General features: G+C 43.3%; 3 protein-coding genes and 1 pseudogene across 6 annotated transcripts; 3 read left to right on the top strand and 1 right to left on the bottom strand.

Annotated features, from left to right (window-relative positions):
• The first annotated feature begins 7,747 nt into the window (after positions 1–7,747).
• On the top strand, positions 7,748–33,647 carry LOC135550040 (dyslexia-associated protein KIAA0319-like protein). The gene is made up of 22 exons (XM_064980481.1): positions 7,748–7,845; positions 12,542–12,713; positions 13,449–13,580; positions 17,530–17,879; positions 22,483–22,708; positions 22,977–23,075; positions 23,332–23,429; positions 23,600–23,687; positions 24,009–24,101; positions 24,544–24,676; positions 26,972–27,200; positions 27,399–27,522; positions 27,808–27,940; positions 28,281–28,429; positions 28,858–29,009; positions 29,497–29,635; positions 29,974–30,133; positions 30,493–30,635; positions 31,021–31,143; positions 31,355–31,445; positions 31,586–31,680; positions 31,776–33,647. The coding sequence occupies exons 3-22, from the start codon at positions 13,469–13,471 to the stop codon at positions 31,970–31,972; spliced, it is 2,934 nt and encodes a 977-aa protein (XP_064836553.1). The 5' UTR covers positions 7,748–7,845; positions 12,542–12,713; positions 13,449–13,468; the 3' UTR covers positions 31,973–33,647.
• A 1,331-nt stretch (positions 33,648–34,978) lies between these two features.
• Positions 34,979–45,526, top strand: LOC135550042 (adenylyl cyclase-associated protein 1-like). The gene is made up of 13 exons (XM_064980486.1): positions 34,979–35,088; positions 37,691–37,792; positions 38,034–38,134; positions 38,271–38,348; positions 38,701–38,844; positions 39,208–39,293; positions 39,861–39,966; positions 40,416–40,581; positions 42,125–42,300; positions 43,207–43,330; positions 43,419–43,501; positions 44,037–44,180; positions 44,290–45,526. Exons 2-13 carry the CDS (start codon positions 37,693–37,695, stop codon positions 44,371–44,373), a joined length of 1,392 nt encoding a protein of 463 aa, XP_064836558.1. The 5' UTR covers positions 34,979–35,088; positions 37,691–37,692; the 3' UTR covers positions 44,374–45,526.
• Positions 45,527–45,728: 202 nt separating this feature from the next.
• LOC135550043 (palmitoyl-protein thioesterase 1-like) lies at positions 45,729–51,209 on the bottom strand (annotated as a pseudogene).
• On the top strand, positions 50,318–65,819 carry LOC135550041 (sialin-like). 4 transcript variants are annotated; one of them, XM_064980484.1, is made up of 13 exons: positions 50,318–50,407; positions 50,597–50,699; positions 52,309–52,489; positions 52,949–53,139; positions 53,540–53,754; positions 54,265–54,498; positions 54,710–54,884; positions 56,920–57,038; positions 62,733–62,894; positions 63,332–63,464; positions 63,992–64,139; positions 64,381–64,471; positions 64,864–65,819. In XM_064980484.1, the coding sequence occupies exons 4-13, from the start codon at positions 53,037–53,039 to the stop codon at positions 65,029–65,031; spliced, it is 1,548 nt and encodes a 515-aa protein (XP_064836556.1). In that variant the 5' UTR covers positions 50,318–50,407; positions 50,597–50,699; positions 52,309–52,489; positions 52,949–53,036; the 3' UTR covers positions 65,032–65,819. The 4 variants fall into 4 exon arrangements, with proteins under 4 accessions (XP_064836556.1, XP_064836555.1, XP_064836554.1 ...); XM_064980483.1 differs by lacking the exon at positions 50,597–50,699 and having other exon boundaries at positions 50,320–50,409; positions 52,952–53,139; XM_064980482.1 differs by lacking the exon at positions 50,597–50,699 and having other exon boundaries at positions 50,320–50,409.
• The last annotated feature ends 5,791 nt before the right edge of the window (positions 65,820–71,610 follow it).

The raw sequence follows: 71,610 nt of genomic DNA, 5'->3' as shown, positions 1-71,610 counted from the left end.
GAACCACACGGGGGGACCTAGTGAATGACCTGCATGTAGTAACACACTACGCCGCCAGGGACTCAAATCCTGCAGTGCCAGACGTGTCCCCCTGCTTAAGCCAGTACATGTCCAGGCCCGTCTGAAGTTTGCTAGAGAGCATTTGGATGATCCAGAAGAAGATTGGGAGAATGTCATATGGTCAGATGAAACCAAAATATAACTTTTTGGTTAAAAACTGAACTCGTCGTGTTTGGAGGACAAAGAATGCTGAGTTGCATCCAAAGAACACCATACCTATTGTGAAGCATGGGGATGGAAACATCATGCTTTGGGGCTGTTTTTCTGCAAAGGGACCAGGATGACTGATCTGTGTTAAGGAAAAAAAGAGATGGGGCCATGTATCGTGAGATTTTGTGTGAAAACCTCCTTCCATCAGCAAGGGCATTGAAGATGAAATGTGGCTGGGTCTTTCAGCATGACAATGATCCCAAACACACTGAAGGAGTGGCTTCGTAAGAAGCATTTCAAGGTCCTGGAGTGGCCTAGCCAGTCTCCAGATCTCAACCTCATAGAAAATCTTTGGAGGGAGTTGAAAGTCCGTGTTGCCCAGCAACAGCCCCAAAATATCACTGCTCTAGAGGAGATCTGCATGGAGGAATGGGCCAAAATACCAGCAACAGTGTGTGAAAACCTTGTGAAGACTTAGAGAAAACGTTTGTCCTCTGTTATATACCCTTTGTTGGCAATGACAAAGTATTGAGATAAACTTTTGTTATTGACCAAATACTTATTTTCCACCATAATTTGCAAATAAATTCATTAAAAATCCTACAATATGATTTTCTGGATTTTCTTCTCATTTTGTCTGTCATAGTTGAAGTGTAGGATTTGATGAAAATGACAGGCCTCTCTCATCTTTTTAAGTGGGAGAACTCGCACAGTTGGTGGCTGACGAAATACTTTTTTTGCTCCTCTGTATGTTGATGGATGAGGAACAAAATCCATTTAATCCATTTTGAAATCAGGCTGTAACACAACAAAATGTGAATACTTTCTGAATGCACTGTATATTTATATTTCAGACTCTGACATTGCTGGTATTACTGCACTATTATAGCTAGGAACATAAACATTTCTCAACACCCACGATAACATCTGCAGAATTAGTATGCTTGTCACACCCTGATCAGTTTCACCTGTCCTCGTTATTGTCTCCACCCCCCCCCAGGTGTCGCTTGTTTTCCCCAGTGTATTTATCCCTGTGTTTCCTGTCTCTCTGTGCCAGTTCGTTTTGGATGTTTCCAAGTCAACCAGGGTTTTTCCCGTTCTCCTGCTTTTTGCATTCTCCTTTTTCTAGTCCTCCCTGTTTTGGGCCTTGTCTGTTTCTGGACTTTGTACCCGCCTGCCTGAACATTCTGCCTGCCTTGACCACGAGCCTGTCTGTCACTCTGTAACTCCTGGACTCTGATCTGGTTTTGACCTTTTTGCCTGTCCACGACCATTCTCTTGCCTACCCCTTTGGATTAATAAACATTGTAAGATTCCAACCATCTCCCTCCTGTGTCTGCATTTTGGTCTCGCCTTGTGCATTGATAATGTGACCAATACAATTTGATTTGATATAGCACTGTACAGGAAAAACTATTGATTGTGTGCCCATAAAACCAGGGTCCAGTATACAGTGCCTTGCATAAGTACTCATCCCCCTTGGTGTTTTTTTCCTATTTTGTTGCATTACAACCTGTAATTTAATTAGAGTCTTATTTGGATTTCATGTAATGGACATACACAAAATAGTCCAAATTGGTGAAGTGAAATTTAAAAATGAACTTGTTAAAAAACATTTGACAAAATAAAAAACGGAAAAGTGGTGTGTGCATATGTATTCACCCCTTTGCTATGAAGCCCCTAAATAAGATCTGGTGCAACCAATTACCTTCAGAAGTCACATAATTAGTTAAAATAAAGTCCACCTGTGTACCATCTAAGTGTCACATGGTCTGTCACATGATCACAGTATATATGCACCTGTTCTGAAAGGCCTCAGAGTCTGTAACACCACCAAGCAAGGGGCTCCACTAGCAAGCGGGACCATGAAGACCAAGGAGCTCGCCAAACAGTTCAGGGACAAAGTTGTGGAGAAGTACAGATCAGGATTGAGTTATAAAAAAATATCCAAAACTTTGAACATCCCACTGAGCACCATTAAATCCATTATTAAAAAATGGAAAGAATATGGCACCACAACAAACCTGCCAAGAGAGGGCCGCCCACCAAAACACACAGACCAGGAAAGGAGGGCATTAATCAGAGAGGCAACAAAGAGATCAAAGATAACCCTGAAGGAGCTGCAAAGCTCCACAGCGGAGATTGGAGTATCTGTCCATAGGACCACTTTAAGACGTACACTCCACAGAGCTGGGCTTTACGGAAGAGTGGCCAGAAAAATGCCATTGCTAAAAGAAAAAAATAAGCAAACACATTTGGTGTTTGCCAAAAGGCATGTGGGAGACTCCCCAAACATATGGAAGAAGGTACTCTGGTCAGATGAGACTAAAATGTAGCTTTTTGGCCATCAAGGAAAACCCTATGTCTGGCTCAAACCCAACACCTCTCATCACCCCGAGAACAACATCCCCACAGTGAAGCATGGTGTTGGCAGCATCATGCTGTGGGGATGTTTTTCATCGGCAGGATCTGAGAAACTGGTAAGAATTGAAAGAATGATGAATAGCGCTAAATGACAGTACAAAAGTGTAGACTGGACCCTGGTTTAATGGACAGAATCTATAGTTTTTCCTATACAGTGCTATATATGTACCATATTTGTTGCATATCCAGTGGAAAAACAGTTTAACCATTTTTGGGGGACAATTTATAAACAATAAAAGACTGAAATATCACATTAACATAATTATTCAGACTCTTTACTGCAATACAAGTGTGCCAAGCTTGTAGCGTCATACCCAAGAAGACTCGAGGCTGTAATCGCTGCCAAAGGTGAAGCACCTTTGGGTATGACACTACAAGCTTGGCACACTTGTATTTGGAGAGTTTCTCCCATTCTTCTCTGCAGATCCTCTCAAGCTCTGTCAAGTTGGATGGGGACCGTCACAGCACAGCTCTTTTCTTTTCTTTCTTTTTTTTGGGGGGGAGGGGTGTTTTTCCCCCCAATTTCATGGTATCCAATTGTTAGTAGTTACTATCTTATCTCATCGCTACAACTCCCATATGGGCTCGGAAGAGATGAAGGTCGAAAGCCATGCGTCCTCCGATACACAACCCAACCAAGCTGCACTGCTTCTTAATACAGCACGCATCCAACCCGGAAGCCAGCCGCACCAATGTGTTGGAGGAAACACCGTGCACCTGGCGACCTGGTTAGTGCGCACTGTGCCCGGCCCACCACAGGAGTCGCTAGTGCGCAATGAGACAAGGATATCCCGACCGGCCAAACCCTCCCTAAACCGGACGACGCTAGGCCAATTGTGCACCGCCCCATGGACCTCCCGGTCGCGGCCAGCTGCGACAGAGCCTGGGTGTGAACCCAGAGTCTCTGGTGGCACAGCTAGCACTGTGATGCAGTGCCCTAGACCACTGCGCCACCTGGGAGGCCCCTGCACAGCTATTGTCAGGTCTCTCCAGAGATGGTAGATCAGGTTCAAGTCCAGGCTCTGGCTGGGTCACTCAAGGACATTCAGAGACTTGTCGCAAAGCCACTCCTGTGTTGTCTTGGCTGTGAGCTTAGGTGAACCTTCGCCCCAGTCTAAGGTACTGAACGTTCTGGAGCAGGTTTTCATTAAGGCTCTCTCTGTACTTTGCTCCATTCATATTTCCCCCCATCCTGACAGGTCTCCCAGTCTCTGTCGCTGAAAAACATCTCCACAGCATGTTACTGCCACCACCATGCTTCAATGTAGGGATGGTGCCAGGTTTCCTGCCGACGTGACGCTTGGTATTCAGGCCTTTTGGAAAACCCGAAGCGGGCTGTCATGTGGCCACTCTACCATAAAGGCCTGATTGGTGGAGTGCTGCAGAATGACCAGAAGAAGAACTCTGGAGCTCTGTCAGAGTGACCATCGGATTGCCCAGTTTGGCCGGGTGCCAGCTCTAGGAAGAATCTTGGGGGTTCCAAATTTATTCTATTTAAACTTATTCCACTGTGTTCTTGGTGTAACGTCTGCTTCCAACTTACACTCTCAAACACGTAGATCCCCTGAACGTAGCTCACTTTCCAGCCCACTTTTCAGCTCCCACTCTCAAACACATAGATCCCCTGAATGCAGCTCACTCTCCAGATCCCAATCACCTGATTTCTGATCACATGTTCACACACCTGTATGTCATTTACACACACTATTTAGTTCAGTTCTTTGCACCCCATCATTGTGAGTGTAACGTTCTGGGTATCGGGAGTGTGAAGTCAGGGGCAGGAAAATTAGAGAGTTCAATATAGTGCTCTTTTAATGAACACATGGTGAACAACGGCCACCCCACAAAACACTGGGTGCTCAAGACAAATTCCCCAGACACGGGGGACGAAAACAGTCCAGCAAACTCCACGAACATAAACCAACACGTTCGTTTACACCAAACACAAAGGTTACAATAATTAAGCCCGCACAAAGAAACGGGCGGGCCGGCTGACTGTTAAAGCCCAACTATTTACAACCAACTCAAAACAGGTGTAATCAATAAACACATAAGGAGGGGAGAAAAGAATCAGTGGCAGCTAGTAGGCCGGGCGAGAGCGCCACCCGAACGGGAAGGGGAGCCACCTTCGGTCGGAGTGGTGACAGTGAGGTATTGTTTGTTTTGTTACACGGTCTATTCGCAGCTCTGTCTATTTCTGTATTAGTCCTCCCGTGTATCGTAGTTTCTGGCCATCCTCACTAGCGACGCCTTTTTGCCTATTCCCGGCCTGCACTTTTGCCCATCAGATTTCCTGTCGTCAACCTCTTGCCTGATCTCTCGGACTACGTTATTAGCCTTTTCCCTGCCTGTACTGTTAGCTTTTTGGAGCCCCTGTGTATGACCTTCTGCCTGTCCCTGGACCCAGCTACCTGCTTCCTCCTGTGGTCCTTTGCCAATAAACCCTGCTGCGCCCTGCGCTTGAAACCAGCACTCTGTCTCCCATCGTATTCATTACACTTGGGGAATTTTAATGCTGCAGACATTGGTTAGTACACTTCTACAGATCTGTGCCTCAACACATTCCTGTCTCGGCGCTCTACGGACAATTCATTCAACCTCATGGCTTGGTTTTTGCTCTGACATGCACTGTCAATTGAGGGGCCTTATATAGACGGGTGCGTGGCTTTCCAAATCATGTTCAGTCAATTGGATTTACCACAGGTGGACTCCAATCAAGTTGTAGAAACATCTCAAGGATGATCAATGGAAACAGGATGCACCTGAGCTCAATTTCGAGTCACATAGCAAATGGTCTGAATACTTATGTAAAACAGGTACTTCTGTCTTTAATGTTGAATAAATTTGCAAACATTTCTAAACCTGGTTTCGCTTCGTCATTATAGGGTATTGTTTGTAGATTGATGAGTGAAAATGTATTTAATCCATTTTAGAAAATGTCTGTAATGTAACAAAATGTGGAAAAAGAGGTCTGAATACTTTCTGAATGCACTCTACTTTTTACAAGAACCGGAGCACATGACTTGACAAGTCGTTTACAGTTTTTTGACAAATCACAAAGCAAATAAAATGTTATCACCTCACATATCATCACCCCAAATACAATCCTACTGCCTCGCCTAACCACGCGAAAGCTAAACAATGTTGCCAGGATTGGATGAAGCCATTTTAGGGGAGTTTGTGAGGGGGTTAATTTAATTTTGGTGGGTTTTCAAGTCCATGGTTGAGTAAAAATGGGGGAAGGTATCATGGGGGGATATGATGCAGGAAATATTACTATGATGGGGGATTTATTAATAAATGGGGGGGAAAACACAGGAGAAGTTTACAAGTTAATTAAAAATAAAAACCCCTGAAAGGAGGGGTCTGAGCTAGCAACCCTGAGGTACCATAGTTACAATCTGATGCTGCGTTCAAAACAACTGGGAACTCTGAAAAAACGAGGTCTGACTGGGAAAAATCGTTTTGAACGGTCATCCAACTCGGAATTCCAACAAGATAGCTGACTTCTTGATTTTACCTATTTTTCTGAGTTCCTAGTTGTCTTAACCTGACCTGTGACATATGGTACTTTTCTCCCTTGAGTGTACTACCCGAGGTTGCCACTGGAGAGCACCCTTGGGTTACTTCCAGTATCCAGGTGACCCTGATTGGGCTTATTGGGATCCAAATTAGAGATTTTTGGTTGCAACCGCTGGGTCTTTATGAGACGCAGAGTAGGTGAATGGATGATCTCCGCATGTGTGGTTCCCACCGTGAAGCATGAAGGAGGAGGTGTGATGGTGTGGGGGTGCTTTGTTGGTTTCATAGTTTTTACAATGTAGAAAATAGAAAAACTAAAGAAAAACCGTTGAATGAGTAGGTGTGTCCAAACTTTTGACTTGTACTGTACATACATACAAACATATATACAGTATGCTACAGTAGAAACGACAACACGATATACAGAAAATAAGGCACTTATTATTTGTAAGTGTAACCGATGTGAAATGGCTAGCTAGTTCGAGGGGTGCGCGCTAATAGCGTTTCTATCGGTGATGTCACTCACTCAGACCTTGAAGTAGTTGTTTCTCTTGCTCTGCAAGGGCCGTGGCATTTGGGCCGAAGGGTAGCGATGTTTCATGGGAGGCATTTGTAGATGTGTGCAGAGGGTCCCTGGTTTGAGCCCAGGTAGGGGTGAGGAGAGGGAAGGAAGCTATACTGTTACATAAGGAAAACAACAATGAAGGCAATGCAGTCACCAGCCAGAAAATGTGCCATGAGGAAAAAGTTAGTACAAGGCCTGTTCTGCCAAGAGATGCGCAAATGTCTGCATATTAGATCCGGGAAACACTGGGGAAGTGCTTGGGCTCTTGTCAAATAGGGAAGTTGGTCTGGTTCAGTTAAGCCTCAAAAATAAATTGACCACAACAGTGAAATTGGCTACTTATGTGACTTAATGAGGCCAGACACAGTTCAATTCAAACTGTTATTAGAAAATAAAACTTGACACGTTTGGTTTGAGGGCAGCACAGGTTAACTGTCCTGTTGCATAACAATCACATTTTGGAACAGTAATTGCATTCTCACATCACATGCATTAAAAAAACGAATGCTGGGGCAACCGTTCGATATATTTGGAATTCATGTGTGAAAAGATTACGGTAAAGGTTAAAGTTTGTAATAGGCTTAAAATACAAAAGTATCAAAACAACGTTATATGGCTAGCGCTCACTGTTGCCCCTATTGGCCAGATTTCACGTCATCTCTGATATCCTCAGACATGGATGATGGATGTCTAATACTGACTTGTATCACGGGTGACCTGGCTGCAAAATGAGCAGAGATGTTCCTCTGGGTGTAACTGTAGATTTGGAAACTAGAAGTGCTCTTGAGTAGAATGGACCCCCCTTTTATTGCGACACAACATTGGCTACACAATAATTGTGTAGCCTAAAGTGCGATATGTATGTCCAATATGAAAAAATATTGGATTTAAGAGGATTTTCTACAATAACCAATGTTCTATTATTTTCGCCCTAACTATTAATTTACTAAGGAATGATACCTTATTCTGAAAGATTAAAAAAAATCCGTGACCCGGAAGTACTTAGTTATTCTTGCCTGTTGTGACAGTGGTGTAAGGAAGCGCTGACCCAAACAGTGAACAGCGAGCAACGACGACGTATCCTAGCTCAAACACAGAAAGCGAAACATTTAATACGACGACTGGTGAGTGTATAATTTTCGGCTGTCATACATAAACTGCATGCTTTCGATCAGTGAGTGGGCAAATGATACCAGGTTCCAAAGCCACACCAGTATAAACAGCTGGTGCCTGGACGGGGTGGTTATTCCAGGATTATACCGAGATATATGACATTTTACACCTGTCATGTTGAAGATCAATAACATATGTATTTAAGCATGATTATAATGGAATAATGGCATAAATCATTATCGGTGTTTCCACTGCGCAATCTTGCCTACTGATGTCGACTGTGAGGACGGTTTTTAGAGATGATTTGCTTGCTTAGCCAATGGCTATGTTCAGCTTGTTAAAAAAAACAAACTTGGCTACCTTTTCTTATGGGTCATACTTCTAGGCTACTCATGCATTTTCATGATTTCGTTTGCAGGGTTTCAAATGGAAATGTCGATTAAATATCTGAATGTGTCTTCATTTGAAACGAGGCAGTGGCAAAGACATGGGGGACATTTAGTAATCCGAGAAAGTGTTCCTTTGAACTGTCTGTCGACAGCAGCCAACCGAGGATTTACTGGTGTGTTTTTGATTAGCCTTGCTGAGAGAATGGGAGGTGGAAGGTTTCCCCGGATTTTTCTTTCTCGGATCTGAAGTTTACCATCGCAGAGATCCTTGTCTGCGTTTTTTCTCATTGGAACTTACTTCTAAAAAACGGTGACGGTGGTGGCATCCCAGTGACCGAGTCACATGGCAGAGCGAGCACAGTTGTGCGGGCACCACGTCACGACTGGTCTCAAGCCACTGCGCTGCCAAAATGCAAATTGCGGTTATAATTTAGAATAACTGACAGCCAAGTGTTGTTGTTTTTTTAAACTTTCACCTGTTTGTCTTATATGAAAGGAACTTAAATTAACTGGAAGCAAAGCCAATTGGGCTTCTAAACTCCGTAAACAACTTCTAAAAGCCAGGCTTTTGTGACATCCGTCATTGCAGTCGGCTTCTTTATTAGGATAACGTTACAGCAGTTGATAAGACTGAGGCGGATGGAAGTGTGGCATGATCTGCGTGCTGGAATGCGGATCCGACTAGGAATTGACCTCTATCATGCAGGTTTGTTAGTCATGCTTAGTAAAGTGGACGCTTAATATTAAATGACTTAATAGCTCAGCAGTTGCCGCATACTCTCACTTAGATAATTAGTCAAACTGCTGTGAATGTGAGAGAGCCTATGTCTAATGCCATGGCAATGCACTCTACTCCAACCCGAACTAAATGTTCTCATGCTGATCTGTTTAGTTTTTTTCCCCTGGACCTCCTGCAAGAACTTTCTGAGGAATTGTGAAGTAAAAAATAGTAGTCTGCTGCTATTCTCCTTGGGGTAGATTTTCAGCATGTGGCAAGCATTCCGCCTTGTGTAATTCGATAGCAGTATTATAGATAGAATTCGACACAGCTTTGAGTTGCTGGAATGAATCCATTCTCATAAGGCAAACGTTTTCAGTCCCACCAGGCAAACCTGTGGGACCAACTGTTGCTGCCATGTTATTCTGACACACTTGTTATTGTGTCTCAAGCTAAGCTTTGCACTTACTAGGAGAAGGCCACAATAAGTGCTGGAAATCACTTCCAAAGCAGAAGATGGGTATGAAAATGCGGTGTTATTTTGGTCCGAAAAGTCAGCGCCGTCTTAAAGCTGCCGCTGAACGTTTTGAGGATGCTCATACTTTTGTGTCCAATACCGGTAAGTCGCTGTCTATCTTAACTTAACTGGAATGCAATTTCCTGTCGGCTCAATTGAAATTCTGTGGACTCCAGAAAGACTTCCTACTGTAGTTGGGCAATTCCACGTTAATGGAGTTTCGCTGAGACAAAGATTTTTCCCTTAAAATGTATGCCAAATCAAAACCATTGATTTTCAAGTTTAACAAACCATACAACTCTATGCACAATGTAACTTATCAATTTACACTGAACATTCTGGAAGAACTGTGCAGATGCAAAGTTTGATAACTGAATTTCAATAAAATCTTCCTCTGTTTTTTATGTAACTACTACAACGGAATTTCATCATGGGTCCCAGATCTGGGCTACACAGAAATGCATAATTATGGGTGTGAATATCATTCTCTTCATGGTGATGTATCCTGACTAGGTACACAAAGGTAGAAATATGAAATATCCTCCTTTGCATATTTGAGTGTTATTCTATCACTGGCTATTATTTGAATGATCATAGACGACTATGTTTTTCAAGTTTGGACATCAAAGTACAGCTCAGTAGAGTATAGAGCAGGGGTCTTAAACCATTTTTCCCAGGCAACCCAGGGACCCCCATCATACGTTAGAAAAATATTTTTTAGCAGGTGAATGATAATGGCAATGAGAAGTATTCAACAATTAAAAATAATAGTTTTGGTAGATAATTTTTCATTATTTTGACCTCCCCACATTAGGATTGGAAGAGACCCTATTAGCTAGAAAGTTACTCCAAACACATTTTCACATTCAAGAACCGCTGTTTAGGTTAGCAATGTTTTGTCAAAAATGAATGTTTAAGTCAAGAAAACATTTCGGCAGCCAGTAGAACTTGCCACACTGGGTGCTTTTTCAAAACCTGTACCAGATACTCCAGTGAGTGTAATTTCCTCAACATTTGGAGTTGAGAAATAAAGTTGACATTTAAAATAAGATTTTCCACTTCTACTGTAGGTATGTTGTGATATCAAACAAATCAGGCATGTCATTTTTCTATTAATAGTAAACGATTATTTACTTAACCAACAGTAGCATATTTCTGTCCTGCTAATGCTGTTTTTTTTTATGGTCTCTGCTCAAATTAACTGCAGCTAATCTGAGCGTATGGTCACTAGAGATGGCTTGAGCTGACAAATGAGTTAGACTGCATTACATAGGCAAGATGTGGTGGGTGTAACCGAGATAGAGATAGCCAGGAGGAGTTTAGAACAATTCCTCATTGTCTCTAAATAATCCTTGCACCTGGGAAACTAAGCCAGGGAGGGGTTAAGACGATACCCACATGCAGGTAACGACAGGATGAACCCAGAGTGGCTTATCATGCTCCTTGGTCTGCACGAGAGGGGTTGAACCAACCATGACTGAGCATTGTTAGTGTCGGCTATATATAGTACTCTGCATTTGTGTAAAGGTTAGGTTACTCGGTCCAACACTCAAGGGTGGGGTGGGGTGGGGTGGGGGGGGTCGACCAGCCTCATTATTGCAATAATGAATAGAAATTAAATAAAGATGCTTGTTTGAGGAAATGAAAATCTCTCTCAGTACTGCATTAACATCAACAATGTAATTAAATATCTGTTTATTCTGTTGCTGGCGATATTCATAAAAACATTACAAAAATATATTTTTTGCGGACCCACTGCAGTACCTCTGCGAAACCTCTAGGGTGCCATGGACCCCCGGTTGAATACCCCTGCAGTAGAGTACAGTTTTTGGTAACAGAATTTCAAGGCACAGAGAAATGTTTTTAAAATATATGTTTTGATAGTGGTCTTTACTTCAACATGAATGTGTTTCGATGTATTTCTAATACCTTTTTTTAAAGCCGAAATCAGCAGTTGAAACCATAACAAAGCATTTTCCACGCCCCTGCTTCTGTAAAAAGTTGAGAGGTGGGGCTGGAGAAATGTAACCACTCTCAAATGCATAGACAGAGGTATGGGTGCCCAGGTAAGGACTGACCATCCATGTTATCAAAATGATAGATTTAACCTTGTTTTGAGTCAGTATTTGCTTACATTTACTTTGTTTACAAACAGCTCGTAGCCCTGTACATTGATCTGGTACTCCCTGTATATAGCTTCATTCTTATTTTAGATAATAATGTTAAGTCTGCATCGTTGGGAAGGGCTCGTAAGCTCATAAGCTAGCATTTCACACTAAAGTCTACACCTGTTCTATTCACTGCATGTGACAAACATATTTAATTTGTAAAAAACTTGTTGTTACACGTTGTCTGCCACTGCGAGGACGATCAGCTGTCCGTCCTGTCTCCCTGTAGTGCTGTCTTAGGCGCCTCACAGTACGGACATTGCAATTTATTGCCCTGGCCACATCTGCAGTCCTCGTGCCTCCTTGCAGAATGCCCAAGGCACATTCACGCAGATGAACAGGGACTCTGGGCATCTTTCTTTTGGAGTTTTTCAGAGTCGGCAGAAAGGCCTCTTTAGTGTCCTAAGTTTTCATAACTGTGACCTTAATTGCCTACCGTCTGTAAGCTGTTAGTGTCTTAATGACCGTTCCACAGGTGCATGTTCATTTTATTTTTTGGTTCATTTAACGAGCATGGGAGACTGTGTTAAAACCCTTTACAATGAAGCTCTGTGAAGTTATTTGGATTTTTACAAATTATCTTTGAAAGACAGGGTCCTGAAAAGGGATGTTAATTTTTTGTTTTCAGCTTGAGTACTAATTACCATTATAAAATGCAGTCCACCTCACCATTTACAATAAACAGTGTTTGGAAGAAGAGTGCATGAAAGTGAAAGCTTATGCCAGTGGGTGAATAGTTGACATATAGAAATAACACAGACAACACCTGTCACTCAAATATTTAACAATGCTCATTCTTCTCTTAAACAGAATTTCTGTTAAATCAAAGCCTGTTACAAGTGCTTAATAGAACAGCCGGTCGTTACTACATTCTAGAACATCTCAGGTGAAACCCCCCCCCCCTTCCTCCACCAGGTTGCTCTCTAGTCTGCCAGGGGCCAGGGGGAGTGTCATGTTGAATCTGCTCTTTCACAAAGTGCTGGTGTTGACCTGTCTTCACCATTCACCTCACTGTACCTCCCTTCCAACGTAAGCTAACTCCAGCTGCTCTGTCTCCACCCTCTTCCACCACTTGGCCCGGAGAAAGGTAAATCTACTGTACTATAAACATTTCTGTGAGCTTAACGCACCCAATTGTATTTGATCACCTGCCGTACTGTCTGACTCATTAATGTCTGGAAATGATACAATGTGTACAATCGTCTTAGCTAGGATTGACATTAAGGTTTGTCGTATTGCTTGGGATAAGTGAACTGAGCAGTCACAAGTTGAGCCTGCTCTAAGGTTGCCCCTTTGAGCAGGTGGGGAAAAAATACATGTGAAAACCACCTACCAAGAATTCCAGTAGCTTAAACTCCATCTTTCTGGTTCCTCCCCATTGTTTAAGTAAAAGACAGACAATTTATGCCAGCGGAGCCTCCTCTGAGATTCTGTTACCTGAAAACAACCAAAAATCAAGAATTTCAGTACTGATCTGTCTGATTGCTCCGCCATGTTTAGGTGAAAGGCAGGCAATGTATGGCACTTCTGTGTGGAAATAGCCAATTTACATTTTCGTGCATATTATCGTAATCTTCAGGGCAGCCCAAAAATACTTCTGACTTGCAAAGTGCCGTTCAGACTTTAAACATCAATCCCTTCAAAGCGCCGCCTTTGTGCTGGTGTTGAATTACATCAAGGTCGTGTGATGTTATAGCCTGGAAATCAAGACTGAAGCATATGCTACGCGTTTACTATTGTTTCACTGTTGAGTGGGATTTCAGTCTGGATTTCCAGGCTAGTAATGTGACACAATCCCGACAACTGTTTCTGTTCTGTCCAGGTCTTTGGTCCTCGTGGAAAATGTCCTATGCATATCAGAACCTGTTCAGCTGGAGTCGACCTCGATTGACACGGCCGCGGCATCTCCTCTTCCTTTTACTGGGCTTCATGTGCTACTTAGTTCCTCCCACAGGTAAAATGCACCGATACATTTCTCTGGAAATATTCACGGTTTCATGGTTGTCCAAGATGTAAGAATGAATGAGATGTATTCCTTGATTTGATTGTTTTGTTGTACTCACCATACACTTGATTGAATCTAAGACATTAAAACATGAATACCGTTGTCTTAACAATAGATGCTTGCCTTTATTACTTTGGGTGTGCCTTACACCTTGGCATATCTTTACTTTGTGTGCGTCTTTCCTTTCTGAGTTTATCGGGTTGTTAGTAATTGTTTATACTGTCTGTTGGTTCTGAGGCGTGTATGCATATTTCGGTGGTGGCTCACTCCGAATGGCTGTTTTTACAGTGTGGAAGCCACAAGGCATGGTGAGTTACAATGTAGGCCGGACAATCGGTCCTCTGTGAGTCCGTGTCGCTCGGGTAGGAGGGGAATGACTAAACAGAGGCGAAAGGCTCCATTCTCTAAAAGAAAGCAAAGGGGCCCAATCGCTGCAAGCAGTGTTACAGAGTTTAGGTTACACCCACATCCCATAATATTCAGCTCCCGAGCTATGGCAACAATAGCCATGGGAATAGCTGCGCTGTCAGTGAGTGTCTTGTGTCTCTGATGGTTGGTGTCATGTCTTGTCTAGAGACACACTCATCCTGCCTTTTTTTTGTTTATGTTCTCGAAGCCCTTTGACCTTTTGACCTTTGTGACAATAAGGCCTAATCACCGTCTTGTCAGGGAAAGGCCTCGTTTCCCTTTACCACTGTGACTTGATTGAGCAGTTGAGCTTCATGCATGTCTGGAGCGTTACTGTATGTTAAGAGATTGCATTTGCGAGGTACACATGGCTATAGAGAGATGACATAGAAGGCTAAAGCTGGTTACAAGTAAGGGTAATTGTCAACGACACAACATCTATGCCCTAAATCAGTGGGGCGCATAACCAGTGTCGGCTGCTTTTCTCATCTGCCACCACATTAATGTCTGATTGCTCTGACTGCACACACCTGGCTTCCCAGAGCTAAGAAAGAAGGATCTCAAATCTAAACATTCAGGGCCCTAATCAATGTTCCCTCTAATTTCTTTTGGCACTGAGCAAATTTCATGTCTGCTGAGCGCAAACTTTAACATTGTGAAAATGCTGTGCAACTTCCAGCATGCGTTTTACTGTGAACACCTGAGGCTGTACCCACTTTAAGTTACAGTTTTAACAGTGGCCAAGTAGGTTACTGTGGCTATTTGATCATAAGAGACCTACCGGTGTGGTCTACCATCAAAAGCAATGAAGAAAATGCATCTCGTAATATTTTAACATGGAAATAGCTGTTCTATCATTCAAGTCTACAGTAGCAGCCAGCAGCTAATATTGTGTTCAGTGTCAGCCTATATTCCATGAGACTTTTGAAAATAACGTCCAGGGTTTGACATTAACCTGTTTATCCACTTGTCCTTCAGACAAGGTAGTGACTGAAAATGTTGATGTGTTTGATGCAAGGAACCACTTTACAAAATACAATGTATTATTATTCCCATATCGTTATTATAGAGAATCATACAAATTATGCCTATTGGCTACTTTGCTTATTTAAGCCTGTCTCAAAATACAACACTGCCCCTTTTAAGACAAACAAATGCTCTCTAGAAATGTACATGTTTTGTGCCCTTGTAGGAAGCAATCGCTCCCCTATTTCTGATTACAGATAATCTAACTGGGCTAATAACTCAACTAGCAATGCAGCTCTCACTAGTAATTATGCATCTACTCACAACCACTCATGCTGTAAACACAGTCCAGGTGAAAGTAAATGGCAGAGATCCATGTATGGCAATGGTCTATTTGCATATAGGCCTACTGCAGCTCTGATTGTTTATGCCTCACCTCTCTGTGTACAGTACGGACTGAGTAGTGCGTGTCAATGCAATAGACTCCTACTCAAATGCGTTATGCCCACAACAAAATATCTTGCGTAATTGGTTTTGTTTCGGTATGTTGCATTGAAAGTGATTAATATTCCGTTGATTTGATCACATTTTCCACAGTAGAGGGAATCGTTGAGTGTTAACAGGGAAAACTCTAGACCAGTGGTCACCAACCTTTTCCGAGTCAAAATCACTGAGTTGACATGCAAGCCGAGATCTACCGTTTAGATTTTTTTCCGTGACTTACAAAACCTAAGCCTATGCAACATTAACCAGTTAAAAACAGTACTGTAGCAATGAGTTTTGTGAAGTAAGCTATAGGCCCAAAACAGTAATTCTGCATATTGGCAGGGCAATTCAAGCAAAGCCAACGCATTGTTGGCCATTTTGTTTTATTGTATTTCAAAATTTGAGGTAGGCTATATGATCACACCGGTAATAGATCCACTGTTGTATTACTTGTGAGGCACAGCTGAGTGAGCAGATGTTTAAATCATTCGCTTTTTATTTGTATTTTACTGAGCTGATGGTGCCTGCATCTGATGGTCAGTCTCAGCGGAGGGAGAGAGCAGCAGACTGAGGGTTAGTCTCAGCGGAGGGAGAGAGCAGCAGACTGAGGGGTCAGTCTCAGCGGAGGGAGAGAGCAGCAGACTGAGGGGTCAGTCTCGGCGGAGGGAGAGAGCAGCAGACTGGGGGGTCAGTCTCGGCGGAGGGAGAGAGCAGCAGACTGAGGGTCCGCCTCTCAACATCCCTCCGCTCTCCCTTTCCTCCGCTGACCAAAAGGGACACCGTCTTCCAGCTGATGGGGCGACTCGCGTCTCACCGCATTAATACTGCATCACGCACAAATTCATGTTACTCCTATGAATAGAGGAAGTGAAATATTAAATAAGACCCAAGCCACTAACAAGAAAAACAACAACGCAAGCTTATAGATACACTTTCCTACTCATTCATTACTGCTTGTTGTGGTGCTGAGTGGAAATAGGAAGAATGATCATTTTAGGCCTTTTAAAAGTGTTGAATACAAAGTGTATTCAACCCTCTTTCAGTGCTGAGTAAGAACTTAAACATGAACTCACTCATAATAACAGCAGCTCTTTGATGTATTCGTTGACAGTCTCTCTCTAGTCATGGTTTTGAAATCTCACAGTATCAACTTTGCTGTAGATTTATTTTATGTCTGCTACGTTACTGTTGACATGGTCATCTGAGCCATACGATTGGCCAGCGGTAGGCCTATAGTGCACTAGATTTGCTCTCTGGGCCAGCCGGGAAGGCGGAGTTTTTTACCTTCAGACACATGAAATGGTTCAAAAGGGCAACAGTTCACCTACCCGGCATGCAAGGCCGGTGAATCAGGTGCACCGACCGCCAACAGCCTGTGACGAATAAAACAAAATAGGAACACAAGGCTTTATAATTGGTTTTTACAGAATGTTTGACTAGGAATGCCTTGGAGATTGACCGGTTGGTGACCACTGCTCTAGAAAGTTGAGTGAAGTTCAATCTCGTGCTTCTCTCTGTGGGCTGATATTTCTACACGGCAGTCTTCTCTCTGTGGGCTGATATTTCTACACGGCAGTCTTCTCTCTGTGGGCTGATATTTCTACACGGCAGTCTTCTCTCTGTGGGCTGATATTTCTACACGGCAGTCTTCTCTCTGTGGGCTGATATTTCTACACGGCAGTCCTCTCTGTGGGCTGATATTTCTACACGGCAGTCCTTCTCTCTGTGGGCTGATATTTCTACACGGCAGTCTCGGGGCTACTGCTCACAAGCACCCAGCTTAGAGGGAACATTGGCCCCAAGCACCCAGTTTAGAGGGAACATTGGCCCCAAGTCCCCACAGAAAATACAAATCCCTGTCCCAGTCACTGATCGCGTCCTCTTTATATCCCATAGACCGGTGCACAATTGGCCTAGCGTCGTCCGGGGAAGGCCGACACTGTAAAAAAATAATTTGTTTTTAACTGACTTGCCTAGTTAAATAGAAAATATATATACACACTCTCTATAACAACTCTCATCCTCTTTCCCTCTCCAGGTGTATCTGCCGAGATCTGCCGGGTGACCGGGGGAGTGTTGGGGATCCACTGGAGCAGTGTGGTCGGTTTAGGCTGGCGCCCCCTGGCCGTGGGCAGGAACAGCGCCAGCTGCTGGGAATCATGCTGCCTGGAGCCCGCCTGCAGTGCCGTGTGGAGCCTGGGGGGGCGCTGTGTCCTACTGAGTTGCTCCAACAGCGGGCTCTGTCAAGTCACGTCTCTACCCCAGCCCCACATCGAGTCCCTGGGGCTCCTGCAGCAGCTTTCAAAGGGCACCACCACAGCTCGAAGGAGAAGGCAGAGGCGAGCACCAACAGGAAAGGGAAGTGGGTCGGACCAACTTTCTAGCACTGTGAGTCAACGGAAACTTCTAGTATTCTATTTGAGTCATAGATGCCTGTTTACCCTTCCTTCTGGGATCACTGGGACGGAGTAGATAAAAACAAAGACTAAATACTCTCCTATAAAGTTATACATGGATGACATCTATATTTCTCTAACTTATGTGTTAATTTTTATTTTATTTTTTTATTTCACCTTTATTTAACCAGGTAGGCTAGTTGAGAACAAGTTCTCATTTGCAACTGCGACCTGTCCAAGATAAAGCATAGCAGTGTGAACAGACAACACAGAGTTACACATGGAGTAAACAATTAACAAGTCAATAACACAGTAGAAAAAAAGGGGAGTCTATATACATTGTGTGCAAAAGGCATGAGGAGGTAGGTGAATAATTACAATTTTGCAGATTAACACTGGGGTGATAAATGATCAGATGGTCATGTACAGGTAGAGATATTGGTGTGCAAAAGAGCAGAAAAGTAAATAAATAAAAACAGTATGGGGATGAGGTAGGTGAAAATGGGTGGGCTATTTACCAATAGACTATGTACAGCTGCAGCAATCGGTTAGCTGCTCAGATAGCAGATGTTTGAAGTTGGTGAGGGAGATAAGTCTCCAACTTCAGGGATTTTTGCAATTCGTTCCAGTCACAGGCAGCAGAGTACTGGAACGAAAGGCGGCCAAATGAGGTGTTGGCTTCAGGGATGATCAGTGAGATACACCTGCTGGAGCGCGTGCTACGGATGGGTGTTGCCATCGTGACCAGTGAGCTGAGATAAGGCGGAGCTTTACCTAGCATGGACTTGTAGATGACCTGGGGCCAGTGGGTCTGGCGACGAATATGTAGCGAGGGCCAGCCGACTAGAGCATACAAGTCGCAGTGGTGGGTGGTATAAGGTGCTTTAGTGACAAAACGGATGGCACTGTGATAAACTGCATCCAGTTGGAGTGTTGGAAGCAATTTTGTAGATGACATCGCTGAAGTCGAGGATCGGTAGGATAGTCAGTTTTACTAGGGTAAGTTTGGCGGCGTGAGTGAAGGAGGCTTTGTTGCGGAATAGAAAGCTGACTCTTGATTTGATTTTTGATTGGAGATGTTTGATATGAGTCTGGAAGGAGAGTTTACAGTCTAGCCAGACACCTAGGTACTTATAGATGTCCGCATATTCAAGGTCGGAACCATCCAGGGTGGTGATGCTAGTCGGGCATGCGGGTGCAGGCAGCGATCGGTTGAAAAGCATGCATTTGGTTTTACATGTAAAAATGTAAGCTATGCAATCTCTTACAGTGCATTCGGAAAGTATTCAGACCCCTTGACGTTTTCCATATTTTGTTACGTTTCAGCCTTATTCTAAAATGGATTAAATAAATAAAAATTCCCTCATCAATCTACATACAATATCCCATAATGACAAAGTTTTTTTTTTTTTTTTTTTAAATGTTTGCACATTTTATACAAATTAAAAATCACATTTACATACAGTACCAGTCAAGTTTGGACACACCAACTAATTCAAGGGTTTTTCTTAATTTTTTACTATTTTCTACATTGGAGAATAATAGTGAATTCATTAAAACTATGAAATAACACCTATGGAATAATGTAGTAACCAAAAAAGTGATTGATGCAAGATGCTTTTTGAGGCAAACACACTCAAACAGTTCTGGGTTGCTCATCTACTGCAGGAAGCCGTCTCCAGACTGACTGAGAAAGCAGTCTGATCCGGTTTGGCACCACATATCTATGTCAGTCAGGGTTCTCAACTCTGGATTACTTAAAAAGCAAGTAACGGTCTCAATGCTGAGCATGACCTCAGGATTGCACTGAACAAAACTGAGCCCAGAATAGACCTGCTTGTTGAAAACTTCAACCAGTCACATACCTCTCATGATCTCATTGTTATTTGTCTATATTGCATTTGTTTTAGGGATAAGGCCAATTAAATGTACCAATATTTATGAATATTTGCATGTTTTCATAAGATTGGGTCCCAGGAAAACACAGGATTTCTCATTTGGGTCCCGTGCGTAAAAGGTTTAAGAAACCCTGTTCTAGAATGCTCTCCCATCTCCACAGAGGAACTCTGGAGCTCTGTCAGTGAACATCGGGTTCTTAGTCACCTCGCTGCCCTTCTCCCCCGATTGCTCAGTTTGGCTGGGCGGCCAGCTCTAGGAAGAGTCTCTCTCTTGGTGGTTCCAAACGTCTTCTATTTAAGAAGGATGGAGGCCACTGTGTTCTTGGGGTCCTTCAATGCTGCATACATTTTTTGGTACCCTTCCCCAGATCTGTGCCTCGACACAATCCAGTCTCGGCGCTCTACAGACAATTCCTTCGACATCATGGCTTGTTTTTTGATCTGTGGGCCCTTATATAGAAATCGTGTCCAATCAATTGAATTTATCACAGTTGGACTCCAAGTTGTAAAAACATCTGAAGGATGATCAATGGAAACAGGATGCACCTCAGCTCAATTTCGAGTCCCATAGCAAAGATACTGAATACTTGTGTAAATAACATACACAACTGGTCAAAAGTTTTAGGACACCTACTCATTCAAGTGTTTTTCTTTTTTTTTTTTACTATTGTCTACATTGAAGAATAATAGTGAAGGCATCAAAACTATGAAATAACGCATATGGAATCATGTAGTAATTAAAGTGTTGAACAAATCTAAATATATTTTATATTTGAGATTCTTCAAATAGCCACCCTTTGCCATCTTGGCCAAATAGCCACCCTTTGCCATCTTGGCCATTTGAACATCTTGGCCATGTTCTGTTATAATCTCCACCCGGCACAGCCAGAAGAGGACTGGCCACCCCACATAGCCTGGTTCCTCTCTAGGTTTCTTCCTAGGTTTTGGCCTTTCTATGGAGTTTTTCCAAGCCACCATGCTTCTACACCTGCATTGCTTGCTGTTTGGGGTTTTAGGCTGGGTTTCTGTACAGCACTTTGAGATATCAGCTGATGTACGAAGGGCTATATAAAAAATTTGATTTGATTTGCCGTGATGACAGCTTTGCACACTCTTGGCATTCTCTCAACTAGCTTCACCTGGAATGCTTTTCCAAACTCCAACAGGAGTTCCACGTATGCTGAGCACTTGCTGGCCGCTTTTCCTTCACTTTGCGGTCCGACTCAACCCAAACCATCTCAATTGTTTTGAGGTCGGGGGATTGTGGAGGCCAGGTCATCTGATGCAGCACTCCATTACTCTCCTTTGTGAAATAGCCCTTTCACAGCCCGGAGGTGTGTTGGGTCATTGTCCTGTTGAAAAACAAATGATAGTCCCACTAAGCCCAAACCAGATGGGTTGGCGTATTGCTGCAGAATGCTGTGGTAGACATGCTGGTTAAGTGTGCCTTGAATTCTCAATAAATCATAGACAGTGTCACCAGCAAAGCAACCCCACTCCATCACACCTCCTCCATGCTTCACGGTGGGAACCACATGTGGAAATCATCCGTTCACCCACACTGCGTCTCACAAAAACAAGGTTGGTACCAAAAAATCTAAAATTCTGACATTTTAACCAGTCTAATGTCCATTTGCTCGTGTTTCTTGGCCCAAGCGAGTCTCTTATTATTATTGGTGTCCTTTCGTAGTGGTTTCTTTGCAGCAATTTGACCATGAAGGCCTGATTCACACAGTCTCCTCTGAACAGTTGATGTTGTGATCTCTGTTACTTGAACTCTGTGAAGCATTTTTTTGGGCTGCAATTTCTGAGGCTGGTAACTCTAATGACCTTATCCTCTGCAGCAGAGGTAACTCTGGGTTGCCCTTTCCTGTGGTTGTCCTCATGAGAGCCAGTTTCATCATAGCGCTTGATGGTTTTTGCGACTGCACTTGAAGAAGCGTTCAAAGTTCTTGCCATTTTCCGAATTGACTGACCATGTCTTAAAGTAATGATGGACTGTCGTTTCTCTTTGCTTATTTGAGCTGTTCTTGCCATAATATGGACTTGGTCTTTTACCAAATAGGGCTGTCTTCTGTTTACCACCCCTACCTTGTCACAACACAACTGATTGGCTCAAATGCCTTAAGAAGGAATGAAATTCCACAAATGAACAAGGCACACCTGTTAATTGAAAAGCATTCCAGGTGACGACCTCATGAAGCTGGTTGAGAGAATACCAATAGTGTGCAAAGCTTTTATCAAAGCAAAGGGTGGCTATTTGAAGAATTTGTTTGACCCTATTTTTGATTACTACAAAATTCCATATGTGTTAATTAATAGTTTTGATGTCGTCACTATTATTCTACAATGTAGAAATAGTACAAATCAAGAAAAAACCTTGAATGAGTAGGTGTTCTAAAACGTTTGACCGGTATTGTATTTCTGTTTTTAAATTTGTTAACGTTCAAATATAAAAAAATAAAAAAATGTTTTCACTTTGTCATTATGGGGTGCTGTGTGTAGATTGATGAGGAACATTTTCTTATTTATTCCCTTAGAGTAAAGCTGCAACGTAACAAAGTGGAAAAAAGTCTAAATACTTTCTGACTGTAACTGCAGTGTTTACTTCACGAAGGCTATTGAAGACGGTACAATGTAGCCAATGTCGCTAGTCATTTTTCCATTCTTATCTGAAGTACATCCATGTCTTGACAGCGGGTTTCCAAGGATGCAGAGCGTCCAGCTCCAACAGTCGGCATCACCAGCAGTGTGGCCCTCCCTCAAACAACTGATAAGAATCCCAGTCAGTTAACCAATGGGAGTGGAGAAGCTCCATCACAGCAGAACTCTACGTCGGAGGACACCAGAGACGCATCTTCCAACAGCAGCTCTGTGCTTCCCACTACTGCTCCTACAGTCACTACATCACCAACGCAGGCTGGTAAGGCAGTGGACGCTGAACTCTGACCTAGTATCCCTCAAAAGCCACCCTCGACAACTGTTTGGTTAATAGCGTACTAATAACAAAATGGACGTGTTGAGGCGTGTCTTCATGGAAGGAAGAAACGTGTAGCTCTAAACATCTACTCCCGTTCGTAAACTGGCCCCCAATGCAGATGTACGTCTACTGTTTGCACTTTGAATGAGCTTCTGTTTCAGTGTTCCGCCCTCCGTTTCAATCCATGCAAATCCTGTGGTTTCCATGACAGTGCGGGAATTGGTGGTGTCGGCAGGCGAGAGTGTGGAGGTCACACTGCCGCGCAACGAGGTGGAACTCAACGCCTTTGTGGTGCCAGCGCCCCAGCCAGGTACGACTACTCAACCTACCTGCGTTATTACTTAGTTAAAGTGTATCATACACCTGTATTAATACATGCCCCGTGTAGTCCACGTCTCACCCGAGTTCTGTATAAGCTTATCTGTTTCATTTGGCATGACAACGGCACCGGAGTGAGCTAACGTAGAAAACAGACTGGCACTAAGGCGAGCTCTGTATCCATGCATGCCATTGGTCATAGCTTACATCCTCGGCTTTGATTGCTCTCTTTCTCACGTCTCGAAAAGGGACCGACTATGAATTTGACTGGCTCTTGAGAACTCATCCCAAAGACTACAGTGGAGAGATGGAGGGGAAACACAGCAAGACACTCAAGCTCAGCAAGGTACAGCTCCTTGAATTAGTTCAAACGTTACCTCTCATCTCTCTCTCTCTGTTCAAACTCTCAGGCCTCTTTAACTGAGATTGATTGTATGACTAGAACCAGTACTGTAATACTATGAGAAACCGTTATTATTGTGGTCCCTCCAACCTCTCTCTGGCTCTTGTGTTCAGCTGACGGTGGGGCTGTATGAGTTTGAGGTGACCGTGGACGGCGACGGAGCACACGGAGAGGGCTTTGTCAACGTCACAGTCAATCCAGGTGGGGGGTTTAAGCTAACATGACTTGTATTGACTGTGTTTTGATATTCTCTTCAGTAGGAACCTGTGTAAACTGTCACATCTTAAAGGTCACCTCCCTCAACTTTCCCATTTAATGGGCTTATACTGAAACGTCGACAATGACTCTTACCTGGGGGCGTGTTCGTTAGAACCGAACGGAGGATAGCAGACTGAAACAGGGATGGATTACCTGTAGTTGTCCAGTAAGAAATGTACATTTTCGGGTTTGGCTACTCGTGCCCCAATGAACACGGCCCAACTGTACCGTTCAGCCAATTAGCTAACCTCTTCCACTTCACAGAGCTGCGGATCAACAAGCTGCCCGTCGCTGTGGTTTCCCCTAAGTTCCAGGAGATATCCTTGCCAACCAGCTCCACGGTGATCGACGGCAGCCGTGAGTTCACCCGGCTCGTTGGTCACAATCAAATCAACTGGAATTGCACCACCATTTGTGGATGTCAAATGGGATTTTAGCATCTTGTCTAGTTCTTGGCTTACAAAAAAAAGACAGCTTTTGTCAAGGGTGTATTTATTTAGATTATAGCTCTACTGCCGTACATTGACATTGTCGCTAGACTGTTTTAGGACAAGAACCGGTATTTACCCTAGAATGCAAGGTGTTTATCTTTGGTTTGGTGCAAAGGCCCTCTGTCAACACCCTGTGCAGTTCTTCCATAAGACAATGGGAAGAGAAACTTTGGTAGTCAGGGTTGAGACGGGCAAAAGTATAGGCAGGGTGGCCTAGACATTTATGGACAGTTTGTTTTTATCCGGTTCTTTTCCCCCTCTTCTTCCTGTCCTGTCTTCCTCCTCTCCCTGTGTTTCGGCCCCATCAGAGAGCACAGACGATGACAAGGTGGTGGCGTGGCATTGGGAGGAGGTGAAGGGCCCGCTGAGGGAGGAGAAGGTCTCGGCAGACACCCAAATCCTCACCCTCACCGGCCTGGTCCCAGGGAACTACACATTCAGGTACTGTACCCTTGTCTTCTCAATGGGTAGTTTCTCTACCGAGTGCCGACACTTTCATTACCGTTGTACACCTCCCGGCGCTGTCACCTTGTCTTCTCCATGGGCATGCATGGTCTTGTATTTTCTCTACATATTTCAGCAATGAAAGACGAAGGGATGTGGTATATGGTCAATATATAGTGGCAAGATAAAGTATGTGAACCCTTTGGAATTACCTGGATTTCTGCATAAATTGGTCTTAATATTTGATCTGATCTTCATCAATAATAGACAAACACAGGCGGCTTAAACTAATAACACACAAACAATTATACATTTTCATGTCTTTGTTGAACACACCTTGTAAACATTCACAGTGAAGGGTGGGAAAGTATGAACCCTTGGATTTAATAACTGTTTGACCCTCCTTTGGCAGCAATAAGCTCAACCAAACGTTTTCTGTGGTTGCGGATCAGACCTGCACAACGGTCAGGAGGAATTTTGGACCATTCCTGTTTCAGTTCAGCAATATTCTGGGAATGTCTGGTGTGAACCGCTCTCTTGAGGTCCTGCCACAGCATCTCAATTGGGTTGAGGTCAGGACTGACTGGGCCACTCCAGAAGGCTTATTTTCTTCTGTTCAAGCCATTCTGTTGTTGATTTACTTCTGTCTTTTGGGTCGTTATCCTGTTGCATCACCCAACTTCTGTTGAGCTTCATTTGCAGGACAGATGGCCTAACATTCTCCTGCAAAATGTCTTGATAAACTTGGGAATTCATTTTTCGGTCTAATAGCAAGCTGTCCCGGCCCTGAGGCAGCAAAGCAGCCCCAAACCATGACCCTCCCTCCACCATAGTTTACAGTTGGGATGAGGTTTATGTTGGTGTGCTGTGCTTTTTTTTCTCCACACATAGTGTTGTGTGTTCCTTCCAAACAACCCAACTTCATCTGTCCTGAGTATTTTGCCAGTAGCGCTGTGGAACATCCAGGTGCACTTTTGCAAACTTCAGACGTGCAGCAATGTTTTATTTGGACAGCAGTGGCTTTTTCCGTGGTGTCCTCCCACCAACAACATTCTTGTTTAGTGTTTTACGTATCGTAGCCTCGTCAACAGAGATGTTATCATGTTCCAGAGATTTCTGTAAGTCTTTAGTTGACACTCAGGATTCTTAACCTCATTGAGTGTTCTGCATTGTGCTCTTGCAGTCATCTTTGCAAGATGGCCACTCCTAGGGAGAGTAGCAACGATGCTGAAATTTTTCCATTTATAGACAATTTGTCTTATCGGACTGACTTTTAGAGATACTTTTTGTAACCCTTCCCGGCTTTATGCAAGTCAACCATTCTTAATCTTAGGTCTTCTGAGATGTCTTTTGTTAGAGGCATGGTTCACATCAGGCAATGCTTCTTGTGAATAGCAAACTCACATTTTGTGAGGTTTTTTTATAGGGCCAAGGCAGCTCTAACCAACATTTCCAATTTTGTCTCATTGATTGGACTCCAGGTTAGTTGACTCTTGAATTAGCTTTTTGGAAAATTCATTAGCCTTGGGGTTCACATACTTTTTCCAACCAACACTGAGCATGTTTAAATGATGTATTCAATATAGACAAGAAAAATACAATCATTTGTGTGTTGTTAGTTTAAGCACACTGTGTCTATTGTTGTGACTTTGATGAAGATCAGATCCAATTTTATGACCAATTTATGAAGAAATCCAGGTAATTCCAAAGGGTTCACACACTTTATCTTGCCACTATACCACGGCTAAGGGCTGTTCTTAGGCACGACGCGACGCAGAGCATTCAGGGCTCAAACCACCCAGTTTATAATGCTTTTTATGAACTGGGTGGTTCGAGCCCTGAATGCTGATTGACTGACAGCCATGGTATATCAGATCATATACCCCGGGTATGACACAACATTTCTTGTTACTGCCCTAATTACATTGGTAACCAGTTCATAATAGCAATAAGGCACCTCTGGGTTTGTGGTATATGGCCAATATACCACGGCCAAGGGCTGTATCCGCTTTGCGTGTAAGAACAGCCCTTTGCCGATGTATATTGGCCGTATACCACACCCCCTCGGGCCATATTGCTTAAATATACCTAGTTGTTTCTATGGACATGCCATCTTGTATTCCCCGTCTATCTCTTTGTTCAGCTGTTTTCCTCCATACCATTTCACAAGCATTTGCCCCTCACCCCCTCTCCCCATTTCAGCCATAGGTGAAGGCTAGGTCTTAGACAAAATCAAGGACTTTAGGAATTTGTCTATCACAAACTTACCCCCCCTTATTCTCTCCCCTTCAGTCTGACGGTTACGGACTCAGACGGGGCCCAGAGCTCCACCCAGGCCACGCTGTCGGTCAGCAAGGCCATGGACTACCGGCCGGTGGCCAACGCCGGACCCAACCAGGTCATCACGCTACCGCGCAACGCTGTCACGCTGCACGGCAACCAGAGCGCGGACGACCACGAGCCGCTGGCCTACGAGTGGTCGCTCAGCCCCGAGAGCAAGGGCAAGGTGGTGGAAATGCAGGTGAGAGAGGAGCAACAGGGGTGGCCATGTCAGGGACCATGCACATGTCTTACCGAGCAATGATGGGGATTCGAGGTGTTTTGTTTTCTGAAAATAAAGCTTTTTTTTGTTTTAAAATGGAAATTCTTCATTTCGACACCAACAAGAAAAGGGAAATTCTTCTCTCCCATCTTGACAGTTCTTTTCTTCGACTTATAGGGCGTGCGGACTCCCACTCTGCAGCTATCTGCCATGCAGGAAGGAGACTACACCTTCCAGCTCACTGTCACAGACACAGCCGGACAGCAGGACACGGCACAGGTCACTGTTATCGTCCAGCCAGGTAAATAACAGCATGTAGATCATGTGTATCTATGGCTAATTTCAACACCACTGCAGTGGTAATTGCTTGAATATCATGCCTGATTTACAAGAAATAAGCCACACATTCTCTCTCATTCATTGCTGTTATATAACATATCTGAATGGATGTTGGTTTAACCTTGATGAACAGAGACAAACGACTGGCACGGTGCTGTAAATGAAAATACGGTTATATACGGATATTGTCCTCGTGTCACCAAAGTCTACGTTTCCCCCGCGCCTGCTTGTGTTCCATCCTCCTCAGAGAACAATAAGCCCCCAGTAGCGGACCCCGGCCCAGAGAAGGAGCTGACCCTACCTGTGGACCGTACCACTCTGGACGGCAGCAAGAGCACGGACGACCAGAATATCTCCACCTACCACTGGAAACAGAGCAAGTCAGTATTCACACACGTATGCACAGACACACAATAGACGCGCGCACACTCAACTACATGCATGCTCACGTTTGAGCTCACACACCCACTTTCTCTCATACACACATACTCCCAAATACACACACACACCACACTTTGGCAAATGACACACTCCCTGTTCTCTGTGCTTGAGTGACACTTAGTTCAACTACCAGAGGCAATATGGTGAGTGGAGATGACACTTTTAGAGCTCTCTTCTTTTCCACCTCATGTTATATGGTGCAGTTCAGTGCTCTGTGGTGAGTGGAGCTGCTGTTTCTCCACCTGTCTGACTCTGTGATGGTCGTCTCTCTCCTCTCAGGGGCCCGGACGGAGTGAAGATCGAGAACGCTGACGGCGCCGTTGCCACGGTGACGGGGCTGCAGGTGGGCGAGTACGAGTTCAGCCTGACCGTGACGGACGAGAGGGATCTGGCAAGCACCGAAACGGTCACAGTCATCGTCCGAGAGGGTAACTGTCCTCTGTGTGTGTGTGTGTGTTTTGTTTGTTCTGTGTTTATTTATTTTATTTGGTTTTCTGATTTCATAAGAGTAAGATTTTCCTTTTGTCTCTGATTTCTTTTTTTCTGGGTGCTGAGATGAGTTTTAGCAGAAAAACACAGTTATTTAATATAGAATTGCCTATAAGGAAATGTATCAGAAACTGAACTGTATGAAGCTTTCAAAAACAGGCTTTACACGGTAATGGTCTCACACGAGATGCACTCAAATATTTTGTCAACTGAAGTCTTGCCGAGCTGAATATCAGTACTTTGAAGTATAACCTAAGTATAACTCCCTCACTTATAGTTTTACCAGGTGGGAACCGCGTACAGAGTATTTCAGAATACTCTTTGGCACTGCAATGTCCTTAAATGTGTCTTGTCTGCTCTCTACCAGAGTTAGACCAGCCCCCAGTAGCCCATGTCCAGTCCAGGCCGGCCATCTCTCTGCCCCTGCGGACTGCAGCCCTGGACGGCTCCCACTCCACAGACGACAAGGGCGGAGTCGGCTACTTGTGGACCCGTGACGACAGTAGCCCAGCAGCAGGGGTGAGAGACCGAGTCCACTCCGTGGTGCTGTAACGAATAACAGAAACATTTACAGAAAATATCATGAAGTATTAGGTGATCTGTGGCAGTCATGCACAATGAACCCGTAGTAAGTAAACGAACAAATACAATCTAGAAAACATTTCCTTCTTCATGTTGTATTAAGTAAAAGCATTCTTATCGTACTCTTGCATTTCTCATGATTAACATTCTGCTTAAAAATAGTTGCATACAATGAGCTACTTGGAAGTATTTGGAATAAGAATGTATTCTGCTCAGACAACAGTTTGTCTACATTTATTTTTTCAGTAATGTAGGCCATTGCATGCAGCTAGAAAATACATTCTGCAATTATCACATTATTCAATGTCTTAATCAGACTTTGAATTAAGAAATGTATTATCGGCATGAGACAATCTCATTGTAATTGATCAAATGCAAATAAAATGCATCTTGTCTGAAGAATTAATTGTGTTCCATCCTCCAGGATGTACTGAACAACTCCGACCACCAGGCGGTGCTGTTTCTCACTAACCTGGTGGAGGGAAAGTACAGCTTCACTTTGACTGTGACAGACAGCAAGGGCCAGAGCAGCTCAGACAGAGGGACTGTGGAGGTCAAACCAGGTCAGTGGGCTCCTCATGGTCTACATACACACATGCCCAGTGCAAAATCAACCCCTAGACACTAGGTCTGAAAGAATCAAATGGATATGTCTATAGCTTCAGCAAGCTTTTTGGTACGATAGTGTTATATTTCCACCATATTCCTTACACCCAATCCATTCAGATCTATGGGAAGTAGGAGCAATAATCTATTTAAGACTGGATCTCACACACACACACACACACACATTATGTGTGTGTGTATATATATATATATATATATATAACACACACACACACACACACACACACACACACAGCAGAAATGGCTCCTCCACACTCCCTCTCTCTCCTGTCAGATGTGTGGCAGCGTGACCTGGTGGAGCTGGTGCTGGAGGTGTCTGTGTCCCAGGTGTCCCACCGCCAGAGAGACATGCTGCTCAGGCAGGTGGGCGTGCTGCTGGGCGTGCTCGACAGTGACATCATCGTACGCGAGGTCAGCGCCTTCAACGAGCACAGGTCAGCTCCTTTCCACTATATTAGGTCTCTTCAATTCAACTCTATTGGCACAACAAGTTACTATATTGCAATGTAAGTGCAAGAACACAGGAATACACTTTCTCTGACATGCACATCATATTTTATCATGTTTTGTTTTGGCCCATCTGACTCTGATTTAAATCAGTTGATAACACTTTGGGGTTGTAATGACAATGTAACTTTATTTTTGTTACAACACTTACATGGTATGAACCTGAGAGGCAATTGTTAGAATAACTAAGAATGTCATAATATGGCTGGTTGAGTGAATCTATTGATTTGTCCTCAGCTTGAGCCAATCTGTTAATTTCTTCCCGTCTCCATTCTTCTCCTCTCAGTACTCGTCTGGTTTTCTTGGTGTCTGGGGGTCCGGGTCGCTCCCCTCTGTCCGGTCACAGTGTGGCTCTGGGGCTGCGCAACAAACTACGCAAACAGAAGAACGACTTCCTCATCTTCAAGGCGCGGCGGGTGGACACAGTCAGTGAGTATTACGAGAGAAGAGAAAAGGAATACATGGATGGAGGATTATATTAGGACTAATGAATTGAAACTTAGTTGAGTTACATAAAAAGCACTTGGAGAGTTTGCTGGGAAATTGAACACGCTCTATGAATGAAATTATTTGTTTCGTGTATCGTTTTTACGTTTGTGATATTCAAAGTATATGGGCACTTTAGTTTCTTTTGACTTTTCCTTATTTTCTAACTTGCAACTTCCAAGTTGAATATTTTTGTTGTATTGTTCTCCGGGCGAGAGAGACCAAACTTACTAGACAGTTAGGATAGGTTTGTTGTCTTTGACCAAGAAGATGTCAAGAAAGACACTGGGGGAAAACCTGTCTCTAACGTCTCTCTCTCCCCCTGCAGTCTGCCAGCTGAACTGCTCCAGCCACGGGGATTGTGACTCGTTCACGCGGACCTGCGTCTGCCACCCTTTCTGGATGGAGAATTTTATCAAGGCACAGCTGTGGGACCAAGAGAGCAACTGTGGTGAGCAGCGGAGTGGACACTCGTGGAGTTGAAGATGATGACATTGTATATATTAGGATACTGCGAGGAGTCACGTGACCTCCCGACTTTACTTCAGAGTACGACATACAGTAGGGAGCGTTGTCGTGGAAATGCCTAGTGAGGAAAGTGCTGGAATTCAAGCACTCTCATTCGGACAACCTGCGACTTCTATTGATTCTCTCTCTTTCAGAATGGAGTGTGCTGTACGTAACCATAGCATCCTTCATGATTGTGGTTGTCATCGCGACCGTTGTCTGGGGTATGGTATGTTGTTACCGCAGGTAAGAGATTTACATGTTGCATAGTAATATGATGTCGCTTCTTTTACATTTCATGGCGTACTACTCTGTTTAAGTACGTACTTATTGTCCCTTCAGTAATGTGTAACAAGCAGACTGACAGGACTGTGTGTTTTGAGCAGGCGTAGGGGTAAAGTGCGCCACAAGAGCAAAAGTCGCTATAAGATGCTTAATGGCGAAGAGCAGGTCAGCCTGGAGCTACACCCACCCCGAACTGGTAACACACACACACACACACACACACACACAATCTACTCTCTGTCACTTATTATCTTTGAATAAATTGAACACTGCAAATCCCTCCCCCACCAGGCAGAATGAAGCCAGCCCCCGCTCCCTCCTCCTCGGCCCTCATGCACTCTGACTCTGACCTGGACAGTGACGACGGGCAGGGAGGGGTCCCGTGGACGGACCGGGAACGAGGACACCTCCTCCGACCCCAGAACGGAACCCTGAAAAACGGCCAGGGTCCCACCAGGAGTAAAAAGCAAAGAGAGGAGCAGCTATAGCAACAGAGGGTGGGGGAAACCCTCACCACCCCCCACCCCCCCCCCTCTCTCTCTCACTCTTCTCCACCACACAAACCGTGCACCTCTCCACCCATAGGACACTTAAGACACATGGATCCTGGAGAATGAGAGAGTACTCTGTTGGACACGGGATCAAGCTACACACCCCCGTATTGAAACTTCCCTGCGCCCACACTGAGCCAAGATGGAGATGAGGTTTAACCTTTCGAGAAGGACACTCCATTTAATGGAAAAATGGGGGAGTTGATAGGGTAACGAATGGTCAGAATGCCAAGTTGAGCGCTGTTCACCCCTGAGACATGAATGTACCCCCCCACCACCACTTCTAGAAGGAAAAAAAACGGGAGACTGCTAGTCAAGACGATCCTATTCCCTTCAGACAGGAACTTTACTTCCCTCCAATGTCAACGTGAACCACATGGAAACTAAGCCCGTCTCTCTCTCTCACACACACACACACACACACACACACACACACACACACAGAGTTCCTCTAAGACACACACCTCTTCCCAGGATGCTTGACGCAAAACTCAACGCTGGCCAACTCCTCTGACATAGGTTACAATGTGATTGACAAGTGACTTGTCTAGATGAAAACAAATCTAAGAATCTGTGCATGAGACAGTACGGCTGCAGTCGTATGTATATGTATTCATGTTTGAATGGTGGTTAGGTCTGCATGAGTTAGCCATGTTGTGTGTGTCAAATCAGAATATGTGTGCTTTTGGCCATTTTGCCAAAACGTCTTGTTTCTGAAAAGGGTTATGTGTTCGTTTGACACTTAACCAGCATTGAGAGTCGAAACTGCTGCTGTCAGCCATGTTGGTCAGTCAGAGGATCCTGGGAAATGCTGTTTTACGAGAGCCATGCCTCATACTGTATGAACTCACTGGATGACACACTGTACTACACAACATTGACGCCCCTAACCCCTATGACTGTTCCTGGGAGTTGATGATGACGAAGATGACACCAATGACACATGGGGAAGGGGCAACGCTTCCTACTCACTCACCTCAGACGACTGCTCGAGCCTGGAAGACCACTTAACATCTTGTCTGTTTTTAAGATTCCTTTTGACCGATTTTTATTTTATTTTATTTATTTTGATTCTGATGCACTTTGTTTTTCATGCTCACTGTGGCTCTGTCTGCATCTCCACTGCTCACAGGCTGCTAACTGAACAAGTGCTGATCCACACATTGATTGGGAATTTCTTCAGTTCAGCCGTAGCTTCGGAGTGGGACCACATTGCCCAGCATGTATCTCCACCATTCAAATATGGAGTTGTCACTTTGCTTGTAGGTTACTGTGAACCCTGACCCTTCTGTCTGACTTTAGCTACTGTTTTGGTTGTTGAATGTTTCTCAGAGGAAAGCCCCCATCTAATCAGAGGAACGATCTGTGAAATGAGCTCTCGTGCTGTTTATCCGTTGCACTAGTCGAGCACATTTTTATAAAAGATTGGTAGCGTTCATTCTGGGACATGGAGTCCACTGTGAAGGCAGACGGGGATCAGCAACAAAATGAAGGGATTCTGTGTTAATTTAGTTGTTCAATAACAATATTGTTTTGTGAAGGATTCCCCTCTGTGACCAGACCTGATGAAACTGGATTATCAGTCAATTAAAATCAAATGTTTTAATTTGTCCACCTTTTAAAAAAGTTTTTTTGTCAAGACTCCCAAAGTCTTAGGTTATGGCTAACCTAAAACATCTGCAAAAGTCTTGTGACCTACCCTAAACATATCCTGTTTTATTCCAGCCACAACATGTCTATAAAGTCTTTAGTGCTCTGACTCAGGAGAGACCAACTGTGACCCATTTGAGAAAACAACACTGTAATACAGGGTTTCCCCAAGGGGTGCAGGTTTTGGGTTTTGCCCTTTGCCCTACACGGCTGATTCAAATAATCAACTAAACATCAAGCTTTGATCATTTGAATCAGCTGTGTAATGTTAAGACCAAAACAAAAACGTGCACCCCCTAGGGTCCTGAGGATTGAGTTTGGGAAACGCTGCTGTAATGGCATACACTACTACACAGTTATCTATTCTGTTGCCACTTACAGATTTCAATCTCTTTTATGGCTGACCATTGCAGACTGTGGTTCCCCTTTTAGTGCTCCATAACACTAATTGATGAGATGAAGCCATCTTAGATGATGGCCGCCTTTGGTCTCATTAATGTTATTCCGTCTGCTTGACTTTGATCTCTCTATAGACTAGACCGGGTGCAGTGTGTAAGTCTGTTTAATCACCTCGCCACTAAGTGTTGACTTAACGGCTTTGAATACCCAGTCAGTAATGAGATTGAGTTAAAGAGATGATCTAATACTTTTAGCCAGTTGTTCTGAAGGTAGTGCTCACTAGAAAGTAAAGATAAATGTACATACATTTTTGTATGTTTAAAAAGCTATACCATAAATACTCAGGTTTGGAGCTGCTTGTAACTATAACAAGATATATATATTGGGAAAAAATACTTGTGGTCCCCGAAAATGTACTGTCAAGTGCAGATGTGTGCACCACAACATTGCTCACTCTCTCTCACTCTGCTGCATCTTGCTAGCTGTCACTCAAATGGTGAGGCTGCTAGGGGTTCTCAAATTGCTAGGGGTTCTGGTCCACGTTGGGGAAATGGCTTCCAGAAAAACATTTGCTTTCAAACTAGGGATGTAATGGAGGTGGTTCTGAGGGGTAGAGTGAGTATGGACGTCACATCAGTAGGCCTACCCTACAGTATGCTATAATGAGCAATGTATCACAGTTATAGGGCATCGGGACATACAGTGTTCGGGACAATGACAGATCTTGTCAATTGCAACGGAGACCAGAAAGTGGGAGGAAATGTTTATTTCAGAAGAAGAGGAAGGAAAGATGTTTTGTGTTGTCTTTCAGTTATCTTCACTCTCTTCTCCTTATAAGGGAAAGGAATGGTTGCGCGAATAAGGGCGGAAACGCCGCGCGGTGACAGCTGGGAACTGCTACACTCATACAGGAAGAATAAGCAGAGCAGTCAGTCCGCTTGCTCGGCACTCTCACATAGACGGTGATTAAATACCTTATCAGTGCTGCTTGTCCAAGTTAGCAGGTAAGGATGACGTTTTATAACTCTTTGGGCATATGCTACCTTATATTACTCCTCCTAAATTGTTTTAGAAGTGCACACTAGTCTGTGTCATAATGCGCCTCCGACTCCATTGCATTGATCATTAAGAAATTATGATTTCATGTGATGCAGGGTAAATTGCTGGCTGATGTCAATTTGTAGTAACAAGACATTATTACATGGTTGCAGTATTTTGATGCATTTTAATATTTCAATCCAAATGTGAAGTGATTCAATTTTGGAGACGAGCGCAACAAGGGAGGGGTGTGCAAAAAAATACAGGAAATGCCGAAACACAGAGGGACGGGAGTATTTTTGCTCATTAGTATTTTGGTCGAGTTCGGGACTCTATCTGCCTGAATAAATCGTTAACTGGTAGTTGTTTAACTTTGCTAACCAACCTTTTTCATGTAAAATGGTGTTTTCATTACATAAACAGTTCATGGTACAGTTTAAGTACCGAACGAAACAAAGCTAGAGTTTCTATTGGACAAATTCAGGTAGGTTCAACCCTGTTTCGTTTGCTTCCGTTTGAGAAACGTTTAGCAACATCGGCATAATGAATACGCCACAACTAACCTTAGCTGTTTCTAGCTATAGCTAACTACCTCGGTCGAGTCCCAATATCATTGTCATCGGCTTGTAAAGATTAGCAGTGCTTCGCTAGCAACCTAACCATGATAGCTAGATGAAACATTGGGCATCCCAAAAACTGTTTGGCTCTGGATACCGGTAGGCGCAAGACGCCGGGGTGTATTTGCCCTACTTATTCCTTACTAAAGCAGAAATGACCTGTTTTCTATTATTTATTTATTTTATCCCAGACTAGAACACACAGCAGACTGCGCCTAAGTGCATTTTCCCTTTATGTATGAACGCATCTTAAAAGCGCGCTCTACCCCGAGGCTGTTGGCGACCCCGAGGCTGTTGGCGAAATGTGTAGCTAACCTACTTCAATCCGTCATTCATAAGTCCTGATCCATGCTAAAAAGGGAAACAATGTGCCATTGCCAATGTGCTTAGAGGGCCCTTGAATAATACAATGCGTTTGAAACATGCCCAGCCTTTGGAAAACAGATGTTTAGCTGCAGTTTGCAATACGACTTCGTCCTACTTTCCAAGTGCACTTTAAGCACTGTTTTCTAACTGTCCATATAAGCAACTAAAGTTGTCCCATCCTGCTTTAGCCACAGGAGCAGGCCTAGGATGAGGCATGGCACTGACATGGCAACAAGGAAGTAAAAGAAAAGTTGGACTTTGGCTATACAAGGGCTGGTGGACCCAAACTTCCAAGCACAGGCCTCGCCCATACATGTAGGTCAGGGATAGGTATGGTGTGCAGAGATGTCTATCCCCATGAGGCCAGTTTGGTTGTGACGGCGTACATAAAAGCACAATATATCACGAATGACCTCCAGACCTGTCTGCTTGACCCCTAGCACCTTAATAGTAGCGCCAACCATTTTTCTTAACGTATTTCCAAAGCATGAGTTGGTGTCTCTGAGGCAGCGAAATGTTATTGACATCGAAAATGAAGCCTGCATCTCTGCCCGGCATCACAAACATCTGCAAAGTGACAAGCAAGTAACCGGACGGGAAACCCAGATGGCTGCTTATTACCGGTCTCTTAATGGTTAATGTCATGGTGCTTGCTTATTGTCATTGTGATCTGCTCCCCATTAAACAAGTGGGTCTGCATGTGTTTCTCTAACATGAGCAAGACCCTGATTTTAGAGGCTGAAAGGTTTGTCTCCAACCAAATCAAAAGCCATTGAATCATTTGGTGGCATTTAGCATGTCACAAGCAACATATTGCTCTGGGAAAGTGAATGCTTAGGGGATTATCCCAGCAGAATAGAGCGACATGGATCCACTGTCATTAATGGGGTGAGGTCTTTGTGTTTCCACTCAGGTGACAGTACCTGACACTCAGATGAACAGGGGATCTGGTTTCTGTTATGCAATGTCGGCCTCTAGTCCTGGGGGGGGTGCACTCGTGCAAGGGCATTTCACAACAGTAGAGATCTAACACTTACCACTTTGTCAACACAGAGGACTGTTGTTGAGAATATATAGATTTAGCTGTGTGCACTAATCCTGTGTAGTTATGAGTTACATTTTAATATGGGCCGGGTATTGGGGAATGGGAGTATCAGGGAGGGAAGGGCTGTCTTATTACCTGCATACCTGTACTCAGCAGGTCTTAACATGTCCCCAAAACACATTCCAGGCCTCTTTTTTTTTTTAAACCACAAGCAGGGTTAAAGGAAACAATTGTCATCCCATTTTTGTTGTCAGTCCAGTTGTCTATGGCCACAATCTCAGATTTTATTGGCATAATTGCAGTATGCTACCTATTTTTAGTAGACAGTGAATGACAAGATATAGGCTGACATGCTGCGACAAGTAGGCCTACAAATGCAATTTAAACTTTGAATGAGTGGCCAAAATGGTGGGGGAGAATGTCCCCGTCACTAATTCTGCTGTCAAACCCACTTGGTTGTCAATGACAGCTAGTGATACTTTGTTAGTAAACAAGCAGTGATCAATGAACCCCCTTAGCTGATGTGTCGTCTCTCCCCAGGAATGGCAGAGTTGGCAAGTCTGGTGCAGCGGCTGGAGGTGGCTGTGGGTCGTCTGGAAGCCGTGTCGGGCGATGGAGGTGGCTCAGCTGGCGGCTCTGGAGGTAACCTGGACTTTTCCATATTGTAGCCCATTTCACACAAAGATGAATGCTAGAAATCGTGGAAAGACTGGAGTTGCGAGTCCAGGTTCTAATAATGCTAAAGAAACGTCCACAGTACCAGTTGTCATAGTTTGTTTTAGATAATGGAGGTGAAATTAAAACATGACTCACAAGCAGAACAAACATAACCCATAAACGTTGGTATCTGACTTTTCTCCCTGTTGCCAACTATTCCTTGCAGTTGTGGCAGCGTACGTGGAGGCCTATGATGGCATCATCACCGGATCTGTTGGCCAGTACATGACCCTCAGCCAGCAGATAGGGGGCGACGTCCAGAAGCATGTAAGTTGAATTGCACTAGAGGGACAAGTTGCCTTGGAATGCTCATCACGTCTCCTGTCATGCTTATCAGTGGATGTGTAGCATACAATTAACCAAACCTGGACCTTTTTTTCAAATTTCTCCCCGCCTCTCTCAGGCGGACATGATGAAGCAGGCGTTCTCCTGTCAGAGACAGCTCCTGGTCACCTCCTCCTGCTCCCAGAAACCCTCTGATGTGAGTTGGTTCATCCATCATCAATCCTCTGAACCCTCAACATAAGTTTTCAGCAGAATAAGTCATTATTTAGATCAACTGTACAGTGGATATACTGTAATTGCCTCATTAACAGATTTATTGGATATGAATCAGCAGTGTAGCAATTGGTTCAACTAATTCCAATGCCATAGCATTGTTTCCCTAAGTTTTTCTTGCCACACATTATCTCATGTAATGAATTGCCTTTTTACCCATGCTATTCCACCCTGGTTGACACTTAGATTATATAATATTTTGTCATCAGGCACAAACACATTTGTTTCTTTGCATCTCTAGAATGTTCTAAGTCATGGTTATTTTCCCTCTATAGGCATCCTTGACTGCTCTCCTGGCCCCCGTCTCTAAAGTGATCCAGCAGGTGCAGACGTTCCGCGAGCAGAATCGCTCCTCGCCACTCTTCAACCACCTCTCGGCCGTCAGCGAGAGCGTGCCTGGCCTCGGCTGGGTCGCCATGGTGAGGGGAGAGGAGGGGCTTGACATTGCCACTGCCACCAGTGTGTGTGGGGGCAGTGTGTAATTGCCGGAAACAAACATGTCTTTCATTCAGTAGAAGTCTGAGACGGTTGTTTGGCAGTGAAATTTGAACAAAGTTCGTCACGCAACAGTGTGTCACTGTTAAAACTCTGGAATTATAATTATTGTTTTGATGAATGAATATTAATGAGACCTTCTGCATTGTAAACCTAGACTTTGGTATGCCAGTGGAAGCAACATTGAAAAGCCATTGTAAGCCATCACACCAGCTGTGTCCACACAAGCTCTGTTTGACGAGGAACAACTCCCCTGCAATGTTCTTATGACCTTCTTGCTCTTCCAGGCTCCTAAGCCAGGTCCCTATGTGAAGGAGATGCAGGATGCTGCCCAGTTCTACACCAACCGGGTTCTCAAGGACTACAAGGAGAAGTAAGGACTCTGCTGTCTGTCCTTTAACTTTTTATTTTTATCTCAAATCAAATTTATTTATATAGCCCTTTGTACATCAGCTGATATCTCAAAGTGCTGTACAGAAACCCAGCCTAAAACCTCAAACAGCAAGCAATGCAGGTGTAGAAGCACGGTGGTTAGGAAAAACTCCCTAGAAAGGCGAAAACCTAGAGGAACCAGGCTATGTTCCTGGCTTAGGCCAGTCCTCTTCTGGCTGTGCCGGGTAGAGATTATAACAACATGGCCAAGATGTTCAAATGTTCATAAATGACCAGCATGGTCGAATAATAATAAGGCAGAACAGTTGAAACTGGAGCAGCAGCACGGCCAGGTGGACTGGGGACAGCAAGGAGTCATCATGTCAGGTAGTCCTGGGACATGGTCCTAGGGCTCAGGTCCTCCGAGAGAGAGAAGGAGAGAATCTGCCCCCCCCAAGTCCCCTACATAGTTAAGCTCCACACTCTCTCATCGTTGGATACTGTATATTTTCTTCATCCTTTGGTCTCCCTCCTGTTGTATTCAATTCCCTTGTGTCCTACACCTTAGGGACCAGAAGCATGTGGACTGGGTGAAGGCCTACCTGTCTATCTGGACTGAGCTGCAGAACTACGTCAAACAGCACCACACCACCGGACTGGCCTGGAGCAAGAGTGTAAGTCCTTTCTCTTTACTCTATCTCATGTCAGTACAGGAGGGATTCACTTTGTCGGCTTCAACGGACGTAGTGCTGGGGGTGATCCTAACCGTTACCATAGGAGTAAAATAATGACATGGGCTTATTTAGGAAAGTGGAACGTTTCCGAATAGAAACGTTGTAATTATGTTTATCGAACGCGCGTGAAGATCTGTCTTGTGAAATATGGAATCGTTAGACTTGGCTCTGTTTGACTTTTCTATCAGCACAGAACTAAACATCACACTTGGTTATCAAGTGTTGTCTTGGGATTTATGTGCGATAAGAGGGCAAAGGTAAAACCACCGATGTGTTTGTTACTCGTCAGCCCTTTCCTATCTGCACAATTCAAACAATTTTATTGAATTAGACCAAGTTGTTAAGAGCAGGAAATGACCATGTCTAGGTATGTGTTTCGTCCATCCCAGGGTCCAGTAGCCTCGGCCTCTGCAGCTCCTCCTCCCTGTGCTGGTCCTCCTCCCCCCGGACCTCCTCCCCCTCCCATGGCGTCGTCTGGCGGCAGCGGAGACCAGGGACCAGACACCCGAAACGCACTCTTTGCTTCTCTCAACAAGGGAGCTGACGTCACCAAGGGTACGTGTCGAATAATGAATCCTCAAAAGTTCTCAAGAATCAGAAGCTCAATTGATTAAGAAGTACTTGGGAACATACAGGGCTCATCTCAATGTGACTTACTTGGTTAAATTAAGGATAAATAAAATGTGAGAAGCAGATTGACCCCAGCCCTTAGATTCAGTGTCCAGGGCCACCCGTTGTGTCAACCAAATTTGATTTAATGCGCTGAATACAACAGGTGTAATATAAAAACACGAACACAAGGACATTACTATTTTATTTAACTAGGCAAGTCAGTTAAGAACAAATTCTTATTTACAATGACAGCCTACTCTCAATAACAATAACGAGGCTATATACAGGGGGTACCAGTACCGAGTCAATGTGCGGGGGTACAAGTTAGTAGAGGTAATTTATAAAGTGAATATCCCTAGATAATAAACGTCTTAAAGCAGCAGTGTGAAAAACGAGGGGGAATCGATGTAAGTAGTCTGGATTTAATTGTTCAGAGGTCATATTGCTTGGGGGTAGAAGCTGTTAAGGAGCCTTTTGGTCCTAGACTTGGTGCTCCGGTACCGCTTGCCGTGTGGCGGCAGAGTGAACAGTCTGACTTGGGTGACTGGAGTGTCTGACAATTTTATGGGCTTTCCTCTGATACCGCCTATTATATAGGTCTTTGATGGCAGGAAGCTTGGCCCCAGTGATGTACTGGGCCGTACGCAATACCCTCTGTAGCACCTTACGGTCGGATGCCGAGCAGTTGCCATACCAGGCGGTGCTGCAACCGGTCAGGATGCTCTCGATGGTGCAGCTGTAGACCTTTTTGAGGATTTGGGGACCCATGCCAAATCTTTTCAGTCTCCTGAGGGGGGAAAGGGTGTTGTCGTGTCCTCTTCGATTGTCTTGGTGTGTTTGGACCATGACAGTTTGTTGGTGATGTGGACACCAAGGAACTTGAAACTCTCGACCCGCTCCACTTCAGCCCCGTTGACGTTAATGGGGGCCTGTTCGGCCCTCCCTTTCCTGTAGTCCACGATCAGCTCACATTGAGGGAGAGTTTGTCCTGGTACCACACTGCCATGTCTCTGACTTTCCTATAGGCTGTTTCATCGTTGTCGGTGATCAGGCCTCCCACTGTTGTCATCAGCAAACTTAATTATGGTGTTGTCGCGTTTGGCCACGCAGTCGTGGGTGAAGAGGGAGTACAGGAGGGCATTTCTCCTTGTCTACCAGCACAGTACCACCATGTGGGGCGGCAGAGTAGCCTAGTGGTTAGCGCATTGGACTAGTAACCGGAAGGTTGCAAGATAGAATCCCCGAGCTGACAAGGTAAAAATCTGTCGTTCTTCCCCTGAACAAGGCAGTTAACCCACTGTTCCTAGGCCGTCATTGAGAAAAATTATTTGTTATTAACTGACTTGCCTAGTTACACAAAGGTAAAATATATATAATGTCTCACCCATCTTACTGTATGTTACTCTGATAAGAGCATCTGGTAAATGACTAAAATGTAAGTATTTGTGTTCCCCATCTCGTACCTTTTATTACTTTATGTCCCAAGGCCTGAAGCACGTGCCCAAAGACCAGATGACTCACAAAAACCCCAACCTGAGGACTCAGACCGGCCCGGTGCGCACAGGGCCCAAGCCCTTCACTACCTCCAAGCCGGCTGTCTCCGCCGCCGCCTCTCGCAAGCTGCCCCCTGTTTTGGAGCTTGACGGCAAAAAGTGGAAAGTGGTGAGCTGGATTGGAAAAGTAGTGTAGCTTCAGCAGCGGGGGCATGGATGGTAGAGCCAGAGAGAAACAGATTGACAAACAGGCCTGGAGAGTTTCATCAGTGCACCACATCTGCTTCTCTGACAGTCAGTTCCTCCTATAGGAAAACTGTTCCTCTCGACAATGTTCTCTCTCCACGACCCCTTAAAGTAACTGTCCAGTGAATCTCAACTTTTTTTTTAAAGTTCTTATTTTGTTAATTCGTATCCAAATAATGTTGTTGATTCATCCTATACTTGTATCTGTGGCCAAAGCATAAATTGGACAAAAAAGAATTTTAATATTTGAAACAAACCTTTAAAAAAAGAAAAAGCTATTTCCTCAGAGGATGATGTCATCCCCCTGAAGAGGATGAGCTGGCCAATCAGCGGTCTACTCGCATTAATATTTTTATCACCATTATACACCCATACATTCCAACACCGAAAGGTGCTTTCTAACGTACTTAATTACCATTGTTTGGAAGACATTGACTCCCATTTTAATAAATGATTGTTCATTTTTCATCCAAATCTGGAAACAGTGGACTTTAAGGACTTGGCTGTGTTTCCCAACATATGCAACATGGAAGTGTTTCCAAACAGTGGTGTGCATGACTCCATGTGGTTTACTTGGTGCACCCAATTTTATGCTTTATATGGGTCATAGGAAACCCAGTGGTTTATAAATATTTGTACTATCAAAATATCTACTATATAAGAACAGTTTCCACTACAGTGAACACATGATGGGCGTATTTCAGATAAGTGGGGTTTGCCGCTGAAAACTGAATGCACGGGTTTAGCAAGCACTGATCATGACAGCCCCAAGCCAGTATATTTTCTCCCTAACTCCTAACAGCTCTCCCTCCTGTGTGATGACCTATAGGAGAACCAGGAGGGTGTCCAGGGCATGGTGATCAGCGACACAGAGCTCAAGCAAGTGGTCTATGCCTTCAAGTGTAACAACAGCACCCTGCAGATCAAGGGCAAGATAAACTCCATCACTTTAGGTAAGGGCGGACCCCACGTTCCTGTACCCGTGCGTGAACAAATTAAAAGGTTAACGAAGGGCATTTGTTAATGATTCCTTTCTTGCAGACAACTGTAAGAAACTGGGCCTGGTCTTTGATGATGTTGTGGGCATTATCGAGGTTATCAACTGCAGGGACGTCAAGGTCCAGGTGTGTATTTTTTAAAATGGATTAATGCGGAAATGGACACTGTGAAAAGGCCTGGCACAACGGTGACAACAGAAGATCATATCAGCTTTTGTCTCATTACCATTTACATATTAAAAGTCTCCAATGTGACTATGTGGACGTGACATTTTGTGGAGTACTTTGCATGTTTTCCAAACTGTTGTGGCTGTTTTCTCTATGCACTGTACCCAACAGATTATTTAATTATAGTTGATTCACTCTTAAAGATGCTCTATGCAGACATCGCTCTGCTATTTCCTGGTTGCTAAAATTCTAATTTCAGTTTGACGAAACAAGCAACTTTAGTGCAAAGAATCATTGTACCATCTAAACCGCTGGTATACAAAAATGAAAGTATAAGACACAAAAATATAACTTGGTGGGAAGCATAGAAATTGCATACATAGAACAGATATACGGCTGCTTAGACTTTCAATGAGAATTACATATCTATGTGAATTTGGTTGGGTTGCCCAAAAAATGACATTGCAGCTTTAACCCTATCTGGTGTGTTCAGGTCTTGGGCAAGGTCCCAACCATCTCCATCAACAAGACTGACGGTTGCCACGTGTACCTGAGCAAAGATTCGCTGGAGTGTGAGATCGTCAGCGCCAAGAGCTCAGAGATGAACGTGCTGGTACCTGGTAAAGATGGTGACTATGTGAGTACATTTATGGGAGAATTTGGGGCGTCTAGGTGGCATAGTAATACGTGTTATGTGGAAATGTTGATGATAAACTAACATTTTCTCCATTGTCTCTCTCTCTTAGACTGAGATCCCTGTTCCTGAGCAGTTCAAGACTGTCTGGGATGGCAAGAAGCTAGTCACTACTTGTACAGAGATAGCTGGATAGAGGGGCAGCCAGCACTCGTAACAGCCTCCCCTTTGCAAATGCCTACCTGACTGATCGAACGACCAACCAGCTAACCAAACCACAAAGTAGACAGATGCCAACCAAGCCCAAAATGTTTTCCTATCTGCCAATCACAGCTTCAGCTGTTTCTTCCTTCAGCCAATGACAGGACTGCTTGCTTTATCTGGAGCGTTCCTTTAGCCAATTGCAGGGAGCAGCTTGTTATTCGATTTGGTTATCCTCATGGCCAGTGAGTGCATTCAAATGAGTTTGCCAACAACCAGGATCATTTCTGATTTGATCTGTACATTCCAGCAAATGATAAGAGCCTTGCTCCCGCTATTATGTTTATTTATCACACCTCTGTGGTTTAAACTCCTATGCCAATTAGACTATGCTTCCTGTTTCCTTCAACCAATCATTTAATAGGGTTCCCGTTTCCCCTCTGGTCGGGGGGGGGCAGGTGTTCAGGAGTCGAAGGTTTGTTTCATTTATGCAATTCATCCGTGAAGCACATGTACAACCAAGCCCCTCTTTACAGATGACGTTATTAACATTTCATAGGGATTGATTAACTATGATATGTCATCGCTCTTAAATCGGTGAAATGACGAGTTGCGTGCAGGATCACTGTCTTTAAAAATAAAATTAATCAAAATGCTAAAAAAATAAAGTTTAAAAGTTTAGTTCCCAAAACATTCCCTGTAGCATTTTTAAATTAACATTCCATATTATTGAGACATATGGAGGTGTACGGTGGCAAAGAAACAGGGAGAATGATGGAAGTATGTGGTGAGTGTGACTTGACTTCAGCACAGGCTGGAAGTGAGTGGTTCTAGAGATAGACAAGACAAAACATATTCTTGAAGAATCATTATTGGCTAATTTTGGGGTTTACCTCCCTTAAGCTCTGAATGACTGTAACGATCTGTGTAGACATTTCTTTTTAATGCTAGAGTTGTCTTAACTCCACTGTCGCCATCACCTACACATCAACCCACCTCGCCACTCTTGTCTACACATCTGTGGTTATCCTGTTGTAGCGGTCATGCTCTGTGGAGTTTCTTTTGCCTCTTTATTTGGGTCAAGAATCAACATTTTGCTCATCGGTACTGGAGGAAGACAAATGTTGCAATAAAATAATTATAAGAAATCAGTCTTGGGTGATTTTTCTCCATCTGCTTCAGGCTGAATATGGAATGGGATTTGTGTGATGTGCCCTTAATTTTCCCAGAGACCATTGTTTACCACTTTTCACAAGGAGAGCTGGGTAAACTAATGAAAATTAGCCCAGTCCAGAACCAGTGATTATCTAACATCATTAGTTTGTTATTTACCATTACACGCACTACCCGTTAAGTTTTATAATGTACATTTTTATTCCAAAATAGCGCTAAACAAAAAATGATCAAATGTAAACCCAGTTAGTCTTAATTGGTTCCCATAGATGCATGGTGGTCTAACTTTAATTTTCTGTGGTAGTACATTAAGTGGGTAAAATCGGGGTTTAAAAATCATAAATTGTGCATTAGATTCATCAGCAGGATGGTATTGATATGATAGGAATGATCAGTGCAATAGTTGTGCCAATGCCAACTTGAGTGTCGAGAGCATAGGTAGCTAGGTGTATTTAGCGCAGGTAAGGCACGAGTTTGGCATTGAACCACTCCCTGGTGAACTGGAGGTGATCTCCTTCTGTACCCAGGAAATCCAGCTTTCCAGCTGCATCCATCTCTGCCAGTCCCAGACGATCCTGAAAATAAATTCCACGTATCAATATCACATTACAGTGAGTCGAATACATGAAAATAATCTACATGACAAAGTATGTGGACACTTGCTTGTCATACATCTCATTCCAAAGTTATGGGCATTAATATGGAGTTGGTCCCCACTTCTGGGAAGGCTTTCTGCTAGATGTTGGAACATTGCTGAAGGGGACTTCATTCGGTCACGAGCATTAGTGAGGTTGGGCGATTAGGCCAGGCCGGCAGTCGGTGTTCCAATTCATCCCAAAGGTGTTCGATGGGGTTGAGGTCAGGGCTCTGTGCAGGCCAGTCAAGTTCTTCCACACCAATCTCAAACCATTTCTGTATGGACCTCGCTTTCTGCATGGGGGCATTGTCATGCAGAAACAGGAGAGGTTCTTCCCCAAACTGTTGCCACAAAGTTGGAAGCACAGAATCGTCTAGAATGTCATTGCATGCTGTAGCATTACGATTTCCATTCACTGGAACTAAGGGGCCTAGCCCGAACTATGAAAAACGGCCCCAGACCAATATTCCTCCTCCACCAAACTTTACAGTTGGCACTATGCATTGGGGCAGGTAGTTTTCTTCTGGCATCTGCCAAACCCAGATTTGTCCATCGGAGTGCCAGATGGTGAAGCGTGATTCATCACTCCAGCGAATGCGTTTCCCCTGCTCTAGAGTTCAATGGCGGCGCGCTTTACACCACTCCAGCCAACACTTGGCATTGCGCATGGTGATCTTATGCTTGTGTGAGGCTGCTCAGCCATGGAAACCCATTTCATGAAGCTCTCGACAAACAGTTATTGTGCTGATGTTGCTTCCAGGGGCAGTTTGGAATTCTGTAGCGAGTATTGCAACCGAGGACAGACGATTGTTACACGGTACGTGCTTCAGCACTTGGTGGTCCTGTTCTGTAAACTTGTGTGGCCTACCACTTCGCGGCTGAACTGTGGTTGCTCCTAGACGTTTCCACTTCACAATAACAGCACTTACAGTTGACCGGGGCAGCTCTAGCAGGGCAGAAATTTGACGCCCTGACTTGGTAGAAAGGTGACATCCTATGACAGTGCCACGTTGAAAGTAACTGAGCTCTTTAGGAAGGCCATTCTACTGCCAGTGTTTGTCTATGGAGATTGCATGGCGGTGTGCTTGATTTTTTTTCTGTCAGCAAGGGTTGTGACTGAAATAGCCGAATCCATTAATTTGAAGGGCTGTCCACATACTTTTGTATATACTGTATAGTGTACATGTCTGTGTTTGAAGATGACAACATGATGGGGGTTTTACCTCTTTATAGAGAACACTCCTGAAGCGTCTCGGTCTCTTTTGCCTGACCCGTTTTCAGAAAACCAAACCACTATAACAAATAGATTGCATACAAAATACATATTGCCTATTAGCATCAGTAATTACAGTGTAGGAGGAGGACAGTACAGCAAGAGAGGTTGTCACAATGTGTCCAGTATTTACCTCAGTGTCAGCTGGATCCACAACACTGTCCTGCAAGAACTTGACCATCACAAACTTGTCCAGCAGCTGGAGGTTCTTCTTGTAAGTCTCGTTCACCACCTGTGAGGTGAAAAAGGCCGCAGATGAATTGAATGGAATTGGAATACAGCGATGGAGAGTTCTCAGGAGAATATTGAATATAAACAGCCCTGTATGGAGCCATCAAATAACAACGTCTGATTCTGAAAATATATACTAATACCATACTAGAGCCATACTAACCCGCTCCTGATTGATATCAGCCAGGAAGAGGCTGTGTTTTTTGTACAGGTCGTCGTTCAGTGGGTCGTGCCAGTACTGTGCCTGCACCAAGCTGATAAAGACAAGGATTCCAAATGACTCACTGGATAACAACCACACAATACGCAAAGCCTTTTCTCTTTGTACCTCGTCTCAAAACGTACAGTAACTATGTCATAACATACTGTTGATCTGGATATTGCTGATTCGTCTCAAACATAAGAATTGCACTCTGAATGAGTTGAAATATAGTCTACACTCACTGTTTTTGAGTTGTAAATAAATTCTACACTCACTGTTTTTGCACAATATCGGTATAGGCTCCTGAGTTGAGTTTCTTGCGAATCCAGTCACAGATATGGGAGCTCTCTCCAGGGCATTTAGGGAGACCATACACCCCTGTGAATGTGGAGAATGGGATCATTTCAAAACTGTCAGGAAGTGAATGAAAGACAATGAAAAGAGACAAGGCAAGGGATTATGTCACTGTTGCCATGGAGCCGTTACCTTGTTGTTGTCCCCCAACAGAGATCAGGGTCTTCATTGGAGGAGATGGACAGCGCTGCGCCACTGCCCTCCTGGGGGGGGAGAACTGAGAATTACAGCTTCTTGTCTCATGTATAAAGTACTTTTACCAGGGATGGGCAACTCTGCAGGCTTTTGTTCCAACTCAGCTCTAAGACACCTGATTGAACTACATTGGTTGAATAAGTGTGCAAGTGTTGGGCTGGAATTGGCACATACAGCAGCTCTAATTCATGTAAAAAATAAAAAATAAACGTTCAAAAAGCATTCTGAGAGGCTTTGTGAGTACGGACTCAGAGACACTACTTACAGGAACTGTCCTCCCTGGGAGAAGCCCATAGCATTGTAGCCATCCTTCAGTTTGGGATCCTGGGCCAGCTGGCTGCACACCATGGACACCTGCTCATTGACATCCATGAAGAAACCATTCTCTGTGTCCTGAGGGGTAGATATGAGGATGTTCATGTTGGGACAGTAAGAGTGTTGACAAACAGAAACACCACATCTCAAAAAAATAGGTCACGGGTGAGTGATTTTAGCCTGCAAGGGCTGGCATGGATGCAGGCTTTTGCTCCAGCCACACAGTAGGGAAAGGGGATACCTAGTCAGTTGCACAATTGAATGCATTCAACTGAAATGTGTCTTCTGGATTTAATCTCTGAATCAGAGATGGGGGGGTGCATTAATTGACATCAAATCTGCAGAACGGCAGATTCTTCCACCTTGATGGCTCGGGGATTCAAACCAGAAACCTTTCAATTACTGGCCCAACACTCTTAACCACTAAGCTACTTGCAGTAATACACCCAATTCTACTTATGAAATTCAATCAAAGCTTTCATTAGTAGAATCAGGCTTGGCTGGAGCAAAGGCAAAGCATTCACACCGGTCACCTGTCCACCACAGATTGGAAAGTACCTGAATGACAGTCTTGCCAATCATTAGTGACAGGACGTCAATTCCAGGGATGGTTTCCTCGACCATCTTCTTTATGGAGCCCATGCTGAGAGGGTTGCAACAGCTGTCTCCTATGTACACACCAAAACAAGAACCCAGATTCTCTATATGAAGAGCTTCATTCCAAAATGCTATTTTCAGAAATGTTGATAAGTTTGGTTTTGTTGTTTCAAGAAATTATGAAAGAGATTGGTGTGTTTTTTCACTATCTAATCATTGCACTGTGTTGTTCAATGACAGACAAATTGTGTTTTAGGCTAAATGTTACATATCCACCTCGCTCTCAGAAAAATAAGTAGTACTAGGATTTACACAGTAAAATGTAACAAATAACTCAAAACAAATTGATAAAGAACTGATACATTTGTGACATGTTTAAAAAATATATTTAGGTGTTATTCAATATAGTAATATGAGCCTGTATGTAAAACATTTACATTTGACATTTGAGTCATTTAGCAGATGCTCTTATCCAGAGCCACTTACAGTAAGTGCATTCATCTTAAAATAGCTAGGTGAGACAACCACATATCAGTCAAATTACAGGATACGAACAGTCCATTCCAGCTAAACAACACATATAAAGCATTTTGCAAAAAAATAAAATTAAATAAATTATGAATCCAAAAATCTGACAACTCAAAAGCAATCATTTCTGATGAAAAAACTGAATGTGAAAAATAGATTCATATAGAGTTTTGGGTGTAAAAAAAATATTCATATACACTAACTGCCATATCATGACTTATCTAAGGGTCACATGCAAATATAGGAAGTGGCCATCAGTTCCTTGTTTTGCTACTCTGCCAATCTTAGAAACCCCACTGCTGTATGTGAAACATGATGTTGTTGCATTATGCATCTCAAGTGCTTACCCATTCCGTGCCACAGAACCAATGGGAGGGTGGCATTGTCGGATCCATGTACTGGGTTTAGGGCAAGTAACAGTAATGGACCAGCCCCGAGGAGCAAGCTAAGAAGTGTGGTCATCTTGAACCTTGAAATCAATGTAACGAAGAGGACCAGGAAGTTAGTGAACGAACGATAAAACAGTGTGAGTGTGATGTTATTTGCTGGACATGTGTTCAAATATGTTATTTGAACAGCCTGGCCCTGCCACTTTGTTTTTTAAACTGGGTGATAGGGCTGGGGAAATGTATCTTCTCTCAGATGCATAGAGGTAGCAATGAATGCAAGGACTGACAGATTATGCCTTTAACGCTGCGATTCTTGTTTGGTAGGGGTTTTCCATGTTATGGCTGTGTGAGCTTCACAAGAACTGTGTGAGCTTCACAAGAACAAAACAACGCCAGAATGAACAACAACTACCCATTTTCCCAAAAGGTCTGACTGAGTCTATGACATCTTTGCATATCATGTGTAACTATGGGGCTGCAGGTAGCCTAGTGGTTAGAGCGTTGGGCCAATAACCGAAAGGTTGCTAGATCGAATCCCTGACAAGGTAAACTCTGTTGTTCTGCCCCTGAACAAGGCAGTTAACCCACTGTTCCTAGGCCGTCATTGTAAATAAGAATTTGCCAAGTTATATCTTTTTTAAACTAGCTACCTTACTTTCATAACAAACCAGCTGGCTAGGTCACTTTGCTTACATTAGACACCAGCATAACTTGACAGTTGGCCTTATCTACATTTCTGGCTGGTCGTGTTTCACAGATAAAAATGAAAACTACACAATAAACTGCTACTCACTGTTCAAGAATCACCACCACTGAGCGCAATAACTTGTCACATTGCAACCAGGAAGGAACTTGGGAAATAACCACCGATTTCCAACTCATACGGAGCAGCTTGTTGCGCAATGTGTAAACTAGCTGCGTGTAATCTTGTGCTGTAGACTTAAGTGCAAATTCATATATACAGTCATTGGTGCAAATTCATAATCGCGTCACCGAAGAAAAATACGTTTTTGGTCATGTGACTACCGGTTTCTCCGAATCGTAAACACGCATATAGATTTTGCACATTGATTTTTGAGTCTATCCATGTGTAATGGGAATTTCATGGTGAATTAAAAAGTAGAGCAGTCGTTGATCACAAAATAAATTTGGTTTAGTTACAAATTGCAACATGGAGAAACCTCCGGCACAGAAGCAGAGAAATTGTCTAACATGCCTCTTGGAGACAGGCCCTTTATATTCTAATCCGACAGTACCAAATGTTCTCTAAACATCATCCCGAGAGGCTTGTACGACGTCAAAACAAAAGACAGTGACTTTGCCAGCTGCTACAGAATCATACAGTAGTGTGCATAATGTCATCAATACAATAAGAATCAATGTGTCCTCAGTCCTTGTACCTTCAGGAGCTCGTGTCAATCACTATCAAACGATATGAGAAGACTCCATAACATTCAGTCACAAATCTAGTGACCATCAATTTATGAACAAATGTGTCACAAATAGAACATTGGTAATCATCATGATGAATTGCCTCTTTGAAGACATTCTAGTTTTCTGAATATTACAGGAAAGGGAAACCATAAATATGCTAAGCATTGTGTTAATCACTCAAACCTGAATAAAAAACTTTATTCACCTTCAATTTCACCTACACCATGTCAAGAGGTATTACATTACCTCATTCTATTCCACCCCCCCCCCCCCCTCATCAGCTGACCTGCTTAACATACATTCTCTGTTCCTCAGTGGTAACCTGGGAAGGTTTTGTTTGTCTGCACATATACTAGGTTCACATCTGCTTTTGCTCAGTCTGCACAAGTCACAGTTAGAGTGGAGGAGAGGCCAAGTCTACTACTTTATTTCATTTAGTGGAAAGACCTATCATCTGAGATCAGATGTATTGCGTACTACTTGTCTAGCACTAAAAGAAGTAGCTATGAAAAATCATTGAAATCATGCGTCTGTGACTGACTTTTACGTAGGCCATTACTCACAGTCTGGTATTTGTTTCCCCGTCTTGTTTTTTTCTGCAGGGTCAACGTGGGATAATCCACACCACCAGCTAGCGTAAAACTATTTGGAGCATCATCATCCCCATCATCATCATCTGAAGAAGAATAATGTATATATGATGCTCTCCAGTCCGACGATCTAGGTCTAGAACCTCAAAAACCGCAAGTGAATAACTATCTGGTCCATCCAATCCAAGTTGTGGTAATTGTTCAAACCTTTTTCTCTATCTAAACATTCCTCGATATAAAGAGCAAAGCATAATGTTATATACATGTCTATGTCGGATCTCTTTGACTTGTCAGATGTTTTGTCATTGTTGCACAATCTCCTACGGATTTCTTTAAAGTCAGTAAGTTGTTGTCGTCTGGCTATTGTAGCTAAGGAACTAAATATTTTTGTCTTGGCATGCTCGGCCAATCACATTGAACACCGTGAGGACCATTGACCTGCCTAGTCATGGTCTTTCTCATATCCAAATCAAATTTGATTGCTCACATACACATATTTAACAGATGTTATTGCGGGTGTAGCGAAATGCTTGTCCAGCCTGTATCTGTAGTCTTAACCCGTCTGTGTGTATGTGTGTGTGTGTGTGCGCACGTGCATGAGGCTGAATGTCTAGCAATTGCTCATGCTGACTCTTGCCGTTTCTCTATCTAGCAGATTTTCTTAGGACACTATGGTTAGGTGACCTCCGATCACCCTCACTTCATTCCCCTATCTGGCCGTCACCTGACTGGTGGTTGCAATGGCTTTGCAAAATGGATACTCCATCGACTCCTCCCCACTGGACGAGAGTGGAGATACTACACCCCTACTTAAAAAAGAAGTGGTGGATGTTGATGATTCAGGTGTCTTAACTTGTTTTGGTTGCTCTTTTGCGTAGTCAGCATGAATGTGCTAGTTGTGCTTCCTTATGTTACTTCATTATGTAATGATAACCTTCTGATAGTTGAATGAAGTCATATCAAGTGTTTTGTCAGTATGGGGCATTGATGTCAGTGGGGGACTAAGTGAACATTTGACCTACGTGGAAGTTCGGATTCGCCCCTACGATTTTGCTTATTACATCATAACTAACAGTGTGCTAGTGAAATATGTAATTTAAGTGTCATGTACTCCTTGTTAGCTAGAGTAGATTTACTACTAGCACTGTCTAAATAGTCATCTTCAAGTGTCATCTTCAGTCATCTTTAAGTGTTTTCAGACTGTGAGGTGTGATTGGGCACATGTTGTCGTCGTGTCTTACAGTACCTTCACAATGTTGCTCTGCACGCTGCAATCTGGCCATCATGATGTTCTTTGGATTCTCCGTCGTCTACGGTCTCCGTGTCAATCTAAGTGTTGCCATGGTCGCCATGGTCAATGGGACTAAAAGCCAACCATCTCTCAACAGCTCAGGTGGCCATGAGTGCCCAGTTTCCTCCCACAGCAATGGCAGCCAAACCCCAGACCAACCAGATGGGGTAAGTACCAGCTCTTCCAAAGTATCAACTAGACCTATAGTAGTATACTCTACATGCATATTATATCATATATTATAAACTGGGTGGTTCAAGACCTGAATGTTGATTGGCTGACAGCCGTGGTATATCAGACCGTATGCCAATGGTATGGCAAAACATTTATTGACATATCTGGTTACGTTGGTAACCAGTTTATAATAGCAATAAGGCACCTCGGAGGTTTGTGATGTATGGCCAATATACCACAGCTAAAGGCTGTGTCCAGGCACTCCTTGTTGTGTTGCGCATAAGAACAGCCCATAGCCGTAGTATATTGGCCATATACCACACCCCCCCTCAGGCCTTATTGCTTAATTATAGCACATATATTACAGTACATAAATAGGCTTCACACAAACATGATCCATGCATACTGGACATACTGCACAAGACACTCACAAACTCATACGTAACACTAATGCTCATTTACGTCTCTCTCTCTCTCTCTCTCTCTCTCTCTCTCTCTCTCAGATACCTCTGTATTTGTGGGATTCTCTGACTCAGGGCCTGCTGCTGGGGGCGTTCTTCTTTGGCTACCTGGTGACGCAGATCCCCGGGGGTTACCTGGCCGGACACTTTGGGGGGAGTATCTTCCTGGGGGGAGGGGTGCTGGGCACCGCAGCCCTCACCCTCCTCACCCCCCTGGCAGCGCAGCTAGGACCCTACTGGCTGTTTGGCTTACGGGCACTGGAAGGCTTTGGGGAGGTAAGAGGCTTCAGAGTAGGGGTCAATCTCATTCTGTCGTCAGAAATGAACTGGATTAGTATTTGATTGTATAAACAACCGTATTTATCGTATACATATAGCCATATGGTCATTATTTTCCGTAAAACACCAAGGTATATTGTTAATTTCAGTGTCATAAGAATGGTTCATTTAAATCAGTGTGTATCGCTCTGTGTTTGTATGTCCTCAGGGGGTGACGTTCCCGGCCATGATGGCCATGTGGGCTCGCTGGGCTCCCCCTCTAGAGAGGTCTCGGCTCATGACCCTTTCGGGGTCAGGGGCCAACTTTGGGGCCTTTGTAGCCCTGCCCCTCACTGGCTTCATCTGTCACAGTCTGGGCTGGCCAGCTGTCTTCTACATGTTTGGTGAGAGTTGGATAGCAATTACACCCCTCAAACCTATACATTCATTACACCCCTCAAACATAATACATTCATTACACCCCTCAAACATAATACATTCATTACACCCCTCAAACCTATACATTCATTACATCCCTCAAACATAATACATTCATTACACCCCTCAAACATAATACATTCATTACACCCCTCAAACATAATACATTCATTACACCCTCAAACCTATGCATTCATTACACACCTCAAACATAAACATTCATTACATCCCTCAAACATAATACATTCATTACACCCCTCAAACATAATACATTCATTACACCCCTCAAACATAAACATTCATTACACCCATAAACATCAAACACCTAAACATACATTCATTACACCCCTCAAACATAATACATTCATTACACCCCTCAAACATAATACATTCATTACACCCCTCAAACCTATACATTCATTACACCCCTCAAACATAAACATTCATTACATCCCTCAAACATAAGCATTCATTACACACCTCAAACATAAACATTCATTACATCCCTCAAACATAATTATTCATTACACCCCTCAAACATAATGCATTCATTACACCCCTCAAACATAATGCATTCATTACACCCCTCAAACATAAACATTCATTACACCCCTCAAACATAAACATTCATTACACCCCTCAAACATAAACATTCATTACACACCTCAAACATAAACATTCATTACACCCCTCAAACATAATACATTCATTACACACCTCAAACATAATGCATTCATTACACACCGCAAACATAAACATTCATTACACACCTCAAATATAAACATTCATTACACACCTCAAACATAATGCATTCATTATACACCTCAAACATAATGCATTCATTACACCCCTCAAACCTATACATTCATTACACCCCTCAAACATAATACATTCATTACACCCTCAAACATAAAACACTCAAACATACATTCATTACATCAAACCTATACATTCAAACATAAACATAATACATTCATTACACACCTCAAACATAATTCATTCATTACACACCCCCTCAAACATAAACATTCATTACACACCTCAAACATAAACATTCATTACACACCTCAAATATAAACATTCATTACACACCTCAAACATAAACATTCATTACACCCCTCAAACCTATACATTCATTACACCCCTCAAACATAATACATTCATTACACCCCTCAAACCTATACATTCATTACACCCCTCAAACATGATGCATTCATTACACACCTCAAACATAATGCATTCATTACACACCTCAAACATAAACATTCATTACACACCTCAAATATAAACATTCATTACACCCCAAACATAATCAACACATAAACATTCATTACATCACCTCAAACATAAGCATTCATTACACACCTCAAACATAAACATTCATTACATCCCTCAAACATAATTATTCATTACACCCCTTATAATGCATTCATTACACTCAAACATAATGCATTCATTACACCCCTCAAACATAAACATTCATTACACCCTCAAACATAAACATTCATTACACCCCTCAAACATAAACATTCATTACACACCTCAAACATAAACATTCATTACACACCTCAAACATAATGCATTCATTACACACCTCAAACATAAACATTCATTACACACCTCAAATATAAACATTCATTACACACCTCAAACATAAAACTTCATTACACACCTCAAACATAAACCTTCATTACACACCTCAAACATAAACATTCATTACACCCCTCAAACATATACATTCCCCCTACACACACCATATCTGCATGTCTCTGCATACCCACATTTTCAGCTCTTGTTTTGTTCTCCTGTGACGTTTTCACACACATAATACCTTCCAATTTTTTTTAATCATTCACAATTCTTCTCTGCACACTCTCTTGTTCAGCACAAACACTGTACCTGCACAACCTTTTGCTTTGTGAAGATGTCAACAGAATCAGGTCTTTCTCTCACTCCGTCCCTCTGTCTCTCTCTCTCTGTCCCTCTTTCTCTCATCACCAGGGGGTGCTGGTTGCATTTGGGCAGTGTTCTGGTTCATTCTGGTGTCGGACCAGCCTGGCACTCATCCACGAATCAACACAAGAGAAAAAGATTACATCATCAACTCCATAGGAAAAGGGGTAACAACAGTTTATCTGTGGTGTCCTTTATGGCCCTTTGTCATACATTTTGTAAACCGGTTCACAGTCAATCCACTTCCTCTCAACTCATTTCAATTTAATTCAAGGGCCTTTAATGGCATGGGAAACATGTTAACATTGCCAAAGCAAGTGAGGTAGATAATATTCAAAAGTGAAATACACTATAAAAATGAACAGTAAACATTACACTCACAGAAGTTCCAAAAGAATAAAGACATTACAGATGTCGCCTACGGCGGCCTTTCTCAATAGCAAGGCTATGCTCACTGAGTCTGTACATAGTCAAAGTTTCCCTTAAGTTTGGGTCAGTTGGGCCTCCCGGGTGGCACAGTGGTTAAGGGAGCTGTACTGCAGTGCCAGCTTTGTCACCAGAGACTCTGGGTTCGCGCCCAGGCTCTGTTGTAACCGGCCGCAACCGGGAGGTCCGTGGGGCAAAGCACAATTGGCCTAGCGTCGTCCGGGTTAGGGAGGGCTTGGCCGGTAGGGATATCGTTGTCTCATCGTGCACCAGCGACTCCTGTGGCAGGCCGGGCATGCAGTGCACGGTGTTTCCTCTGACACATTGGTGCGGCTGGCTTCCGGGTTGGATGTGTTAAGAAGCAGTACGGCTGGTTGTGTTGTGTATCGGAGGACGCATGGCTTTCAACCTTCGTCTCTCCCGAGCCCGTACAGGAGTTGTAGCGATGAGACAAGATAGTAGCTACTAACAATTGGATACCATGAAATTGGGGAGAAAAAAGGGGTAAAATTCAACAAACAAAAAAGTTTGGGTCAGTCACAGTGGTCAGGTATTCTGCCACTGTGTATCAAATCAAATGTATTTAACATCTTACATCAGCTGATATCTCAAAGTGCTGTACAGAAACCCAGCCTAAAACCCCAGGTGTAGAAGCACGGTGGCTAGGAAAAACTCCCTAGAAAGGCCAAAACCTAGGAAGAAACCTAGAGAGGAACCAGGCTGGTGGCCAGTCCAGAACAGAACAGAACATGGCCAAGATGTTCAAATTTTCATGGTCAAATAATAATTATCACAGTAGTTGTCAAGGGTGCAGCAAGTCAGCACCTCAGGAGTAAATGTCAGTTGGCTTTTCATAGCCGATCATTAAGAGTATCTCTACCGCCCCTGCTGTCTTTAGAGAGGTAGCACTTCTGGTGAACAGGTCAGGGTTCCATAGCCGCAGGCAGAACAGTTGAAACTGGAACAGCAGCACAGCCAGATGGACTGGGGACAGCAAAGAGACATCATGCCAGGTGGTCCTGAGGCATGGTCCAAGGGTTCAGGTCCTCCGAGAGAAAGAGAGAATTCTCTGTTTGGGCCAAATAGCATTCTAGTTTGCTCTGTTTTTTTGTTAATTCTTTCAAATGTGTCAAGTAATTAGCTTTTTGTTTTCTCATGATTTGGTTGAGTCTAATTGTGTTGATGTCCTGGGGCTCTGTGGGGTCTGTTTGTGTACAGAGCCTCAGAACCAGCTTGCTTAGGGGACTCTTCTCCAGGTTCATCTCTCTGTAGGTGATGGCTTTGTTATGGAAGTTTTGGGAATCATTTCCTTTTAGGTGGTTGTATAATTTAATGGTTATTTTTGATCATTAGCGGGTATCGGCCTTTACGTTGTACACTGAAGATATTTTTGCAGAATTCTGCATGCAGAGTCTCGATTTGGTGTTTGTCCCATTTTGTGAATTCTTGGTTGGTGAGCGGACCTCAGACCTCACAACCCTAAAGGGCATTGGGTTCTATAACTGATTAAAGTATTTTTAGCCAGCTTCTAATTGGTATAGACATTTTATGTTCCTTTTGATGGCATAGAATGCCCTTCTTACCTTGTCTCTCAGATTGTTAACAGCTTTGTGGAAGTTACCTGTGGCGTTGATGTTTAGGACAAGGAATGTATAGTTTTTTGTGCGCTCTAGGGCAATGGTGTCTAGATGGAATTTGTATTTGTGGTCCTGGTGCCTGGACCTTTTTTGGAACACCATTATTTTGGCCCAGGTCTGGCAGAATCTGTGCAGAATATCTAGGTGCTGCTGTAGGCCCTCCTTGGTTGGTGACAGAAGCACTAGATCATCAGCAAACAGTAGACATTTGACTTCAGATTCTAGTAGGGTGAGGCCGAGTGCTGCAGACTGTTCAAGTGCCCTCGCCAATTCGTTGATATATACAGTGCCTTGCGAAAGTATTCGGCCCCCTTGAACTTTGCGACCTTTTGCCACATTTCAGGCTTCAAACATAAAGATATAAAACTGTATTTTTTTGTGAAGAATCAACAACAAGTGGGACACAATCATGAAGTGGAACGACATTTATTGGATATTTCAAACTTTTTTAACAAATCAAAAACTGAAAAATTGGGCGTGCAAAATTATTCAGCCCCTTTACTTTCAGTGCAGCAAACTCTCTCCAGAAGTTCAGTGAGGATCTCTGAATGAACCAATGTTGACCTAAATGGCTAATGATGATAAATACAATCCACCTGTGTGTAATCAAGTCTCCGTATAAATGCACCTGCACTGTGATAGTCTCAGAGGTCCGTTAAAAGCGCAGAGAGCATCATGAAGAACAAGGAACACACCAGGCAGGTCCGAGATACTGTTGTGCAGAAGTTTAAAGCCGGATTTGGATACAAAAAGATTTCCCATGCTTTAAACATCCCAAGGAGCACTGTGCAAGCGATAATATTGAAATGGAAGGAGTATCAGACCACTGCAAATCTACCAAGACCTGGTCGTCCCTCTAAACTTTCAGCTCATACAAGGAGAAGACTGATCAGAGATGCAGCCAAGAGGCCCATGATCACTCTGGATGAACTGCAGAGATCTACAGCTGAGGTGGGAGACTCTGTCCATAGGACAATCAGTCGTATATTGCACAAATCTGGCCTTTATGGAAGAGTGGCAAGAAGAAAGCCATTACTTAAAGATATCCATAAAAAGTGTTGTTTAAAGTTTGCCACAAGCCACCTGGGAGACACACCAAACATGTGGAAGAAGGTGCTCTGGTCAGATGAAACCAAAATTGAACTTTTTGGCAACAATGCAAAACATTATGTTTGGCGTAAAAGCAACACAGCTTATCACCATGAACACACCATCCCCACTGTCAAACATGGTGGTGGCAGCATCATGGTTTGGGCCTGCTTTTCTTCAGCAGGGACAGGGAAGATGGTTAAAATTGATGGGAAGATGGATGGAGCCAAATACAGGACCATTCTGGAAGAAAACCTGATGGAGTCTGCAAAATACCTGAGACTGGGACGGAGATTTGTCTTCCAACAAGACAATGATCCAAAACATAAAGCAAAATCTACAATGGAATGATTCAAAAATAAACATATCCAGGTGTTAGAATGGCCAAGTCAAAGTCCAGACCTGAATCCAATCGAGAATCTGTGGAAAGAACTGAAAACTGCTGTTCACAAATGCTCTCCATCCAACCTCACTGAGCTTGAGCTGTTTTGCAAGGAGGAATGGGAAAACATTTCAGTCTCTCGATGTGCAAAACTGATAGAGACATACCCCAAGCGACTTACAGCTGTAATCGCAGCAAAAGGTGGCGCTACAAAGTATTAACTTAAGGGGGCTGAATAATTTTGCACGCCCAATTTTTCAGTTTTTGATTTGTTAAAAAAGTTTGAAATATCCAATAAATGTCGTTCCACTTCATGATTGTGTCCCACTTGTTGTTGATTCTTCACAAAAAAATACAGTTTTATATCTTTGTGTTTGAAGCCTGAAATGTGGCAAAAGGTCGCAAAGTTCAAGGGGGCCGAATACTTTCGCAAGGCACTGTATGTTGAAGAGGGTGGGGCTTAAGCTGCATCCCTGTCTCACCCCACGGCCCTGTGGGAAGAAATGTGTGTGATTTTTGCCTATTTGAACCGCACACTTGTTGTTTGTTTATATGGATTTTATAATCTCATATGTTTTTCCCCCAACACCACTTTCCATCAATTTGTATAGCAGAAATGCCAAATTGAGTCGAAGGCTTTTTTGAAATCAACAAAGCATGAGAAGACTTTGCCTTTGTTTCGGTTTATTTGTTTGTCAATTATGGTGTGGAGGGTGTATACATGGTCTGTCATATGATAATTTGGTAAAAAGCCAATTTGACATTTGCTCAGTACAATGTTTTCACTGAGGAAATGTACGAGTCTGCTGTTAATGATAAAGCAGAGCATTTTCTCAAGGTTGCTGTTGACGCATATCCCACAGTAGTTATTGGGGTCAAATTTGTCTCCACTTTTGTGGATTGGGGTGATAAGTCCTTGGTTCCAAATATTGGGGAAGATGCCAGAGCTAAGGATGATGTTAAAGAGTTTTAGTACAGCCAATTGGATTTTGTTGTCTGTATATTTGATCATTTCATTGAGGATACCATCAACACCACAGGCTTTTTGGGTTGGAGGGTTTTTATTTTATCCTGTAGTTCATTCAAGGTAATTGGAGAATCCAGTGTGTTCTGGTCTTTAATAGTTGATTCTAATATTTGTATTTGATCATGTATATGTTTTTACTGTTTGTTCTTTGTTATAGAGCCAAAAAGGATGGATTCTTTAATTACATTGAGCTGATTTCTGATGTGCTGTTCCTTCTTTATCCGTAGTGTATTTCTGTATTGTTTTAATGATTCCCCATAGTGAAGGCGTAGACTCAGGTTTTCTGGGTCTTTATGATTTTGGTTGAACAGGTTTCTCAATTTCTTTCTTAGGATTTTGCATTCTTCATCAAACCTTTTGTCATTGTTGTTAATTTTCTTTGGTTTTCTGCTTGACATTTTTAGATTTGATAGGGAAGCTGAGAGGCCAAATATACTGTTAAGATTTTCTACTGCCAGGTTTACACCTTCACTATTACAGTGGAACGTTTTGTCCAGGAAGTTGTCTAAAAGGGATTGAATTTGTTGTTGCCTAATTGATTTTTGGTAGGTTTTCACGCTACATTCCTTCCATCTATAGCATTTCTTATTATTACTCAGTTCCTTTGGCTTTGATGCCTCATGATTGACTATTGCTCTGTTCAAGTAGACTGTAATTTTGCTGTGATCCGATAGGTGTGTCAGTGGGCTGACTGTGAACGCTCTGAGAGACTCTGGGTTGAGGTCAGTGATAAAGTAGTCTACAGTACTACTGCCAAGAGATGAGCTATAGGTGTACCATAGGAGTCCCCTCGAAGCCTACCATTGACTATGTACATACCCAGCATGCGACAGAGCTGCAGGAGTTGTTGTTGGTTATGTTGTCATAGTTGTACCTAGGGGGGCATATGGGGGAGGGAATGCTGTCACCTCCAGGCAGGTGTTTGTCCCCCTGTGTGCTGAGGGTGTCAGGTTCTTGTCCGGTTCTGGCATTTATGTTGCCACAGACTAGTACATGTCCCTGGGCCTGGAAATGATAGATTTCCCCCTCCAGGATGGGGAAGCTGTCTTCATTAAAGTATGGGGATTCTAGTGGGGGGATAATACTGTAGGTAGCACACAGGAGGATATTTTTCACTGTTAAGATCATTACCTTTTGAATTTCTAGCCAAATGTAAAATGTTCCTGTTTTGACTAATTTAATGGAGTGAGTTAGGTCTGCTCTATCCCAAATTAGCATAACCCCTCTCTCTATCTTTCTCTCTTCTCTCTCTCTCTCTCTCTCTCTTGCTCTCTCTCTCTCTCTCTGGCTCCTAACCCAGGGTGGTGCCCATGGCTGGTCAGTGCCTTTGTTGCCCATGATGCTCTCTGTTCCCCTGTGGGCCATCATAGTGTCTCAGATGTGTGCCAACTGGGGTAACTGCATACTGCTCACATCACTACCCACCTACATGGACACGGTGCTTCACTTTGACCTCCGACAGGTGAGACCCAAAGAAATCATATATTAAGTCATACATCATTGATATCTATGGACATATGATTTCTATGGATGACGCCTTAAGAGGAGAGCGAGAGTGTGAGATGCTCAATTCCAGAGTGCTGTAAAGGCCAGATAGGTATAAGAAATATGGTAAGAGCGCCACCTGGTGGTATTAGGCTCTGTAGGCAGGTGGTAGGACTAGAGAATGACTAAGATATCACGGTGTACAGGGATAGAACAGGAGTCTCGAGACTTGAATCGTGTTGGGTTGTAACCTAGGCCTATACCGTTCTGCTGTAGCATTGCTGTAATAAAACATTGGTGAAAGTGATGCCATGTTATCGGGATATTTTATTCCTGCAATGCAGTTGCAATCCTTTCTGTTGTTGTTTTTGTTGTCGGTTAATATTGTCTATTTCTTTCTGACTGTCTATATAGAATGCCTTTCTCTCAGCTCTGCCCTATCTGGGTGGCTGGGCCTTCTCAGTGATATCAGGTGTAGTCGCAGACAGCCTCCTGGAGAAGGAGCTGTTGAGTGTAACAGCGGTCCGCAAGATCTTCACTATCACAGGCAAGGAGGGGACTTTTATTTTGAAAGGAACTGGTCTCGGTTACTTATGGACTTTACCAGATGTTTGATTGATTGACTGGTTAAACATGCAACAGTTCTTTCGGGATTCTTTGGATGCTATGTCATGCAGCGGATATTTTAGTCTGTAGTAATATGTTTTGTAACAAAATATGAACTAATAGAGTATTACATTCGAGTTATTTAGAAGACGCTCTTATCCAGACCGACTTGCAGTTAGAGTGTCATGTAAACTGTGTACATGTTAATTGTGTGGATGGCCATACCTATGTGTTTCTGTTAAATTCAGCGTTTAAACATTGACCATGTATATTGACCACACAGGAGGCTGCTGAGGGGAGAACGGCTCATAGTAATGGCCAGAACCGAACAAATGGAACGGCATCAAACAGCTGAAAACCATGTAGTATTTGAGCTCGTTCTACTAACTGCCATGAGCCTGTTCTCCCCATTTCAGTAGATATCAACCTCCTGTGATTGATGCATATTGTTGACCCCTCCTCCCCCAGGTCTGCTGCTGCCTGCAGCGTTCCTGGTTGCTGTGGGCTACTCCGGCTGCAGTGGTGTGTTGGCAGTGACCTTCCTCACCCTCTCTTCAACTGCAGGAGGCACCAGTGCAGCCGGGGTCTTCATCAATCAGATAGACATTGCTCCACGGTGGGTGTTTAATCGATTTGAGAGGTTGTCACTTCACTTTTTTCTCTTCACTTCTCTCCCTACTCATCAGTCTTTTCTGGCAAATGTTGGACCTTTACTGAACTTAGTCTCTCTTCCGCTCATTCTATCACACTCTACGTCACTGAAGACTGAAGAAGTCACTCACATACTCACTGCTTTTTCACTGCTTTTGGATGTTTGGATGTTTTTGAACCTCTATTTTTCTCTCTCTCTTCCTCAGGTATGCGGGGGTGCTTTTAGGAATCACCAACACTTTCGGGACTATCCCAGGTGTGGTCGCTCCAATCATCACGGGTTACCTCACCAAAGATGTAAGCTTTCTGGTGACATTTCCTTCATAATCAAATGCATTCATTCTGTACTACTTTTAGAAATAATTTAATATTTGTAATATATCTACTTAAATACTGTAAAAATTATTAGACCATGGCTGCATTGACACAGGCAGCACAATTCTGATAGTTTAAAAAAAATATTGGTATTTTGACCAAACAGATCAGCTCTGGAAAAGAGCTGATGTGAAAAGAGCTGATGTGATTGGCCAAAAGACCAATTAGTGGAAGAAACATCAGAATTGGGCTGCTTGACGCGAGGAGTATGCAATTGAGATCTTCTCAATGGCTAATTTCTAAAAGTTACTGCACTCTTGAAGACTGTTATACATACGACTATGACCCATGTCCCCCCCTCCCTCCTGGAACAGCAATCCCTGGCAGGATGGAGGAGTGTGTTCTGTCTGTCGGCCGGGATCAGCGCCGTAGGAGCTTTCATCTTCACCTTGTTTGGGTCCGGGGAGGTCCAGAAATGGGCCCTGGTAGAGGTGGATCAGGAGCAGGCAGAAACAAAGAGAGACAGGTCCATCCCTACATGACAGATAAGACCTAAAGCAGGGTTCCCCAACTGATGGCCCACGGTGGTTTTATTTTGCCCCCCATGTTTTCTGAGCAAAAAATGTATAAAACAATATTATTCTTTATTTTTTAAATTTTCATTGTTGGTCATAAAAATACCAGGAAATCAGCTCTGCGTCTATAATTTAGCCCAAACAACTACCTCTTTCCCTACTGTATTTTATTTATTTATTTATTTTGCTCCTTTGCACCCCGTTATTTTTATTTCTACTTTGCACATTCTTCCATTGCAAATCTACCATTCCAGTGTTTTACTTGCTATATTGTATTTACTTTGCCACCATGGCCTTTTTTTGCCTTTACCTCCCTTATCTCACCTCATTTGCTCACATCGTATATAGACTTGTTTATACTGTATTATTGACTGTATGTTTGTTTTACTCCATGTGTAACTCTGTGTCGTTGTATGTGTCGAACTGCTTTGCTTTCTCTTGGCCAGGTCGCAATTGTAAATGAGAACTTGTTCTCAACTTGCCTACCTGGTTAAATAAAGGTGAAATAAATAAATAAAAATTAAATAAAATTTTAATTTGGGAATTCTGTTCCCAAGTATTTCTGCACATAATAGAGAGGCAAGTGATCATATACAAATGTAAGCTTTGTTGGAAATGATTATGTTTAAGTCTGTTTGGGCTTCTTGCGGTCAATTTGCAGTCGACAAATGATTTAAAATTATGTTCCGGCCCCCTGACCATCCGCTCAATAAAAAAAAATGTCCCTACGCTGAATCTAGTTGATGATCCCTGTAGGATCAGGGATCCCTGTAGGATCAACTGACCTCAGGTTAACTCACCATCAGGTGGTTTTAAAAAGGATGGGCCAGTGCATTCTCTTAGTACTGTGTTGGGAATGGGACCCTTTATCAAATGCGGTATTCATGAGAGGATAAGGGACTTTTTTAAAGGGCCTTTTTATTTTACAAATGCCTTTCTTTAGTATTGTTTACAACCATCTGTTTCTGACCATGTTTGTATTTACAGTTGAAGTCGGAGGTTTACATACACATTAGCCAAATGCATTTAAACTCAGTTTTTCACAATTCCTGACATTTAATCCAAGTAAAAATTCCCTGTCTTAGGTCAGTTAGGATCACCACTTTATTTTAAGAATGTGAAATGTCAGAATAATAGTAGAGAGAATGATTTATTTCAGCTGTATTTATTTTTTAAAGTTGACATACACTCAATTAGTATTTGGTAGCATTGCCTTTAAATTGTTTAACTTGGTTCAAATGTTTCAAGTAACCTTCCACTGTCATGTTCTGACCTTAATTATTTTATTGTCTTTGTTGTAGTATGGTCAGGGCGTGAGTTGGGTGGGTTGTCTATGTTCGTTTTTCTATGATGTGGGATTGCTGTGTTCAGCTTGGTATGGTTCTCAATCATAGGCAGGTGTCAATCGTTGTCCCTGATTGAGAATCATACTTAGGGAGCCTGGTTTCACTTTTGAGTTGTGGGTGTTTATTTTCCGTGTTAGTGCCACATGGGACTGTTTCATTTTGTGTAGTGTTCAGTTGTTCCATTAAAAATATGACGAACACTTACCGTGCTGCGTTTTGGTCCTCTTTCCAACGACGACCATTACATCCACAAGCTTCCCACAATAAGTTGGGTGAATTTTGGCCCATTCCTCCTGACGAATCCAGGGAAACTGAGTCAGGTTTGTAGGCCTCCTTGCTCGCACACGCTTTTTCAGTTCTGCCCACAAATTTTCTATAGGATTGAGGTCAGGGCTTTGTGATGGCCACTCCAATACCTTGACTTTGTTGTCCTTAAGCCATTTTGCCACACCTTTGGAAGTATGTTTGGGGTCATTGTCCATTTGGAAGACCCATTTGCGACCAAGCTTTAACTTCCTGACTGATGTCTTGAAATGTTGCTTCAATATATCCACCTATTTTCCTAACTCATGATGCCATCTATTTTGTGAAGTGCACCAGTCCCTCCTGCAGCAAAGCACCCCCACAACATGACAACAAGTACCATCTTTGTCCCCATGTGCAATTGCAAACTGCAGTCTGGCTTTTTATATAGTGGCTTCTTCCTTGCTGAGCGTCCTTTAGGTTATGTCGATATAGGACTTGTTTTACTGTGGCTATAGATGCTTTTGTACCTGTTTCCTCCAACATCTTCGCAAGGTCCTTTGCTGTTGTTCTGGGATTGATTTGCACTTTTCACACCAAAGTACGTTCATCTCTAGGAGACAGAACGCGTCTCCTGTCTGAGCGGTATGACGGCTGCCTGGTCCCATGGTGTTTATACTTGCGTACTATTGTTTGTACAGATGAACGTGGTACCTTCAGGCGTTTGGAAATTGCTCCTAAGGATGAACCTGACTTGTGGATGTCTACAATTGTTTTCTGAAGTCTTGACAGATTTATTTTGATTTTCCCATGATGTCAATCAAAGAGGCACTGTGTTTGAAGGTAGGCCTTGAAATACATCCACAGGTACACCTCCAATTGACTCAAATGATATAAATTAGCCTATCAGTAGCTTCTAAAGCCATGATATAATTTTCTGGAATTTTCCATGCTGTTTAAAGGCACAGTCAACTTAGTGTATGTAAACTTCTGACCCACTGGAATTGTGATACAGTGAATTATAAGTGAAACAATCTGTCTGTAAACAATTGTTGGAAACATTACTTGTGTCATGCACACAGTAGATGTCCTCATCGACTTGCCAAAACTATAGTTTGTTAAGAAGAAAGTTGTGGAGTGGTTGAAACACTTAAGTTGGAGTCATTAAAACTTGTTTATGTAAACTTCCGACTTCAACTGTATATACAGGATTCATTGGTATGCCTTTTATACTCAAATCAAATAGCTTTACATTTGAGTTTGAGTTCATTTTTATCTTTGCAGGGACAGTGTACATTAATCAACGTCTCAGTTAGTGTCGGTTTTAGCCAGCCGACACATTTATTTATTGCAGTCCCTGGGCAGGTTATGAAAAACAATTCCAATAACAATACAGACAAACAATTAGCAGTGAGCACGTGCAGAGCAACATCAAACAAGCAGCTTGCAGACAGAGCAACAGCACAAAAAGCAACACAACAAAATCCATCAAATCAACTAAGTGTTTCCATACCTCACAAGAAACAGGCAACAGATAACATGGAAGGTGGCAGTACACAGCTAGGGATTGTTTTTACAAGTTTGATTGGCCTTTAGCCATGTATTCATGTGTTTTGTAAAGGTGTGATAAGTGGTTTCAATTGTGTGTCTGATGGAAGTGTGCTCCAGACATGGGAAGCTCTCACAGAGAAAGCAGATTGACTAAATGTGCTTTTCCTTAAGGGAACTATACAGTCACCTCTCATAGCAGACCTTGTGGATCTGTGGCAGAGGGTTTGGGTTTTCTGTTTGACAAGAGTACTAAGTGGGGCGGGGTGGGCTCCACACCCACCCCGTCCGGCCATCTAGATGTGTGAAGGTTAGTGTATAAGCTAATGATCCATCATGTATGACTTTCCTAGGATTGTGTAAACTTAAATGTTGTATTACCATATCATTGTTGTATGTTCTCTATAGTTATGTACTTTAAAATGTATCAATTGACCAATTCGGCACATTTGGGCAGACCTGATACAAAATATTGTCCAGTATTGCAATGTTTCACTGGATCAATCTGAAACTTTGCACAAACACTGCTGTCGTCTAGTGGCCAAACTCTAAACTGTGCCTAAACTGCAATATTATATTATTGTAATGCTCCGGGTGTCGTGGGTGTGGAGTCAAACGCAGGAGACAGAGCGTACAATGATGTGCTCTTTAATTGCACTAACGCACCACAGGGTGCTAACAATAATCACGGCCCCAAAACACAGGGAATGACAAAATGACGACTGAGAAATGCACGATCAGGAACTAACACGTTCCTCTGATACAGAGCCGAAGGTTACAAAGAATAATCCCGCACAACAACCAGGCGGGCCGGCTGTCTAATAAAGACAAACATCACAATCATCACACACAGGTGCTACCAATAAACATACAAGGAGGGGGAGGAAAGACAATCAGTGGCAGCTAGTAGGCCGGTGACGACGACCGCCGAGCGCCACCCGACCGGGAAGGGAAACCACCCTCAGTCAGACTCGTGACAGTGAGGCGGCGCAGGTTCCGCCCGTAATGCCCGTAACGCCCGAGTCCACCTCCAATACCACTGGTGCTACAAGCTTTGAGGCGGGAAGGATGGGAGTAGGTTCGGTGGACCTATCCTCCGTGTCGTAAAGGCGGGACAGTGCGTCAGCCTTTACGTTCTGGGAGCCCGGTCTATAAGACAAAGTAAACCGGAACCGGGTGAAGAATATGGCCCACCTTGCCTGACGTGGGTTAAGTCTCCTAGCTGCCCAAATATACTCCAGATTCTGGTGGTCAGTCCAGATGAGAAAGGGGTGCTTAGCCCCCTAAAGCCAGTGTTTCCACACCTTCAGAGCTCTAACCACCGCTAGCAACTCCCGGTCCCCCACATCATAGTTACGCTCCGCTGGGCTGAGCTTCCTTGAGAAGAAAGCGCAGGGGCGGAGTTTTGGTGGCGTACCCGAGCACTGTGATAGCACGGCACCCACCTCCACTATGAATGCTAGAGAGGGGTCCGGATGTGCCAACACGGGTGCATCAGTGAACAACGCCTTCAACTTGTTGAATGCTCCGTCCGCCTCTGCTGACCACTGCAACCGCACCGGGCCCCCCTTCAGCAGTGAGGTAATGGGAGCCGCTATCTGGCCAAAATCCCGGATAAACCTCCGGTAGTAGTTGGCAAAACCCAAAAACCGCTGCACCTCCTTTACCGTGGTTGGAGTCGGCCAATTACACACGGCCCTAATGGCATGACGAGGTACTCATAGTGGCCTGATGTGGTACTAAATGCGGTTTTCCACTCGTCTCCCTTCCGAATACGCACCAGACTATATGCGCTCCTGAGATCCAGTTTTGTGAAGAACTGCGCTTCGTGGAATGATTCCACTGCCGTAGCGATGAGAGGTAGAGGGTAACTATACCCCACTGTGATGGCGTTTAGACCTCTATAATCAATACACGGACGCAAGCCTCCCTCCTTTTTCCTCACAAAAAAGAAACTCGAGGAGACGGGTGAGATGGAGGGCCGAATGTACCCCTGTCCCAGCGACTCCGTGACATATGTCTTCATCGCCAACGTCTCCTCCTGGGACAACGGGTACACGTGACTCTTGGGAAGCGCAGCGTTTACCTGAAGATCTATCGTACAATCCCTTCCCGGTCGATAAGGTGGTAATTTAGTCGCTTTCACTTTACTGAAAGCGATTGCCAAATCGGCATACTCGGGGGGAATGCACACGGTGGAACCCTGGTCTGGCAAACAATGTCAAGGAACAGATTTAGAAATATCATGCAATATTTATGATTGGACCACAAAGAACTAAAGAGTCAAAGTATCAAAAATGACACATTTCATCCGTGTCACACGTTTGGAACAGTTTTGTCACAAATAGTATCGCCTGCTACAATCCAGGGCCGAATGTTGCTGTGGATTAGTAATGCGTTTTCTCATATTTCATGGGAAAGAAACTGGACCGTTATGGATTCAAGTTCTGGCTGGCAGTGGATGCTGACTCCAAATACATTGTGAATGGTTTCCCCGAGTTGGGGAAAGTGGATGACTGCCAGACAACTGGACAGATGGAACCTTATATTGATTAAAACTTCTTAGGGATTAGCGTCCTGTTAATGGGACAGTTGTAAATCATGCACTGCCTTGTGTCACCATCACATATTTTAGAGAAACAACAAATGTCGGCACATATGAAGCTTCTTATATTGGCTGAAAGCTTAAATTCTTGTTAATATAACTGTACTGTCCAATTTACAGTAGCTATTTCTGCAAAAAAATGCAATGCTATTGTTTGAGGAGAGCTCCTAACAACAAAACACTTTTCACCTCAATAGGTTTGATAAATTCGCCTCTGAAATCTTGCTCTGATTTATCATCCAAAGGGTCCCAGAGACACCATGAAGTGTAGTTTTTTGTTTTCCATATCCTTAAAAGGTGCACAATCAATTTTGTATTTCCACTCGTTCAATTTGCAAAGAATGGAATCTGTGAAAATGTATTCCCCAGAGATCCTAGGATGTGGCCAGACTTCACTATATCATTAGGTGTAAGGGATTTCTTCCATTGACGGAGAGGCGGACCAAAGCGCAGCGTAGTTATTTTGATTAATGTTTTAATAAATATTTTCACATGAACAAACTTACAAAAACAAGAAATGTGAAAACCCTAACATTCCTATCTGGTGCAAACACAGAGACAGGAACAATCACCCCCAAACACACAGTGAAACCCAGGCTACCTAAGTATGATTCTCAATCAGAGACAACTAATTACACCTGCCTCTGATTGAGAACCATACTAGGCCGAAACATAGAAATACCCAAAATATAGAACAAACAAACATAGACTGCCCACCCAACTCACGCCCTGACCATACTAAATAAAGACAAAACAAAGGAAATAAAGGTCAGAACGTGACATTAGGGGTGTCATATATCCTAT

This window comes from Oncorhynchus masou, chromosome 12, assembly GCF_036934945.1.
Source record: "Oncorhynchus masou masou isolate Uvic2021 chromosome 12, UVic_Omas_1.1, whole genome shotgun sequence".
Taxonomy (NCBI): domain Eukaryota; kingdom Metazoa; phylum Chordata; class Actinopteri; order Salmoniformes; family Salmonidae; genus Oncorhynchus; species Oncorhynchus masou.
The sequence above is the reverse complement of the archived record's forward strand: the minus strand, read 5'-3'. Positions and strand labels throughout refer to the sequence as shown.

Coding starts and splice junctions, on each gene's coding strand:
- LOC135550040 (XM_064980481.1), top strand. CDS start 13,469: ATGTCCTATGCATATCAGAACCTGTTCAGCTGGAGTCGACCTCGATTG. Junction 29,010..29,496: donor ACAGTAGCCCAGCAGCAGGG/GTGAGAGACCGA, acceptor TCCATCCTCCAG/GATGTACTGAACAACTCCGA. Junction 29,636..29,973: donor GACTGTGGAGGTCAAACCAG/GTCAGTGGGCTC, acceptor CTCTCCTGTCAG/ATGTGTGGCAGCGTGACCTG.
- LOC135550042 (XM_064980486.1), top strand. CDS start 37,693: ATGGCAGAGTTGGCAAGTCTGGTGCAGCGGCTGGAGGTGGCTGTGGGT. Junction 39,967..40,415: donor GACTGGCCTGGAGCAAGAGT/GTAAGTCCTTTC, acceptor CGTCCATCCCAG/GGTCCAGTAGCCTCGGCCTC. Junction 43,502..44,036: donor GCAGGGACGTCAAGGTCCAG/GTGTGTATTTTT, acceptor TGGTGTGTTCAG/GTCTTGGGCAAGGTCCCAAC.
- LOC135550041 (XM_064980484.1), top strand. CDS start 53,037: ATGGCTTTGCAAAATGGATACTCCATCGACTCCTCCCCACTGGACGAG. Junction 53,755..54,264: donor CCCCAGACCAACCAGATGGG/GTAAGTACCAGC, acceptor TCTCTCTCTCAG/ATACCTCTGTATTTGTGGGA. Junction 54,885..56,919: donor AGCTGTCTTCTACATGTTTG/GTGAGAGTTGGA, acceptor TCTCATCACCAG/GGGGTGCTGGTTGCATTTGG.